General features: G+C 39.3%; 4 protein-coding genes, 1 long non-coding RNA gene and 1 pseudogene across 6 annotated transcripts in view; 2 read left to right on the top strand and 4 right to left on the bottom strand.

Moving 5' to 3' along the window:
* Window positions 1–13,606: 13,606 nt before the first annotated feature.
* On the bottom strand, window positions 13,607–23,115 carry LOC146470738 (uncharacterized). The gene is made up of 3 exons (XR_014866987.1): window positions 22,886–23,115; window positions 14,939–14,984; window positions 13,607–14,074 (listed from the first exon to the last, which is right to left on the bottom strand). It is a non-coding gene; the product is annotated as an uncharacterized LOC146470738 (long non-coding RNA).
* Window positions 23,116–39,740: 16,625 nt separating this feature from the next.
* Window positions 39,741–42,234, bottom strand: LOC146470737 (uncharacterized). The gene is made up of 3 exons (XM_085121720.1): window positions 42,200–42,234; window positions 41,941–42,029; window positions 39,741–40,921 (listed from the first exon to the last, which is right to left on the bottom strand). The coding sequence occupies exons 1-3, from the start codon at window positions 42,232–42,234 to the stop codon at window positions 40,572–40,574; spliced, it is 474 nt and encodes a 157-aa protein (XP_084977846.1). The 3' UTR covers window positions 39,741–40,571.
* A 4,286-nt stretch (window positions 42,235–46,520) lies between these two features.
* On the top strand, window positions 46,521–48,218 carry LOC146470736 (uncharacterized). Its single transcript, XM_085121719.1, has one exon. The coding sequence runs from the start codon at window positions 46,521–46,523 to the stop codon at window positions 48,216–48,218; it is 1,698 nt and encodes a 565-aa protein (XP_084977845.1).
* A 12,766-nt stretch (window positions 48,219–60,984) lies between these two features.
* LOC146470734 (bifunctional 3'-5' exonuclease/ATP-dependent helicase WRN-like) lies at window positions 60,985–65,265 on the bottom strand (annotated as a pseudogene).
* LOC146470735 (uncharacterized) lies at window positions 63,249–63,744 on the top strand (the record flags this gene model as incomplete). The annotated part of the gene is made up of 1 exon (XM_085121707.1): window positions 63,249–63,744. A coding segment is annotated over one exon (411 nt), but the record flags the coding sequence as incomplete, so codon positions are not given.
* An 831-nt stretch (window positions 65,266–66,096) lies between the features above and the next one.
* The window catches only part of LOC146470730 (uncharacterized), a 52,200-nt gene continuing 46,207 nt past the window's right edge, over window positions 66,097–72,089 (bottom strand). Inside the window, exons 1-5 of one of the 2 annotated variants that reach the window (XM_085121694.1) lie at window positions 71,989–72,089; window positions 71,676–71,896; window positions 70,686–70,785; window positions 69,921–70,070; window positions 66,098–68,604 (exon numbers count right to left, since the gene is read on the bottom strand). The exon at window positions 71,989–72,089 is cut by the window's right edge and continues 33 nt beyond it. In XM_085121694.1, coding sequence (XP_084977820.1) covers window positions 68,087–68,604; window positions 69,921–70,070; window positions 70,686–70,785; window positions 71,676–71,896; window positions 71,989–72,089 — 1,090 coding nt within the window. In that variant the 3' untranslated portion in view covers window positions 66,098–68,086. Of the gene's footprint in view, window positions 68,605–69,920; window positions 70,071–70,685; window positions 70,786–71,675; window positions 71,897–71,988 lie in introns of both variants that reach the window. The other variant, XM_085121695.1, reaches the window with a different exon arrangement.

Below are 72,089 nucleotides of genomic sequence, written 5' to 3'. Positions count from 1 at the left end.
ATATATATATATATATATATATATATTATATATATATATATATATATATAATATATATATATATATATATATATATATATATATATATATATATATATATATATTATATATATATATATATATATAATATATATATATATATATATTATATTATATATATATATATATATATATATATATATATATATATATATATATATATATATATATTATATATATATATATATATATATATATATATATATATATATATATATATATATATATATTTAATATATATATATATATATATATATATTATATATATATATATATATATATATATATATATATATATATATATATATATATATATATATATATATATATATATATATATATTATATATATATATATATATATATATATATATATATATATATATATATATATATATATATATATATATATATATATATATATATATTATATATATATATATATATATATATATATATATATATATATATATATATATATATATATATATATATATATATATATATATATATATATATATATATATATATATATATATATATATATATCTTTGAAGGTGTCCGCACTGTTGCCTAGCAACAGTGAAAAACAAAGTATGAATGACGACAGACTGTCTGGCGTCGTCTGGAGCAAAATTTGCATACATCGAAAAAAGAGATGCGTGAGAGATCAAATTTCAACTGCAATGTTCATCAATATTCACTGGATACAGAACTATCTCTCCAGAATCTTTTCCCTTTCTTCCAGATATCTTTTTTGTGAAAGATTGCATTGAAGAAATTACACGTTTTGTGGCCGCGGTAAAATAAGTTTCCGTGGGAAATAAATTCATCGAACACGACAGCGCTGCATGCCCGTTGTACATTTCGTCGCGTCAGAAATAGATTTTCAACCGAAAACTAGCCTGTGGAACTACGAAAAGACCATGCTCATCAAAATACTTGCTATGCCCCTTTTAATCTCCTCGTTTGATGCTACAATACGAGTAAAGAGGGCTTTCCACTCAGCCCCAGCTTCGCGAGGCTTTGCGAGTCACGTATTTCTAGTAATGATTGAAAGAGTTAAATAAAACATACCGGTTCTGTTCTGTTCTTCCGCCTTTAGTACTGCACCGCTAAGTTTCTACAAATGCCATACAATTGCTTAATTAATCAACAGATGTTATTAGTTGAATCCATTTTCTCGCAGCACACGCATTCAAGACCATTTAACATCCGTTCAAGGATCTTTCAAAACTCTTGTAACGTGTCACGCAACCCAAAGTTCAGCTGCAGATATGACCTATACTACGTTTTCACACTGATGCTTCCAAAATTGACGAAAAGTGAACATCGGTAATTACCGGTAGATCTCCTAATCAATTCATCTTGATCATTCCAAAACACTTACGTCATTGTCCAAACACTCCAGATTGTCTGTGAGTTACTATAACAGGTTTCCAGAACATCACGGGGTGACTATTTATAGGGTTTAATTGCTTAGCACTCTTTTAATCAGTTTTTTCGAAGGAGATCAACCAAGGCACACAAGAATTCCAGAGTGATTATTTTTCGGCGTCTTCAAAGTAATGCCGGCGTGAGTAATGGCTCTTTGCATTTCAGCAGCTATAGTACGCTACTCAGTCTGACTACTCCTTGCGGACAATCTAGTGATTACCCTGGTCACTTTGAATGTGTCGCTCTCAAGGATTGTACGGAAGATATCACAGGACACTTAGCGAGTCTTAAACTCAGTACCGATGACAGCATAGGAACTGAAATGAAGTTGCTGTTAGCTAGGGCTGGTAAGCACTTTTGTAATAGCACAAACATAAAGGCTACTTGTGCTTTTACCAACTCATTTCGAAGTAGAGATAATTTATTCTAAGTTGCCAAAGATGTTTTCAGGTATTTTCACAGTAGAAGAAAGGAATCATACCTAAAACATTTGCCCACGCAATAGGGCTGACTTTGGCATCAGTTGTAGCGTGTGTGAAGACCTGGCGTGAAAAATAAAATTAGCGTCAAAAAGAAATGCAGCACGATGGTGGACGCTGAAAAATCGCTAAAGATTTTCCGAAAAAGCCGTTAGCAAATTTTTTTTAACATCTGTAGGTGTTGTAATCAAACGGTTTTAATAAGAAACCACTCTGTCAATAATTTCGTGAAGGAAACACGGTGTGGAGTTGGCGAAAGTCTATAGAGTTTTTATCGGGAAGTTTCGCTCGATGATAATTTCCCTAACAAAAATTGGTCAACCTTGTTTTCACAACCTAAAATTAAAACGTTTATGAATTGCAGTCTTTAATGAAAGAGTCTATCTTCGCAAGAGCTTTCGTTAGCTGAGACAAAAGTGAAAGAGCTCGCAGTTCTACGCTATTGACTGGCTAAATTCCCCTAGCCTATCGGTGAAAACTGCTTCTTGCCCAAGTGACGATCACAAATGGCTGAAACATTCCCTACAAATTTCTAACTTGGAATAAAGTACAGTATAAAGGGACATCTTCTCTCTCAGCTCCTTTAGCTTTGCGATGTAAGGCAGCAGGAGGGCCTCTATTTCATGTATGTTGGTATCTAGCAGCATTGTAAAATTTGTTCTTTCCGTTTGAGTTCACTGCAATGATATGATGACAGGATCCACCATCCCGAAGGAATTTGAAATTATATCTCTTGTTTTCTATGTTGCTGTTACTGTCAGTGCAACTATAGGTACATTTAAGTTTTTTAATTTGGAAACATAGCACTGAGCATAGCAAGGAACAGATCTAAAAATAATTATTTCTCTATGAATATTAATTATTAACAATGTTTAATATGCAGTTGTTTTGTAACATCCATTTTCTGTTTGTTTCTTTTTCGGGGGGAGGGGGTGGTGGCAGAATTTGGGGCAACAAAGAGGGCAACACAAATAATTTACATGTGCACTGTTATCCCTTCAAATCTAATACCTGCTAGAATTATCTTTAAGACATAAAAAGAGTGTCACTGAAAATATGAAAATAAAATAATAATAATAATAATAATAATAATAATAATAAGGATATTTTATATTTTTAGACTATGGCTTTTATATACTTTTTATATATTTTATATTTTTTATATATGTATATATATTTTATTGATTTATTCACGTGCTATTTTAAGTTTCGCTTGGCTCACAGGTTACGCTACGCGCCCTTTGGTGCTTCTTATACTGTGCATTCAGATAGTTTTACTGCGCATAACAATAATTATAATAATAATAATAATAATAATAATAATAATAATAATAATAATAATAATAATAATAATAATAATAATAATAATGACAACAACAATAATAATAATAGCAGTGACGTTGCAGTGACGTTGAGACTGAGCCAGTTCTCCTAGACATCTCTGGAGAACAGTTAAGTAGAGGATCCAACAAAGCACAAGATGCAAGATTGGATATCCATGCACGCGGGTTCTGGGAGCAACGACGATCGGCATTCTTTGATGTAAGGGTTTGCCACCCCAATGCTGAATCGTATAAGGACCTGGAGCCGCAACAGATCTATCGTATGCATGAGAATGAGAAAAAGCGCCTGTACTCAAGGAGAGTTCTCGACATTGAGCATGGAACATTTACACCTTTGGTCTTCACTACAACCGGCGGAATGGGCAATGAATGCTTGAGATACCATAGTCGATTAGCGGAGCTGATTGCTATCAAGAAAGGGGAGCAATATGCTAAAACCATGTCATGGATCAGGAGCCGAATATCATTTGCACTGTTAAGATCTGCACTCGTCTGTCTTAGAGGCTCTAGGACACTACGAAGAATGCAACGTGACATCAAGAACGCGGACATTGACATTGAAACTGCAGAAGGGGCCATTTGAGAGATGCGTATTTTGTTTATTTATTTATTATTTTTTCTTTTTATCAAGTAGACCGATTTTAAAATGCCGAATTTGATTTTTTTTAAAAAACTTCATGACATTTGTTCTTTTTTTCTTTTTCTTTACAAAAACATTGTTGCTTAAAAATATTATCTTTTTTTTAATCGAAAAGAAATGTGTATAGGTTTTTTAATAGCTCTTTTTTTTATATACTTTTAACTTGTAAATAGCAATTTGTGTGGAATATTTTAATAAATTATCATTATTATTATAATAATAATAATAATAATAATAATTATAATAATAATAATAATAATAATAATAATAATAATAGTAATAATAATAATAATAATAATAATAATAATAATAATAATAAATAATAATAATAATAAGTGAATGAGTTAATGTGTGCTGAAGTCAAAATGGGTGAATTTATAGCGGAGATGGATAATCCAACACGATGAATCGCCTGTGTGGAAGTTATATGGTAGTTCTTGTCTAGGAGGAACAATTTAAACTGACAAGGGTTTCTGGTTTGTCTGATGATCAGTCATCTGTGTATTACAGTATATGCGCACAGATTATCCTTCTAATGGCATTCGTGTATTAAACTTAATAAAAGAATAATTGCTAATAGAACTGACTGGAGCGCAAAGTTCAATATTTAGTAATTTATTACATCCATTTTGAATCACATTTCTTTTTGTCAATGTTAAATTTAATTGATCTGCTTCAAGAAACCCAGTTTTTAAATGGTTATTATTATTTCATTTTATTTTCATAGGCTAAAGGGATGCGATTTGAAGACAAAAATAGTGCAATTTGTATAGGTAATCACATGATTCCGACTGCAATTTGGAATAAATAAGCACGAGTAAAATTTTAAAAGGCTAACAAAATTGCACGAGCCCGCAGGGCGAGTGCAATTTGTGGTCTTTTAAAATTTTACAAGTGCTTATTTATTCCAAATTGCACGAGAGAAATCATGTGATTACTTATTAATAATATACATACAAAAATTTCAAATGAGCTTTTGTTTATTTCTTGTCCGTCAGCTAATGCTCCGCCTACATGTCTTTGATTGGTTTCAAAAATGACAAGCTTGATTGACTTACATGTTCATACGTACAGAAAACATGCTAAAGATACCATCACTCTAAAAAGAGCAAGTTTTCAAACCACAAAGCATAATTTTAAGTCAATGTTAAAAGAAGTCTGAAGTCAATCACCGTCCTCGGCATGTTTTCGAACTGACTGGATTTCAGGAGCCGGGACTTTGCAGACAGTCCAGACTGGCGTGTTTTAGTCTGTTTCTCAATGAATTCAACGTTTGTTTTCGTCCAATCCGACATGGAAATCCTCAACATGATGCTCTACGCCAAAATATTGAGTCAGGAGCTACCAAACCGTTTGTACCAGGACTTGTGCTTCAAAGCGTTTTGCTTTTCCACAGCTCATTTAATTCAGTGTTTGTCAGACCTCCAAGATTTGTTCGGCCGCTTGACTTTAAGCTAAAACCTTGTTGTCGCAGTAGTCGAGCTTTACCTTCAAGAACTTGCTTCGAACCTTTTTACTCTCGGTTTCTAATTGTGGAGTATTTGTAACCTTACCTTCTTAGGTAACATTCAATTGCAGTGCGAAGACTGCCATGCTCGTATAGTCTTTCCCGTCTTCTTTACGCACTGTTGCGTGGAAATCCTCGAGAATTTTGTTGACTGCCTCAGTCCGGTTCATAGTTTTCAACATTTTGGTCGTAGCCCTTTTGCGCTGTCCAAGACCTCCAAACTTTTAGCCTTTTGTTTGTGCTTTGCTGAGTTTCTTTGCATTTTCCTTTAAACTTCAGTCGAATTAAAATGCTGTTACTCTCTTCAAACCTGTTCGCCATTTTGTTTCGAAACAGCCGATTTGCAAATTTGCGTACCTGTCAATCATTTTAATTTCACCTTTGTTGCACTAATTTCAACTTTCTGCACTCAATTTCACACTTCTGCACTACATTTAGGATAAATTGAGCCGCTCTCCACCAATCAGATTGCAGAAATTTTTGTATGTATATTATTAGTGAATAAATAGACTGTTGAGAGCCAATCAGATTGCAGAGTTTTTAAAATAGGTTTAATAAACGTAGAAACGAATTATTGAATGATCCATCAGATGCTACATCTGTATCATAAATTGAGCCCTCAAAACACCAGTTCCATCCTAAAAATGCGAACGCATTGTAGTCATTTTCCCGTTAATGATTTGCATAACATTGTACAACTTTAATATAATGACAGGTTAACCCTCACAGGTTTGTATAGTGTGATTTCGGCTGATCACAATGTATATAGTTCTAGAGTATCTATATGTTTATTGTGAAAAGAAGTAGAATAAAACTTGTTACCATTCTGCAATGAGATGTGCCTCGTCAACTACAGCTGCTTTGATCTTTTCCCTAATCTCAGCACTGTCCAAAACCTTCCTAATTTTTTTTCCAATAAAATTAAATACACTAGGGTGGGCTCCTAAATACACTTAATATTTACAGAGAAGATGCTGTCAAGTTTGATATCTGATTCCGCATCAGCGCATTCAACGGCGATGCGACCAAAATGATTGAGTCACTGACCTCCAGCCATGAGTCAAAACAAAGGGCAAAAACTGGAATATCAAGGATTTATCGAAGGCAAAGACACCTTACACATCCCTCCTTTTTTCGACAATAATTTTAATTGCGTTCCCAAATTCCAAAATAAGAAGACGCCGAACATTCGCCGGTATCTCAAGAAACTTATCGCCTCTGGCAGCCGCCATGTCATTCTCACTAAATTTAATGACATTTCAAGACTTCATACATGAATACCAGAAGTCCTAGAATCTAGGACTTCCGTAAACCTGTGTCCGCAGGGCCAGTTGGTCCTCGTGCCCAGACTCCAGCGACTAAGAGGATCAGGCGGGTCTGGGGACGAGAATGATCCGTCTGCAAAAAGGCCCCATACCTGGCTCTTCTAGAGGACGTTACAAGCAAGTGCACGTGCCGGAAGTAATCCATAAGAACTGTGAATATTCCGTTATATATTTAGCAAAACTATGACATACGGATGTAGGGATGGACATTACATATTTTCAGAGGTTTGGGCGGATGGCCATTTTCTGAAAGATAAACGAAACTTCGAGCTCTCTATCGGCAATTTATAACGAGAAAAAAATTTCTACGTAGGCGTCAGTTTGGGAGAAAAATTCTTACACCAAAAAAAATATCTTACCTTCCTTCCCCATTGTTCCCCACTTAGAAATATAAATTCCAGTCTCGCCAATACTAATCTTTTCGTACAGTATTTTTCTTAATTTAGTTTAGATGTTACTAAGGTTGAAGTAATTAAATAAATACGTACGGTTTAGATAACTTCGGTAATAGACTGCAAGCAGTCCCTTTCTGGTTAGTCGAAAGGGTGCGCTCATAGCGCAGCAAGACTGGAGCGAGGAGAAATAAACGAGAGGAGACTGGGGGAGAGCCGGGAAGGAAAGGGACTGCGCTCTTAACTGTAACTAGCCTCCCACGCAGTCGTTTTTAGGGGACTCGTATTACCTCCTCCCTACAGAAGCTAAACTGTAACCAACGCGTTCGAATTTCCCGTCGCACCAGCAACGGAAAATTCCGATTGGTCCATAAACAATAGCTGCTGTCAGACAAGTTTGATGTGTAATTGACTTATTCACACGTTTGGATGTCAACCGGTTTCATATCACTAGGAAAATGGCTTCGGTCGTGAAAGAGAGTCAAGCAAGCGATGTCTTCGTAAAATTTAAGCGATTGACTCGGCGGCTTAGTTCTCAAAGAGGAACAGAAGCTGGCAATGGAAGCTCTCTTGTCGGGATAAGATGTAATGGCCGTTCTTCCCACTGGTTTCGGGAAATACATTATATATCAAAGCTTCGTAATAGCGAAAAACTTTGCCAACACGGCTTCGATTGTAGTTGTTGTTCCGCTTCGCAGTATTGTTATTCTTAATTACACTTCGGGCGCTTGTGTCGTCGATTTCTTTTACTCAGGGCCACGAAGAAAAATTCAAATGCGCCACAACTTCTAGAGATTTTGGCTTTTCAAAGAAGCTCGGATCAAGGCCCAAGCTTGGCGATTCTTCATCTTCGCTCCTGATGCTCTGGTCATTAAATAACAATGGTCGCTTCGCTGGTCTTTTCACAGCTTCTCGGCGATCTGTCGATTCTTCCCCTCGCTCGTTTTCTCCAGCTTTCCGTCTCTTTTCTGTTGCCGATCCAGGAGACTTTGCAAATCTTTTAAACCGTGAGATTTCTTCAGGTTATCGGTTTTCCTTGTCGTATTCCTGGCCGCTTTCCTTTGATTTTATAGAATTCTCCTTAGTGGAACGTAGATGTTTTCGCGGATGAATTTCAACCGTTGTGTAGCATTTCTTATTTTCAACGCACACTGTAAGCAAACACGAGACGATAAAGAAGACTCAGAACTTAATTAAACAAATTTTAAGAGTTTCAGTAATTATTTTACTGAGAGGGATTTTTCCTGTGCCGGACTTCTGAGATTTATACAGGTTTTCGCACGAAAGGTAATTACCGTTCCGTTTAAAGCTTTTTAGTACCGTCTAGTACCGTTTGTTCAAGGTATTAAAATACCTTGAACAAACGGCAAAAATCTGAAGCATCCTGCGCTTTAGGCTTTCTCCCGCGTTTTTGCACCGGTTTCGTTGGCGTACTTACTTTCGCTCATTCAAAGCTTTTTTACTTTTCTTCGACGGACGCTGCGAGGACTGAGTGAATTCCGCTAGATTTGCCAGTACAATACAGTTGTACCATTGGAGTTATGTCTTCCATTGCAGACATGTCCTCTGACGTAATGTGATATGATGGGCCAATCACATAATGCGATCTATCTTGGCCCACGCGAATTAAGACTGGTAAAGAGTTCGGTCTTCGAGCAAAATTGGTTATTCGACGGGGTGAGGGTAAGTGGCAAATTTATTTGACTTAATTTGTAAGCGACGTAACTGAGCGGCTTACACCGATCGACTTCGTTTAAAAATCGAAAACACCAGTATGTGCGTTGGTGTTCAGTTTCCATAAGCCTCTAAAGTCTTGTTTTTACTATCTGCGTAAATAAGAGGATAAATCAGAGAAGGAAATGTTAACATTGAGCTTACGACCTAACTGACAAGAAGGAGAACGCTTCTTTCCCGTCCCCGGGCTTTCCCGACACACGGGAGAGCTTCAAACTCAACGATTCTCCTTGATCTGCGTATCATAGCATTCCAAATTTTCTTTTGAAACCTAGTGCAGCCAAATTAAAAAGCAAAATTGCTGTGACTTAGAGCGCAACATGTCCGTCAACGTTCTGAAGTTTTATTACAATAGTACCGTTTCAACTGTTCAGTTGTGTCCTCAGTCTATATATTTTTGGAACATCAGTTGTCCAGTTTTCAGTACCATTTATTTATTGCAAAGTCTCATGTTTTTAATCTATCGTCGCCTTACTTCTGTTACTTTAAAACTGACTAGCGGAATTTGCAGATTTATATGCCTTTTTGTCTTCACTGCGGAGAGCGTTTTTTAAGTCGTTTGATATACGAAAGTCATAAAGCGCTTTGTGGTGTTTTATCTGACAATTGTCAGATAAAGTGCGCCACAGTGCGCTTTGTGGTTTTGTATTCGAAGCCATAAAGCGCATTGTGGTCAGTTTTAGGGGATTCAACAATGAAAACTGGGTGTTTCCTTGACACCTACAAGCATATCACACGATCTTGTCAACATTATATGATTTTTCCAATTTTATCACCAGAGAGTGCTTTGTGGACTAAATAAGGTTCCGTAGAGTGCTTTGTGGCCTAACCAAAACACTACAAAGCGCTCCGCTGTGGCCCGGTTATTACAACCGGAGATACTAGTGGATTGGGGGTCTCCGCGGATAAGCCTAGAAAGGCTTGTGAGCTTTCCAGCTCAATTTTATGACTTTTGTTAAGAAATACTAATGTAACGAGATCTGTTAGTGATTTTGGGTAATAAACAAAGTTAAGTTGAAAGTGCGTTGCTTTGTGGCACCTAGTGAGTCCAATTCAGACTGAGTAATTCGGAAAAGGCTTGAAACCGCAGAAAGGAGCTCAGCAATTGGCAGCACGATGAACTATCAGTCAATTATTTCATGTTTTTTTTTTTAAATCCATTATAACCCAGTTTTTCAGGTGATTTCAAATCAGATAAATCACTGCGACCCAGCGCAAGTTTTATTTTTCATTTTGGAGGGAGGCGAAGGGGAGTGGGAATGAAAGGTTCTTCTACAGCACCGGCCAATTTCTTTGACCCTCGAGCAAAGTTGTTTTGAGATGACGTACTTTTTGGTAATTCGGTTCTCAGCAGAAGAGCAATCTGTTGTTCTCCGATTGACTTCTTAACAATGTGCGATAGGTCCTTGATCAGTACAGATATCATCCTGTTATTTGTTTGTACGTTTTTTATTTGCTGCGGCTTCCCAGTCGTAAATGATTATACTTTGTCGAGAAAATGGTCCACTATCGGAGCACGAATATATTAAGTTCTCTTGATGGTTTGCCATACCTTGTCATCAAATGATCGAAAATCACATATTTACTGGTAAAATAGCCTCACTCAACGCGTGAAGAATGACACTGCACTTAACCAATCAGGGAGATCCTGTTTCTTAGGATCAATGCCGTCGTAACACCTGGGGGCTGAAAGCCCCGGGAAAATAAAAATAAGATGGGTTATTTACATCACAAAAAACCTCAACTTCGCGGTGAATCAAAACAATGTCGAAAAACAAAAGGACTCGAATGACAAATGAAAGGGCCCAGTAGTTTACGCCATAGATGAGTAAAGGTGTACATGCTCTCCTCATATACTTTTACCCACACGTTAACTTTTCCTCCCCCTCCTTCACTCTCTTATCACTTGGAATACTGTGGCTTCTAGGCGGAACCCTTAGCAGATTGTACAAGCCTCAACTTGTCTAGTAAAACGCAGAGAAAATGGTATTTCTAATCCTCTGTGTTCTAGACAGCACCGAATTTTGGTAGCCAAGATATATTTGGGAAACAAATATTCTAAAACCGTTTCTGTTCACAAACGACTAACAAGTTTTATAACATAGCGCGCGTGCATCCTAATCTAATTCCTATTGGCGTCATCATGGTACATTTCTCAACATACGCACGGCCGTGCGTCCATCCGATGACGTGTGCAAGTCAGATGTTCGAAGCATGCGCGCGCTGTGTTATTAAAAAAAACTTTTATAGAGAGACAACACCATAAAAAATGTATATTTATAAGCGCTTGAAGCTTAATGAAACGTTAAGATTAAACCGATATGAGAAACCATTTTCGCCTTTTTTTTTGTACAGAGAATTTTGTAATGAATCTGGAACAAAACCTGTTTTCCAGGAATCTTTTACTTTATTTTCACTATGTTATAAAAGAATTGGTTCATGCTTTTAGCTGTGCGTATATCGAGTTATGGATGCACTTGGAAAGTTTGGAGAGCACTCAAGAAGCTAGAGTTGCTCTCGGCTACGCCTCGAACAACTCTTACGCTTCTCTCGTGCTCTCCAAACTTCCCGCGTGCATCCATAACTCGATATACGCACGCTAAGCATGAACCAATTCTTAACCATTCGGGGAAAATTGCGTTCAGCGCCCCTTACAAAGGTTTGCCCGCGCGCCGGTGTCTACCGACAGCGTTGGTCAATAGGGTTGCTTATGATGATCGACAGAAGTCTTTCCTCTCTTCAATGAAGGAAAAACTGTGTACAGCATTGAAGCCAGCTGGAACATAATAAAAGTTAATATATTCACAGACAGAAAGGAAAATCGTACCTCAATCGAATTTTACATCTCATTACTCGAACGTTGAGCAGGTTAAACCAGGCCTCATCAAAGCAAAACCGGTCGCTGATTTTCGTTAGCATTACGAACAAGAATGGAAAACTACTAAGAGCCTTCATAAATAGTTCTTTCCGCAAGCCAATATTTTTCCTTTTGCAAATCTACTGTTTAGCGAATTAAACGGGACAGATGACATATGGTCGATGGCTGGTGGGATCCGTCGAGAATTTGTGCCAGTGAGACGGGGTGTCTCGAAAACGAAGGCTTCTAAAACGAAGACCCTAAGACCTTAAGACCTTAAGACCCTAAGACCCTAAGACCCCGAAAACACGAGAACGAAGACCCCCAAAATTTCTGAGTGTAAGTACAAAAAGTGTAAGTAACATAAAAAAAAGACATTAATACCTCAAGTGAAATTTAATTCCTTCCCCTGGTCCTACCATGGTTATCCGCCATCTTGAGCTGAGTGACCGCGCTCCCATGGAATACTGACCGGAATTGCGTTTCCCGCTCCACTGGACCGGAAGCGCCTTTCCGAACGTCTCAGTTGCGCTGTTGTGTTTTTACCAACTAGAAAAGAAATGAGTGTTGAATCCTCCTTTTCGAAATTACAACAACGCGATCGTGAGAGCAAAAGAAATGAAGCCTTAAGGTCTTCTATAATGACAGTCGCTATTAAGTTGCTATAATGATTTTGAGGTTCTTCAATCCGAGTGTCGATTCCTATTTTTAACAAAATTCATCAGCTTCCTAGTCTCCCTTGCAGCCGTTTCTTGGGGAGCGTTGCGTGACAGCACAAACAACGGCTGCGAGCGAAACTATCAGCCTCCCCGTAAAATGTACCCTTTTCGCTCATATTTCTATAACCTATCCCAGACTTACTTGATTGAAACCATGCCCTTCACAGCGGCTCAGATTCTATGCCATGGCATTTTATGGTAGTTTTTCCGAGGAAAATTGCGATTTAGTGGTACCTCATACATGATATTAAATTTATTTCTGGCCCAAAAATTGGAAGGGTGGGAGGCGGGAGGTGGAGGAGGGGGGGGAGGGGAGGGGGGTGTTGTTGCGTTATGTTTGAAAAGTGGTATGTAACCCTTTATGGAGCCTGCATTCCTGACCTTTTTCTTTGAACAATTTCTTTGTTTATTCTTCTGTTGCCGGCCGTCTCCTTTTAAACTAAAAAAGTTAATTAGTTTATTTTTGTTTAGGTATTGTTTTAGGGTTAAGAAACATTGATCGCGTTTCTAATCTATTGTTCCTTGAGCCAATAAAAAGGAATAAATTTTTATATTTAGGACACGAATTAACTACCGATAAAAAGTTCCCCTAACCCCCACTTCCCCCAAAAACACCCAAACACAATAACAAAAGAAAACATGAAACAAAAGCGCCAAGAATCCATTGGTTGGTAGCTGGGAGAGACTGAGAAATCCCCAGGACTCCCAAGAGTCTCTCCCGGTGACAAAACCGCCGACGAGATTGGGATGGCCACGGTCTGCAACGCACTTCCGGTCAGCACTCCCTGGGAGCGTGGTTACTCAGCTCAAGATGGCGGATAACCTCCCTGTAGTTTATAAAAACCATATAGGACCAGAGGAAGAAATTAAATTTCACTTGAGGTATAAATGTATTTTTTATGTTATTATTTTTTTTGTACTTTAATACACTCAGAAATTTGGGGGGTCTTCGTTTTCGAGTTTCTGGGGTCTTAGGGTCTTGGGGTCTTAGGGTCTTAGGGTCTTCGTTTTAGAGGTCTTCGTTTTCGAGACACCCAGTGAGATGATCTTTTCATGTTCCTTGACTCATCAATAGCACAAAATCTTGAGCCCCTCCTAGACATGATATGACTGTCTATCTCCAAACCCTTTCAACTCTCTGTTTATTCTGTTATCTGTGACATTTGCAACATTTATCTGTGCACCAAGCGCTGCAAAACAAGCTATAAATAAGTGCATGGATAAAGATGGCGACTGCTTAGGTTTAAAGCAAATTTATTTCAAAGCTAAGACTTAATTCAATTTTGATGTGTTTATTTTTTTATTTTAAAATCTCGTAAAAAATGGCTCTCTTGGTACGGTCGAAAAGATCAACTGATAGAATTTACGAATCGCTTTAAGTTTTAAAAGTGTAAATGGTTTACAAGCAGCGATTCTCTCAGAATGGTATGATAGATTGACTTCAACTTGATGCTGGCCGTTTAATGTGAGTTTCTTTGATTCAACAAACGTTTTGCACAAAGTTCCATTATTTTCATCATGTCCTTCATAATCTACCTCCTCGACTTCTTATATCTTCTGCGGTGCTTCATCCAATTATAACTCCAGTTATGTTTCTGTCAATCTAATTCAGAAAAGCAAAATAAATTAATCTAAAAATATCCTTACTACGCACACAGATAAGATTTCAACCAGTATTGAGTTGTGAAAAGTACGTTTGTAGCCCACGTGGCAGTTGTTGGAGGGATGGTGTTAGTCTCTAAAGTGGAAAACGGTCTTCGGGTAGAGGTAATGTCTATTTTGTCTAACATTCCCTTCAGCAAGGGTAACGGCTGGTAAGTAATGAAGCGTGAATCTGACAATGACAAGTTCTGTTAGTATAGTTGCGTTGCCGTTTTAGACAAGGTTATGTATACCCAGGTGTGATGTCACATGGCATTGAATGACTTATGTTGCTAAGAAAATAGTTGGAGGACAATGTCAGTTACTTTAAGTAACACTTTCATTGGAGTACCTAGATGCACTTTCACACAGGCAAGCCTAAAAATGAAGGGTGCAGTTTTGTTAAAAGTTACAACACCGTAGTGTACACTGTGATAACACGTATAGAAATGGGTTGTAACTTGAAAAAAACGGCCAACTTTTTCATGTCCTCTTGTGTCTTCGAAAAATTGATAAAAATTGAAAACTAATAAAATGATTTGACATCTTTTTATTGGTGTTTTTAAGGGCATCTCATAAACAGGAATAGGTACTTAGATTAAGTTGCAGCACAATTCTTGATCAAGACACATAAAAATCCTCATGATATAGCCCCTTTAAAATGGATCGACTTTTCATAATTAACTTGCTGCTCTCTGTAAGGTACTGTATTGTCTATAATGCATTTACAATAGTTTGGTTAGATAGGAGCTACTGCCGAACACTTACAACTACTGTTTATTTGATCTGACTACTTTGTCTTAAGTAGCTTCCAGTTTGAACTCACTTGTTCAGCTAATTCTTAATCCCAATTTCATCCATCTGCCTTTAATCTACATAAAATTAGAAATATCAAGAAATTTAATTGTTACCATGATAAGAAGAAGAAAATGATGATGATGATGATGATGATGATGATGATGATGATGATGATGATGATGATGATGATGATGATGATGATGATGATGATGATGATGATGATAATGATGATGTTGATGATGATAAAGATTGGTTATTATTTTTTCAGAGTGGCCTATCTGAATAGACAGGTTATTTTTCATCAACAATGATTGAATTCTTGACATGACAAAGCAGACAAAGTGCACCAAATGGCCTACGGAAAACAAACAGCAGTCTTTTATTTTGCCTCTCGTAGATTATAAAGTAATTTCCTTTTTTTTAGTCATAAAACAGTCTACAGGATTTCCTTTTCCGAGTATGCCTGTTTCACTCACTGAATAATACAGCATTCTTAGTCTAGATGTAGGTGAAAACTTTTATATGCTCAGTATACAGAGAAATTCAGGTTGTATAAATCCCAAGCTGTTTAACATGAATTTTGTCTTTGCTGTTCAAGAATAGGACAGTTTCATGCAGCACATGCACAGTTCACTAAAAGTTGAGACTGATCATAAAAAGAAAACTGGTCAATTTCTCATGGATGTCTGTATAAAAGATGGAAACTTTAGTACACTTGGAAGTGAAGAACTTTAGAAAAGTGAGTGACCTAGCTGAAAAATAATTTATAAAGGAATGTTTTTTAAAAAGTATAGCTAAAAACTTATTTGGCATACATAATAAACACACAAGAATGATATTATTTTTCTGACTTGTATTGTATTAACAGCGATCAGCATCAGATTTCCCCTTGTAATATCAACGCTTATTCCACCCCTGAAGTCATGAGAATTAAAGATATGATAACCCAAGGTGAAATTTCTTGATATTTTAATAACGTCACCCGAGTACTTTTATAACAAAGTATGGGAAAAAGATAGGAGAATTTGTTCTTTGATATTAAGGGTTAAAGGGTTAATAATTCCAGTGTTGGTTTGTGTTATTGGCATTCTCCCAATATTATACGCTTGCACAGCATTCTATCTAAAAACGGTGACCACCCAAGGTTGTCGTCTGGCCAATCTACTGATAACAAGTTTGCCAAAAATACAGGTGTGTTTGTGTAGTCCATCACTAGGTCAATTCATATCCACAAACTTATAGGGCCCCGATGGATATCAGCCTTGCTGCTGACTGGGAAAGATAATAAAAGTTTTTCTACTCTATTCTTTTATTAGCCCAACCCAAGGGAGTATCATTATTTGATCTGGGGTTGGGATTTGAGTTTATTTGATATTGGTCAAGCTCCCTACCAGTCAGACAATTTACATTACCCTAGCTATAGATACCCTGTCTTCTGAGAAGAATTCATGAAGTTCTGTCTGAAAAAAAAAAGTATCCATTTTTTTTTTCACAGAAAATATTTAGTGAATAAGTCAAACTTTTCGTTGACTTTGATGTTACAGATAGCCTCAGAAATCTCTGGACTCATTAAAAATTCTTGACTCATGTTTCATGTAATCCAAACTTACAACTTGTTGTGCATGACATAAAATGTTGTAGGATTGTGAAACATATTTTAAAATCCTATATGTACAAGAAACTTATGCAACACAAAATCTCTTTGCTGAAGGCAACAATAATTATTTTATTGTAAACTTTGGGAACATTTTTGTTCTTTTCAACTGGGCTAATGAAGTTTGTTTGGTCTAAATGAAATGTTCCCAAATTTTATGATTTTTATTGCTAAAGATTACAGAATCTTAAATTTTATTAGCACTACAGAAGTTGTACATGAAATGAATGTGATGGTATATTTCCAGCCTGAGAATGATGTATCATTCTAGAAAGTGACACGGAAAATCCGAGTGCTCCTATCAGGAGTCGAACCTAAGACCTTCCGATTACCGGTGTGCGACAAATACAGACTGCAGACTTGCAGACCTACAGACTTGCAGTCTTGCAGACTTGCAGACATGCAGACTCAACATATGACCTTTCCCAATTCATTTTAAAAATAATATTGTGTAACCTCCGCCATTCCATATCATGCGCTGTCCGCTTGGTACGCTTTGATACTTGGCTACTTGCACGATTGTCCTTCAGGAATAAAATTCGTACGTGCGCCAGTTTTGAGAAAACGTTGTCAAACTATATAGCAAACAGCATAATAAGGGCTAGATCCCGACAAAAATACAATTTTAGCGATTTTTTTTATTTTCTAAAACATCAGGATCGGGTAAACTCTCCGACGAACGAGGCCTGTTGGATTGAACTTATCGGGTATCGAACGCCTGGCAAGAACAAATTAGCTGCACAGCGTTATTCAAAAGACATTAATAAGGCTTTTCCGACATTTGGTTGGTTATCGAGATATCCGAGTTCAAAGTTAGAATAGCAAAAAAAATTATGTAGACGTGTTGCTCAAGTGGTCGCCATGCCAAAGTTAGTTTGAATTTAAAACCCTGCGAGAGATTTTCGCTCTTAGAATTTCGTAAACAACACATGCCTCCCCAGGGGATTATATCACTCGATCGTTTGGATCGTACTAAATGCCGCGAGCTAGTGAATCAGCAACACTCCATGGAATCAACAACACTAGCATATAATTCTCGTTAAATTCCAAAGTCGCGAAAATCCGGAAGTATGCAGGTTGGCAAATCTTCACGGTTGTCCTGAAGGACAACCGTGAAAGTAGCCAAGTAGCCTTAAAGCGTGCTAAGCGGAGAGCGCATGTGTGGAATGGCGGAGGTTACACAATATTATTTTTAAAATGAATTGGGAAAGGCCAGTATGTTAAGTCCATCAAGTCTGCAAGTCTGCAAGTCTGCAGGTCTGCAAGTCTGCAAGTCTGCAAGTCTGCAAGTCTGCAGGTCTGCAGGTCTGCAGGTCTGCAGGTCTGCAAGTCTGAAAGTCTGCAGTCTGCATTTGTCGTACACCGTCTTATTACTAGTTCGGATGCTCTACCACTGAGCTATAAGAGACCCGAGGGAGCTAAGGCCATTAAACTAGGTTCGTGGGACAAATATTCTGCATACTGCTAGGATTTGAATGTCGAACGTGTGGTACATGAAATGAATGTGATGGTATGTTTCCAGCCTGGTGAAAGAATGAGAATGATGTATTATTCTAGAAAGTGACACGTACAGGCATATTCGGAAAAAAGAAATCCGAGTGCTCCTATTAGGAGTCGACCCTAAGACCTTCCGATTACTAGTTCGGATGCTCTACCACTGAGCTATAGGAGGCTCGTGGGAGCTGACGCCATTATACTACAAAAGTTGTTATTGAGATCAGTACACAATTCATCCCCAAAACAATGGCTGTCAAGTAGACCAACAGCCTGTTTACATGAATCACTTCTCATTCTGGGACAAGTTCAGCTTGGTGTCCAGTCATTTCCATGATGTTGTTTTACATGGTTTTACTCTCAGATTAGCTCATCCCAGAATTATTTCACCCCTGTTGAACAGTGTAAGGACTGGGATGAACTGTGACGAAAGTTTTCAGACTTTGCAGAAATCATGTCAAGCCTTTGAGGTCATTATTAAGTCCAAACTTTTGGACTTGTCACTCTGGTTTTCTGTCATTAGACTGGTTTTGATAGTGCACATATCATTTTTATAATAAATTATAAACTGAAAGCCAAAAATGAGCCCACTGCACCAAGGCAAAAGAATATTCTTAAGCTTGAGAGCCTCGATGGAGTAATGTTTTTGAATCTATGCTTAACAAGACTTCATCACACACCTCCACTTTAAGAATTCTAAGGCAAAGACACTTTGAGGAATACTTGACAGCTTAAACAAGGAATTAAGAGTCAGAGTTGAAAGCAAAGAAATCATTTTTTGATAACTGACTTATGATGTTATTCTAGAAAGTGACACAAGCATACTCGGAAAAAATAAATCTGAGTGCTCCTATCGGGAGTCGCAGTTACTAAAACAAGGAATGACCTAAAATGATCTAAAATGACCTAAAATGATCTAAAATGATCTAAAATGACCTAAAATGATCTAAAATGACCTAAAATGACCTACAATGATCTAAAATGATTTTATTTTTTTTAATTTTAAAACAAAGACTAGTGACCAGCACAACAGTAGTTGTATACTTTTCGTTTATTTCCGACGCGTTTCGTCTCTATCGGAGCCCTCTTCAGGGAAATTCCCGATAATTACTGTATCACAACCGTGGCTTTGATTGATGCAAAGTGTCTAGTTTTTCCCCAGCAACGTGGTTTTGATTGGTGCGAAGTTCCAAGTTTCGCTCAGCAACGTGGTTTTGATTGGTACGAAGTGCCTAGTTTTTCCCCAGCAATGCGGTTTTGATTGGTACGAAGTAAAGTTCTATGTTTCGCCCAGCAACGCAGCTATTTTATATGGAACTGACACAGAGTTATCTTTTATTCATGCGCTACCCTTGACTTGTTAACAGCGTGTTTATTTAAGGAGATTGATGCCCAGATATGCCTTTACATTGTATACAAAAGCGTTTTATCAGTGCTTACACAAGAATTTAGCCTTGTCGTGTGGCTTTTAATGTGTGACCGGAAAACGAACCCGAAAAAATTGGTCAGTGCCGATATTTTTCGGTCTTTCGGACCGACCAAAAAAAAAATTCGCTCTAGTGCGGTTTGTTTACGCAACTTTGTCATCAAATCGGCTTACGTGCAACCATCGGCACTTTTCGAGTCTTCTTCGGTCTTTCCGACAGCTCACAGCAGCTTCCTGGTATCAGCCTTTTTGGTAAGCACTCAGTTACTGTAATTCTGTAATTTTATCTTGGTTTCACTTCATTTAGATCATTTAAGAATATTTCAGATTTATTTTAGATCATTTTAGGTCATTCCTTGTTTTAGTAACTACGATCAGGAGTCGAACCTAAGACCTTCCGAACACTAATTCAGATACTCTAACTCTGAGCTACAGGAGACTCATAGGAGCTAAGGCCATTAAACTAGGTTCATTGCCGGATTTCATATCGGGGGGGACTGGGTATGAGTCTCTGTATTATGGGATATGGGACACAACACCCACATAGCCAGAAAGATCACACCGAACTTTACAACCTCCTCAAGTTTGGTGTTAATCAAGCCAATATTAGACGACGGAGATACAGCCATTCACAAACTCCAAATTTTACTATGAAATACATACGGACGCCGGACAAATTGTCCGTCGCGTCCACCTATCCTTACATTTCTTAGTAAATTTTTTAAAGTTTTTGACTGGCTATATCTCGGTCAATATTGGCCCAAATCCCACCAAACTTGGGGATTTTGTAAAGCTCAGTGCATGTGCTCTTTCTGGCTGTGGGAGTGTTCTGTCCCATATCCCTTGTTATTAAAAAATTGGATCATTGTATAATGCAATTCCAGGGATTTGATTGGCTTAGCGGCCATGGTATATGAGCTATTATACCATGCCCGAGGATAGGGATCTTAAAAATGGTCTTCTGGTTGTTCTTGCTAAGCGAAACCAGCCATAACTTACAATATTCCTTGATTGTTTTTAATAAAACAATTATTCCACTCGCGTTTGTTGGATATGAGATGATAGATAGCCAACGAGGCGCGATGCGCCGAATTGGCTATAATCATCTCATATCCAACGCGCGCTCGTGGAATAATTGTTAAATACACAGACTCGTACCCAGTCCCCCACGATACGAAATCCGGCAATGGGACAAATATCCTTCGTACTGCCAGGATTTGAATGCTAAACGTGTGGTATAATGGCCTAAGCTTCCACAAGTCTCCTGTAGCTCAGTGGTAGAGCATCTGAACTAGTAACAGGAAGGTCTTAGGTTCGACTCCTGATAGGAGCACTTGGATTTCTTTTTTCCGAGTATTCCTGTGTCACTTTCTATAATAGTACATCATTCTCATTCATTCACCAGGCTTAAAATATACCATCACATTTATTTCAAATAATTATTCTGCCTTTGAAAAACAACTGACTGCTTCTTTGTGTTCCTAAATTACAGCTTTTGCATAACTTTTGAAAGAAGTGCATAGTTCTGGTGAGGAAATGCCTTTCAAAATGATTCACACAACAATCATTCAAATGACTTCCGTGTACCTTTCCTCAACAATGAAAACTGAAGGCCTCAGTGGTATAGGGATGGAAGCAGGTACTAATATCTAAATTCAGAAATTTTCCATTTAGGGAAGCTTGTTGCTGTTGTTGGTAAACACTAATTTGAAGCCATAGGATTTGGCCTGAATTTGAAGGGTGTCTCGGAAACAGAGACTGGTTACAAACATTATAACATAACAATATCAGGATGCAGTGACCAGATACTCCTAAAGTGCACAATTAGCCATCAAACAAGGCAAACAAACACTGCAGTAAAAGGCCTAAAAGCCGTATTTAACACAACAAGTTTCGAAACAAACACTAATAGCATAATTTTCAAGGTCACAGTGGTGCTAGGTCCTGTTAATAATAAAATCTGCCGATATGTCACCTAACTCAGTACTCAAGAAAAGTTTTAAATGCTCAAATACCATTGGATTGAATTTGCAATAGTGGTGCGGTAGATCACCCCAAACAGATAAAATTAGTATATACCACACAAGTGAATAGTACTTTTCGCATGCGCTGATTGGCTAGTTTGAAGATGATTAGCCAAGTACTATTCACCTCCAAGCAGCCCAAGAAAAACAAGATAGCTTCCCCTTTCGCCATGGTTACTCAAGAGGAAATTATTTCAATAAAAAAGCTGTTAAAAAAATTAATGAGCTGTTAAAAAAATACATAAATGGCAACAACTCAACTGTAGGAACTAAGCAAGTGTCTCCAAAAGTTTGATTTGTCTACAAGAAAGCGAGACAGAACTTTCTACTGCATAAGAAATCGCTCACCGCGTGGCGCGCAAGATTTTTTGATTTTCATACCATTTTTTCAGTATATTGTCAGAAATAAAATAACTCTTTGGTCTACTGGTTATTCAGCTTGTGTGGTATATACTAAAACAATTATTCACCTCAGTGTCGGTGAAAGTGGTGGATATTGACCTCACCGCTTTGCAACTGGGTAAATATCCATCACTATTCACCTCCGCTTCGGTGAATGATTGTTAACTATCACCAGTCTTAACAATTAACATTTTGTATTTGTAAAATTTCGGTTACGGCTGATCATCAATGACACTTAAGTCCCAAGATGATCTTTAAGGGGATCTGAGTTTTTCCGGGGTCTGGGGTCTGAGTTTGCGAGAGATCCTAAATTTGAAACTACAGTATATCCATGCAACGAACATACTCCATAAAACACAATTTCTTTTCCTTCACGTCATTTTCTATACAATTTTACCCTCAATAACTCGAACTCCCGTTAACTCGAACCTTTTTCGATTTTCCTTGAAGGTTCGAGTTATCGGGAGTCGATTGTATATGCAGTTATCACGAACGCTGAGATGAGCTAGCGCGAGGTTCGAGTTAGCGAAGGTTCGAATTATCGGGAGTCCACTGTATGATATATATTGTTTTTGAAATAGAAAGGACGGTTTGGTCTAATATCAAACATATGAAAATGACAAGCCTTCTAGGAACTGTTGTCTCTCAAGGCAATGACGTATACCCATGGACAAGTTGTGCTACATTGTACATGGTCATGGAACATGGTCAATCAGTGAGTTTTATTGTTCTCGAGCTGAAGTCGAACTTATGATAATTGTAAAACCAGGAAAACGTGGATCAGGTAATAAAGTGTTCAGCAGTTTAAACTCCACAGAAAGATTGCACAGATCTCAAAATTAAAACTAGCACATCTAGCAAAAGGACGACAGCTTTGCGTCAGCCATCCGGGTTTCAGCTGGCATCTAATGTAATTTACAGTACAAAGAAAAGTCTTGCAAAACACTGCACGAAAATAATACAAGGGCTGCTTACCTGATATTCACGAGTCATCTCGCGATGGTTCAGTTCGTGTTTGGTTCAAAATGGCGACTTCTAAATGCTTATCGCCGGCGAAAGTCGACCACGTGCACGTTGATCTCCTCCCTTGTCAAAATAATCACAGAGGACACGATCACAACGCAGTTTCATTGGTGGAAAGAAAAACGTTCATTATTGGTCACAAGGTCAGAAGACATAGCTGCCACGGAAGACCAAACTGCAACGCTACATACAGCTCCTTAAATTGCTGTTGTTGTTGTTGTTACTTGTATGCCCAGGAAAGACGTGGAGGAGGAGTTGTTATTTATTAGATGTCATCTTTAATTGGATTTTTAATGGATTTAACTTAACGAATTGTGGGCGGAGTTACCCTGAATGCATCAATTACAGCTAAGAGTGCAGTCCCTTTCTTTTCCTTTCCCCTTTTTCCCGCTTCTACCCAAGCCCCCCACCGCTCGTTCGGTCCAGTTTTTTTGGCCCGACCTCTCAACTAACCAGAAAGGGACTGCTTGCAGTCTACTTCGGTACCTAACCCCATGACGTGGTGTTGCGTGACATCGAGAGATTAGAATTTCGATTGAGGCAGAAATGACCACGTGTCTATGTTTATTCTACATTTCCGGCTAAATGTCTTCAATTTCTCAGAAAAAAATGAGTAGTTTGCATTAGTATCAAAGGCCATAATTATTTTGCACTATTCTCATCCATGTACTCATTTTTTTAGAGAAAACGTAAACGCGAATCTCACGGTTTGGCGTTTGCCTCAAACGCGATTATAAATCTCTCTAATTATTATCGAGACTTTTTTCAACCTGCAACCCGAAGATAAATAAAGCAGATGATACTGACTGTGAAGCAAAACAATGTGGATTCAATTGGCGTCTGTTTCAGTGGTGTGGAATCAAAGGTGGATTCATGGTTTTGGGTATGTGCTTATTTTTTTGTGAGAACTTCAATCTGCTACCGTTGTTGCGGATCGGACAAGTTCCCCTCTTGTTTCTTAATTATTTAATGAAATCTGTGTTTTTTTATTGCTATTACGATGTAACTCTGTCACTTTAATTACTTGAAAAAAAAAAACACATTAGCAAATTTTTTTACATCTTCGCCTCCCAACTGAGAAGTCAAAGAAACGCCTGTTACATTGCCATTCATTGTAAGAATATCTCTTTAATTGGCTCATGGTTGTAAGCGATTTCATGTCGATCTTACAGTTTTTAAACTGTTTATACTTACATAGTATTTCATTATTCCGCTAACTTAAAGAATTCAGTAAGTTTTTTTAGAAACCAAGCAGCCAAGGATTCATGACATCTCTAAGATTTGTCAAAAGTGCTTATGGACAACTCTTACAGTACAAGTAAACAAAAGGTAAATGTAAAAAAGCACGGATTTTCGTTTCAAATTAAGACTTTCGAAAGGGGCATAACACCTTTGTGACTGAGAGAAAGAGAGTGGACATCTTTACTTATTAAAAGCTGGATGATTAGATAATGGCATTCCAGAGTTTTGATAAGCTTGGAGGGCCATTGTATATTGGCCATTCAATCGATCTCAATATTCCGTCCGTCTGTTCATGTCCAGCGCTCATCAGTGTTAAATGTCACTAGAGGGTTTCTCAAGGTTCAGTTACGCCCCACACAATTTGCCTTTTATACCAATGACTTGTCGACCACCATTTCATCCGGCACCGTATTTATGTACGAAGACGATATTAGCGTTTATTGTATCAGCAACACGGTCGATAACGCAATCACCTCTTCAAATGACCCGCTCTCCAAATTTAATAACTGGTGGTTGGAAAACTTAACACCTCACTCGCCGGGCAATGTGCGAAGCAAAGTTACTTCAGAGAAAACCGTTCATCCGATCACTTAATTCTGTAGTTGTTGGTGAGGAACGAATCGAGTGGATTAATTACATTCGCCTTCTGGGGGTAACTACTGATAACAGACTCTCCTGATCAAAACTGGAATCTTATCAGTGTAAAGAAGAGTTTTATTAACAAGTTGAACCTACTCTTTCTTGAACAGAGCTGTCCCTTCAGTCTTAATATGGCCTTGTCGTATGCCGGAGGTTGTAATAATTTAGAACATCTAAATTCTTTAGAGCTACTCCATCGTAGAGCCGCCAGAGTGATCTACAACCTACCCCAACACACGCCAACTGATGAGGTATACCGACACTGCAACTGGAATACAATCAGTTACCAATACAAATTACGTTTAATTAAACTTATCTATGAAGTGCACAAGCACTGTCACACTTGGTAAACTCCAAGCCTTCCGGCTACAATCTTAAAAGACATAATACGATTACTGTAGCGCGATTAAAAAACATATTAGTCATAAAGGCGCTATTTTATGGAACGCCGTCTCAAAGTACAATGGATTTACTTTTAAGGTTTTCTACAATGAGGTGAAAAAGGATAAAGTATTCAAAGAACTTGACTTTAACATCCAGTCTGTGAAATCAATCCTCAGACATTACACCGTTTACAAATGTTATATGGTTTTAATATTCATTTCACGACTTTTTTATTTTCTTTTATTATCCTCTTATTCCTAAATATCACTATTATTGTACCAATTCAAATGCATATTAAATTTTTTATCTTGTAGTTTTACCTTTCCCGACCCCACAAGCATTTTTATGCCTAAAACCTGATTGTGCTTAAGTAAAGGATGTGCTGTTTATGTTGTTACCATAATTGTTTAAAATAGGATGGACTTTGTTTTCTTGATTCACAATCTAACTGAGCCTCGTTGTGCTGACGGATGATATATCCTACAAACGAAGGGGATTCCGAATGGTCACACTTTTGGGATTTCATCCTTCGACCCAAATACTAGTATCATCTTTTACAGCACAATATATAAAACAGTGACAGTAAACTACTGCTTATTAGCTTTCATTTGAATGGTTAAACATGGGGATTTAATCCACAGAGTGAAAACTTAGAACCACCCCATACACTACTTGCAGAAGAAGCAACACCGCAGAATCGCGCTACTTCACATATGACATTTTCATCTGAATGGTCACCCTTTAGGATTTCATCTAGAGACTTAAACATCGGAATCACTTTGTACAGTATAATAAACAGCATCACAGGAAAGTACTGCTCAGTAGCTTTCATTTAAATGGTCACGGTTTAGGATTTCATCTAGAGACTCAAACGTTATAATCACCTTGTACGGTATAATAAACAGCACCACAGGAACGTACTGGGCAGTAGCTTTCACAGATTTGAATCAGTCATACTTTAGGATTTCATCCTGAGACTTAAACTTTACAATCACCTTGTACAACATAATAGAAAGCACAACAGGAAAGCTAAGGAATCTCCCGAACGTATGGTACAATGGTACACAGACCTCGTTCAAACAACAGTTCAAAGCAAACGAGCCACTTGTGACACTAATCTTGTTTCTACAGTCTCCTTTAATACTTGCTGGTAAGCATCGAGAGAGAGAGAGAGAGAGAGAGAGAGAGAGAGAGAGAGAGAGAGAGAGAGAGAGAGAGAGAGAGAGAGAGAGAGTTCTGCGGACGTTCACTGTGGTTTGAAATTTGGAATTTGTATTCTTAATCTTGTAGGGCTGGCGTATTCCAATCTTAAGGTCCCTAATAAGTTATGACAAGGTCCAACCACTGGTAGGTATAACGGCTTTGTCTTACCTTTATAGAGCCATAGTATGTCGATCCTTTCTCCGGTTTGAAATCTTTTGGTTTCATCTGCCGGGTTTTGTTGTTTAGCTCACAAATGCGGCGGTTTGCTTTGGAACTGCACGGGTGCACGTTAAAAGACTTGCAACTGTCATTGGCAATGCATTTTAACTGGCATTCGAACTCGTCATTAACAGTAGCCGTTTTAATGGCGTGGCCAACTAGAGCATGGTCTGTTAAGAAAAGAAAATAGAATGATTTTATCGCCTTTGACAAATTAGAAGAAAGGACATAACAGGTCGATTAACTTTAGTCTACTTACCAGATTGCTATTCAAAAACAGTCCAACAGAAGTCAGAGTTTGCCACCACAAATGCAAATAAAAGTAAGCTCAAACTAGCAAGAAACGCCAGCATACTTAGCCACCAATTGGCCATAACGAACAATAAGAGACTGAACGTGTAGCTGCGAATTGGTCAATTATCTTCCTCAGAAAAGAACTTCCTTGCACCTGCTAAATGATGTCAGCTTCGAGGGTGGACAGGCTGTTAACACTCTTTAACAAGTCGCAATTAACTCCTCAACATAATTAATATAGCATCTCGGTCACGTTAAGTTTTCTACTTCCAAGAAGAAACAAACAAAACTAACTCCCAAAATTTATAGTTCCCAATGAAAAGTTGTTTTGTAACGTCCGTCTTTAGTCCTGGAAATCATGATGTTAATTGCGGTACGAGAATTGAATGTCGTACCAGAATCGTTTACTTAACAGTTGAAATAATTAAGATTTACTTCACTAGCACGCGTTTGTTATGAGATGATACTATTGTCGGCAAGGCGCTGAGTTGGCTATAATCATCCCATATCCAATAAGGGCTAATGAAATTTTATTTAAACTGACCAAGAAATTGTATTTCGATTCAATGACCCAGTTTTTATAATTACCAGCAAAGAATATTCCTTGACTTTGACAAGCCAAGATACTAAGTATTGTTCTGTTTTGTTTATTAATGAGAACATCTGCTATGAAATTTTTCATTGTAGTATTCATGTGTTTTGTATTATCATTTTAGAGTGTGGTATGCGTCGTGATATGTTTTAAATTATTTTTAGAGTTAGTACAGCATGTTATAAAACTTAGTTACTGCAATATTGCCTAATTAAGAACTACCATATCTTTTTTTTTAAGAGAAAACGAAAATTGGTTTAGGTGTCTGCTGATTGTAGAAGCCGTTGTTATGCATGTATGAAATCGAGTACCCTGGTGTGAAAAAGCGTGAGTGAAGAAATAACAAGAAGGTAAGGGAGAGGAGCAGAATGGACCGTGAAGAGCTTTGGAAAAGAAAAAAAAAAGCGAAGGCGTCACATTGTTAAAAGACGTTAGCGGAGATTTAGTCATATCCTCGGCAAAACCCATTTGTCGGTGGTAACTTCAGCCTGTTGGGCGCAGAAAGGACGCGAAGCTTTGGAAGCAAAGAAAACGAGGTAACAAAGCGGTGTTGTAATGTAAAGAGAAAATTAAGTAAATCTTTCACGACTGAGTTGGCAAAGGACGTGGATACAACTGATCAGCGGCTCCTTCTTCAGGCTCTTAACAACTGTCACTCTTCAGTCAAGTTCACCATGGAAACAGAGAAAAATTGTGTGTTTCCCTTAATTCACACCATCTCTTAAAGTCCAATCTGACTCAAATTTAGCCAAACTATTTGCTTAACATTCCAGAACTATTAGTAGTATATCTTCATTGGAATTAAGCCCCGTTAGTGTCGAGGTAAGGTCGAGGTGTCGAGGTAAATCATTGAGATTCCTAAGCGTCGAGTCCATGACGTCATCTATTGTTATAACCTAGGGAAAAAATGCGTTCCTCCATACTAATGAAGTGTCGAGGTTTACTAATGAGCGTCACTCTTGCACAAAGGAAACAATAGACATGCCTAGGCTTGCCCGCTCTATTCCCACCCTGATTGGATCTTAAGATTTATATTGTCTGTTTTGAATAAAAAGCGGTTAGATTTCGAAAGCGCTATCGTTCTTGCAATTGCTTTTGCTGGGAAAACTTTTTTTCGATTTTCAAAACGTTAGTACCGTTGAAAATGGCTTTTTTCACCAACGTTATTGATCTTCAAGCTGCCTTGAGCGCTTGTTTAACTGTCCGCGACTGGGAGGTGTTGTTTGAAGCCCCGTTTGCTGGGAAAATTTATCTCCGATATTTGAGGTTATTCGTGACGATTATCGATCATTACCGTTAAAAAACAAAACACACACACATATATATATACACAAAGTGGCGCTGAAAACTCTATATTTCAAGTTTGTTTGACTATTACAAGACCGTTTTCTCCTATCTATCTCGAGGAAATAAAAAACTATTAAAGTCACGCACCGTTAGTCAGTTAATTATGCGGATCCACGAGCCTTAAGTTGCATACAAATTAGTTCAGTTCTGCTGGAAAACCCCAAGGGAGTATGTTGACGCATTAGTATATAATCAACTTTATATAACTTAACAAGGATCAATTAAAACACGCGACTTATAATTGCTAGCAATAGAACCAGACAAGAGATATCGTTTTAAAAACTTTATTAAAAAACAATGAAAAAAAAAAAGAGTCCGATACACAGCGATTTTAAGCGGATGAAATTAATTAATCTTCATCTTCTCCACCCATGGAGTACTTGTAAGGATTAAATTTCTTTTGCCGACGTTTCCTCAGCCGTTTGCCATGAGCTTCATGATCATCCAAATAATTTACAAATTGAATCCGACGCCTTTTTCGCTTCGGGGCTTGTTGTGATGGGGTTTCTACTGTGGGAGGAGGGGTCAGGAAAGCAGGGTTTGAGGGTGGTGCAGGCGTGAGGCTTTCTTTGTATGGTTTTTGAGAGATAGCCGCTTGTGTTAATTCAGGTGTTACGTTAAAAGGGTTGAAGGGAGTGGGGAATGCTGCCGTTGCTGTCGAAGAATCTAGTGCCCTTGATGTTAAGTCTGGAACAGCGCTGATTATTTCTTCCGGTCGTGTTCTTGAATTTAATTGTTCTTTAAAAGCCAGGTATCTGTTTTGCAACTGAAAGTATCGTTTAGCTTTTTCATCTTCCCGGAGATCGTTTCGAGAAAGCATACCATCCATACTGCCCTTTATTTCTTCCATAGCTGGAAGTACCGGGGGTGTCGCTATGTTTTGCTGCTTCAGATATTTTAAAAGCTCTTGAGGAATGTTTTCTTGAAATATTGCTTGGTTAAAGCCTTCTTCGCTGGGGAGGACGTTTGTTCGCAATCTACAGTTGTCTTGGGTAGTGGTTTTCAGATCAATCAACAGATAACCAAAAGGTCTTTTCACAGCCTCTTCGTACTGATTTAAAAAGAAATCCGTTTGGCCGGGATACATTTGCTTCGCCAGAGTCAAGATTTGCAATTTGTCTCGTGGATTCTTAAATAACACCAAATAATGACTGTTAAGGCTTATGCTGCGGCTACCTTTTCCCTGATGGAATAGATTCTGCACGATATAAATCACACTGAGATTACGATGATGAGAACCACGAGTAAAGAGGTTCACAATTCGCTTGTCTTTACTGGCGTCAATCATCTGATCATCAAACACGATCAAATTCCGTGTGTTTACATTAAAATAGGAATCCTGCTCCAAAGCCTTAGGAATGCCCTTGACGAATTCAATATGTGGCATGGCGACTAGCATTTCTGTGTACGCAGGCTGCCATTGTGAATAACACCAAACGATCCTCTCCGGGGGAGGGTGAATTGTCTCTGAAGCTTGTTGCAATAGAGATCGAACCCAGGCCGTTTTTCCAGACCCCGTCATCCCGGCAATCATGGAAGTAAAAGGATGCTGGAAGCGAAACCGCTGACATTTTTCTGGAGAAAACGGCATAGCTCTGAATGGTGTGAAACTCGGCGACTCATTGTGCTTATTAAACATATGTCTTTGCATGTTATCTTTTCTACTAAAGGATTTTTCGCAGAAAGAACAGAACCAACTCATGTCAACTCAGTGAAGACTTAACGTGAACTGAAAAAAACATCGAATGTGTCACATTTATATAGAATTAACCCCTATTTTTTCCCTCCTCCTCCCCCTCCTCAATTCTATTGTTTTCCTCCTCCTCTCCCTCCTCCTCCTCAATTCTGTTGTTTTCCCTACTCCCCCTCCTCCTCCGCCTCCTCCTCCTCTTCCTCCTCCTCCTCCTCCTCTTCCTCCTCCTCCTCCTCCTCCTCCTCTTCCTCCTCCTCTTCCTCCTCCTTCTCCTCCTCTTCCTCCTCCTTCTCCTCAATTCTGTTGTTTTCCCTACTCCCCCTCCTCCTCCGCCTCCTCCTCTTCCTCCTCCTCCTCCTCCTCCTCCTCCTCTTCCTCCTCCTCTTCCTCCTCCTTCTCCTCCTCTTCCTCCTCCTTCTCCTCAATTCTATTGTTTTTCCTCCTTCTTATTTCTAGTGTTTTCCTTCTCCTCAAGTCTATTGTTTCCTCCACACCCTACACAATAAAAGGGGGAACTTACTTTCTTAAACTCATTCCATGATCATGTCTCGCGTTGTAAAGAACAACCGAGGTTTCCTTCAGCTCCTTTCTGATTGCCCTTCCAAGCAGCGTCAGTTTCTCTTGAGAACAGCTACTCCACAACAGTTGCATGCGTTATTGCAAGTTATTTATAACGTACTTACAGAAAACATACCAGTGTCTGAAGAAGTTAGGGCCATATTGCGTTCGCATAAGGATGCTCTTTTAAATCTTGCTCAGCGAAATGTTCCTTACAAGACAAAGAAACGCATCCTTGTGCAAGAGGGCAGTGGGTTTATACAAGAATTACTGACCCCTGCAATTAGTAGCTTGTGGTATCTTATGTTATAAAAGAGAACGTGGATTCTGAAATTTGGTCATTTGTGTCTCTCTTTTAACGAGTGCTGATCAATATGAAGAGAAAGATAGATTTGGTTGAAGAAGAACACGAGAGTGAACATGAAGAAAGCGAAAGTTCTGATGATGAAAGCGAGAATGAAGAACCAAGAATAAAAGATGTCTTGAACAACCTTTCCAACGCCGTTTCCAGAAAGCACGCTTCTGAACTATTGCATAGTATGGCTATTTCTAAAAATATCTTGTTCTGGACACCTAGTGGACTGTTACTCCGAAACCAGCGCGCAATACCAGTAACAAACATCTCAGAGCTGGTCGAGTATGTGTTACTCCCTCATAACGAAGATGTCGCCAAACCCCGTGCGCTCAATACTTTCCTAGATGGACTGGCAGAGCTCGGAGTGAATAAGCGACTGGTCAAAAATAAAAAACTTCTAAGCGATTTGTTAGAAAAAGAAAGAGGATACCAGGATAAAGAGGACGAATCAGGTAATGAGGCGAATGATGAAAACTTGTCAGACAGCAGTGAAGAGGAGGAAACCAGTTCTGAAAATAGCCAACCTGAAGAGTCTCATAACAGCGGCCTGGAAAATGATTGGGAAGAAGAAGAGGCTGAGAATAGTAGCGACTCAGTTGAAAATTCAACAATAGCTCAGGCAAAAGTTCATGATCCGTGCCGACACTGCAACAGTTCACATGGATATGATACCGTAGTCATGAAATGTCCTAAGTGCTTTTGGGAAGATAACTGTAAAGTTTGCCCTATATGTGATCACAAGATTCCTCTTGAACGAAAGCACGCCAAGGAATCTCTCCGTCGATGTTATGATTGTGGAGCGATCACACACAAGGATGAAAGGACATCAAAAATGACATTCTATCCCCCTAGCGATGACGAGGATAAAGATGATTAACGCTGTCATAAAAACTTTGCTTTGTACTTGAATTGTTAAACGATTTAAATAAAGAATTTTCAGTATATTCTGAGCGTGTTTTATTTTTTCAGTGCGCGCCAAACATAACATGCAAAGTAATTTAAGCAGGCAGGAATCGCTGTGTATTTAACCCTTTATTGTTTTTTAATAAAGTTTTTTAAACGGTATCTCTTGTCTGGTTCTATTGCTAGCAATTATAAGTCGCGTGTTTTAATTGATCCTTGTTAAGTTATATAAAATTGATTATATACTAATGCGTCAACATACTCCCTTGGGGTTTTCCAGCAGAACTGAACTAATTTGTATGCAACTTAAGGCTCGTGGATCCGCATAATTAACTGACTAACGGTGCGTGACTTTAATAGTTTTTTATTTCCTCGAGATAGATAGGAGAAAACGGTCTTGTAATAGTCAAACAAACTTGAAATATAGAGTTTTCAGCGCCACTTTGTGTATATATATGTGTGTGTGTTTTGTTTTTTAACGGTAATGATCGATAATCGTCACGAATAACCTCAAATATCGGAGATAAATTTTCCCAGCAAACGGGGCTTCAAACAACACCTCCCAGTCGCGGACAGTTAAACAAGCGCTCAAGGCAGCTTGAAGATCAATAACGTTGGTGAAAAAAGCCATTTTCAACGGTACTAACGTTTTGAAAATCGAAAAAAGTTTTCCCAGCAAAGCGGTTGCAAGAACGATAGCGCTTTCGAAATCTAACCGCTTTTTATTCAAAACAGACAATATAAATCTTAAGATCCAATCAGGGTGGGAATAGAGCGGGCAAGCCTAGGCATGTCTATTGTTTCCTTTGTGCAAGAGTGACGCTCATTAGTAAACCTCGACACTTCATTAGTATGGAGGAACGCATTTTTTCCCTAGGTTATAACAATAGATGACGTCATGGACTCGACGCTTAGGAATATCAATGATTTACCTCGACACCTCGACCTTACCTCGACACTAACGGGGCTTAATTCCAATGAAGATATACTACTACTATTTATGATGTTAATCTTCAGGGAACTAATTCTGACAGTTTATTCTAACCCTTTTGAACTTGAAAATAGTGTCACGACGACTCCGAAGCGTCGTTCGATTTATCTTTGATTTTTACTTGCTTATTTATTACCAAACCTTTGCGTATAAGAAATAAGTTTTTCTTCTTAACTGAAACATGAATTTATTTATTTTGATTGATTTTTTTAAATAATTTTTATTTGCCTTACATGACACGACATTTACAATACTGAACACTACTAACATTATTTACAATACTCACAATACTAACCACAATAACTATATCTACATTGTTAACAATGCTTACTATACTTACAATACTGAAATTACTTACGATGTCCAGACTACTTACCGAACTAACGCTATGCCTGCTTTATCGATAATAATATAATAAAAGTAAATGAATAAAATTAAAAAAACCCGAAAGAAACATACTCTTATTTGAGTCTAAACAGAAAAGAAAGGATGGATAGGTAGCCGATAACAATAATGGTAATACTGGATGGTGTGATAGGAGTGCGACCGCGTCAGACTGTGCCAGAAATAATTATTTTTTGAGATAAAGGGTTGCCATTTGTTGTTAAACACAGTGATACTGTTGTTTTTGGTGGCTATAAATTGTTCCGTGAGGGCTTTCTCACGCAGTTGTAGTTTATAGAGTTCGAAATCTAAGTATTTCTCGTTTAAGAAGCACTTATATATGAAATATTTTGCGACGAGTAATGCTAGATTTGTTAAACCTTTAAACTTGGAAGAGCGAAAATAACCATACAGGATTGACTCTCTAGATAAATTGAGATTTATTTACTTTTGTCATAATAAACCACCATGTGCGAAAGGATCTCCAAAAATGTTGACAAAGGGACAGTCTACTAGCATATGTTGTAAAGTATGTGTGCTAAGATTGCATAGGTAGCACGTGGTGCTGGTAGACATTTTAGCTTTCATAAGTTTATCCTTGGTGTAGACGATGTTATGATTTATCTTAAATTGAAACAGTGCTAGTTTGACTCCCTTTGTCGTGTCAAAGGGGCATCGGTAAAGTTTTGGTAGCTCCGAGGCTTTGACGCCTTGGCTTAACATTCCTTCCTGTGTATTGGGGGGTACAAATTTGTTTTGACAAAAATTTCATGAACGATGCGTTTGTGATGTTTTTGAGGCTATCGTACCAGTAGAGGTTGTAGTTCTGCTTTTGCATTCCGGTCACTGGAATTCTAGTCCTGAGTGGGACCAAAGCATGAGTTAAACCATAATGATCGATAAAAGTAGTCTTTACATTATACTTTCGTTTGAATTCTCGAAAGCTAAAAACCTGTTTTGATTATCCAAGAGATCCACCAGTTTTGTAATGCCAAGGTTGGTAATAGACTGTTTTTCCATTCACTTTAATGTCAGAGTTATTCCAGATAATTATTTCATTTAACGTTGTCGTATGTTTGGGTACTGTGATATGCCTGATTTCTTCCCAATATTGAAAATGTTAAGGTAGAAGGGAGGTCACTCATTTAGTGGAAGTTCTTCGAATTTGCAATTGCAAGATAATAAAAACTTAAGACCTCCAAGGTGTTTAGTTAAGTAATTTGGTATAATTTTCAACTGTGCTTTATTTTCGTCGAGAAAATCTTGACGCCCAAGTCACTTTAAGCGATTTGCTCATAAAAAGAAAGGCAAACATCTTTAACCCGCCGTCTTCTTTCTCACCAATAAGGAATAAGTTTTACGTAGATAAATAGGTAAATAGATAACTAGTAGGTAAATAGATAGTAAGCTATTGCAAAAACATAACTTATGCAAAATTGTATTCTTAAGTTTAAAGGCGAGATATAAAAATTAAGAAACTTTCAGAAGATTTGATGTCTTGTGGTAACGTGTTCCATATTTCTCGAGCGTAAAAGGAGAAAGTAGGTTCAATACATAAGTTGCTGTCTCGACTGTCGGAACGTGAAGTAGAGAAAGACTGCTGGATGAGTGAAGCATACGGTTTGGTTGATATTTAGTAATAAGAAAGGCCATATAGCCAGGAGCTTGTCCATTAAGAATATTTTAAGTTAAGAACAGTACCTTAAAAACGATGCGTGCTTCAACCGGAAGCCAATGAAAATGTTTCAAGACTGGAGTTATACGATCGGATAGTCTTATCCACGAGATCAGGCGTGCTGCAGAATTCTGAATGCTTTGAAGTTTAACAGTTACACGCTTAGGTAAGCCACCGTGACGGTAATCACTATTAGAGTAATCTAAATGGGACACAACAAATGCATTAATCAGCATTTCCAGGTGGCCTCTAGACAGCTCTTTCCTCAGGCGGGCAATTGATCGTAGTGGCAATGTATCTCTCTTGGACGTCACGTTGAGGCGATGATGGTGGCTAAGATTGAGTTCCTTGTTCATTATAACACTGCGGTTACATACTCGGTCCGATATATATACAGTGGTATCACCAAGCAAAAAATCTCTAATGATCGGATGCCTGACAAAGCGAGAAATAAATTGAATACCTTCTGTTTTATCAGGATTGCATAGCCACTTATTGTGTGTTCCATGCCATAGCATGGGTAACACATCGTCGGAGGGTGATTAATGGTCAATATGATTGATCATTAGGGTTGATGCTAATATATATTTGCGAGTCATCTCCATAAAATATACTGTTCAGATTATGAGCGGAGACTACGGACTGGACTATTTGTTAACTATCGAAGGTAAGAGGAGAACCATTTCACTTCACTTCACTTTATTTATTTTTGCCACTTTTCTTACTTACATCAATTGAATCTACAGTTACTTATTTAGTAGCAGGATGATCTCGGCAAGCTCAGTTGTAAGAGCTTTTCAGGGGAGATCACCCTTGGTTCTATTTGTTTTGTAGTAATTTATACAATAAAGGTGGCCATCTTAGAACACACTATATGAAAATCCAAGTAATTGCTGAGTCTGTCCTTGAGAAGAGTGTGATCAAGGGTGTCGAAGGCAGCTGTCAGGCCCAATATTATAAAGACAACGTCTTGACGAAGATCAAAGGTTTAGTACATCATTCATAACTCGGAAAAGCGAAGTCTCGGTGGAGTGATGTCTCCGATACACTGATTGCATACTGAGGCAATAAGTGGTTTGTCTCCAAGTAGAAATGCGTCTGAGCCGCAGCAGCCTTTTCAATAACTTCGGCCATCAAAGGAATATTTGCAGCAGGTCGGCAATTTTTAAGAACATCTTTGTCAAGATCAGGTTTCTTCAAAACTCGACGCACTAAAGACAGTTTATTAGTACAGCTGGGAATACACCAGCGCATAAGGATTCGTTACTAATGTCTGTTATAATTAGCGCAGTGACTTAGAAGATGAGTTGGCACTGGATCAAGTGGACAAGATTTGCTTGAAAGTACGTTGATAATTTTTTAATAATTCGTTGAGTCATAGTACAGCTCGTGTTCCTCAATCCAAGAAACAAGTGAGGGCGGTGATCGTATGGGCTCCTTAGCGGCAGGGGGTGTAAAGCGTCCAGAGTTTCTCTCTAGATCGTCCCAAAAAGTACAATTCGATATCCTTTGAACGTAAAAATCATTGACTGAATTTTCAACCAAGAGATGTAGGGAGATCTTGAAATGAACAAGCTGTCAACAACTTTAAATAGCTGAGCCGTGCCCGCCTTTTCAATTTTGGTTTTGTAGTAGTCCGACTACGCAGATTATAGCATTTTGTAATACCTGTTCTCGCCATGTGAGCGTACGAATTTCTAGATTTGTACCGCGATCGTCGGAGTGTAGGCACAATAACTTGCAAGTATGGCTTTCGCTCGGTTGTTTTGCTTGTATTTCTGTATTTTGCGCAAAGTTTGTAAGCTAGCGTATCGTTCAGACGTACAGATGCTCTGATGTTTCAGCTTCCAGCGTAAATTAAATGTGAGTTTACCTGAATGAATACGAGTTATTGGCCTGGCCCAGCGCAGTTAGCCGCTACAGATATCCCTTTCTTCTATAGAAGTCTGTCCTTAGCGCTCATGGATTTGTGACTATTGGAATACAGCGAGATGAGTGTGAAAAGGACAAGGGATGTTGTTTTGACCACACAGTTGAAGCGGGGTGGCTTGTTGCTTCCATGGTCGTCCGAGGCATAACTTAAAGCAAAGTCTTGACATCCATTAAGTTATCGTTATCTATTGCAGGATGTTGTCCGGCCTTGCCAAACCCCAAGTTACCCTGCCCTACTCATACCCTTGCTGGTTGATTGGATAATGGCATTCCAGAGTTTTGATAAGCTTGGCGGCCATTGTATATTGGCCATTTAATCGATCTCAATATTCCGTCTGTTCATGTCCAGCGCTCATCAGTGTTAAATGTCACTAGAGGTGTTCCTCAAGGTTCAGTATTACGCTCCACACAATTCGCCTTTTATACCAATGACTTGCCGACTTCCATTTCATCCGGCACCGTATTTATCTACGCAGACGATTCAACCCGCGTGATTGTATCAGCAACACGGTCGATAAATGACGCGCTCTCCAAATTTAATAACTGGTGGTTGGAGAACTCTTTAACACTTCACTCGGCAAATTGCGAAGCAATGTTACCTCAGAGAAAACCGTTCATCCGATCACTTAATTCTGTAGTTGTTGGTGAGGAACGGATCGAGTGGGTTAATTACATTCGACTTCAGGGGGTAACTATTGACAACGGACTCTCTTGATCAAAACTGGAATCTAATCAGTGTAAAGAAGAGTTTTATTAACAAGTTGAACCTACTCATTCTTGAACAGAGCAGCCCTGTTAGATTTGCATTAACAAACAGTACATCAGATCACTTAATTCTGTAGCTGTTGGCGGAAAACGGATCGAGTGGGTTAATTACATTCGCCTTCTGGGGGCAACTATTGATAACAGACTCTCCTGGTCAAAACTGGAATCTAATCAGTGTAAAGAAGAATTTTACTAACAAGTTGAACCTGCTCATTCTTGAACAAAGCAGTCCTGTTAGATTTGTATTTTAAAGTCATCCTCCCTTCAGTCTTAAATGGCCTTGTCGTATGGGGAGGTTGTAATAATTTACAACATCTAAATTCTTTAGCGATACTCCATCGTAGAGCCGCCAGAGTGATCTGCAACCTACCCCAGTACACGCCGAAGCCCCACGAGCACTGTCTCACTTGGTAAACTCCAAGCTTTCGGGCCCCACTCACATTATACCCAAAAAAATCCCAACTTCAGAATTTGTCTACCCAAAATAAATCCCTACATTTTTAAGAAAACACAAAAAAATCCCTCAATGGTTTTGCATCAGCAAATTTTATTATTTATCTTCTGGAAAGCTAAAACATGCCAGCTTCAACTTTGGTGGAGTGCCGGTAATTACTTTTCAAATAGATTACAATCTCAGAAATATCCCGTAATGCCACACAAGCAGTAAATTGCGCTTATGTTATTGTTGTTGTTATTGTTGGACCCCCCCGTCATTAAAATATGTGAGTGGGGCCCCTGGGATATAATACGATTACTGTAGCGCTATTCAAAAAAAATTCTATTAGCCATAAAGGTGCTATTTTATGGAACGCCATCTGAAAGTACAATGGATTTACTTTTCAGGTTTTCTACAATAAGGTAAAAAAGGATAAAGTATTTAAAGAAATTGATTTTAACGTCCAGTCTGTGCAATCACTCCCCAGACATTACACCGTAATGTTATTATGTTTTAATATTCAATACACAACTTTGTTTACTTTCTCTTATTATCCTCTTACTCCTAAAGATCACTATTACTGTACCATTTGAAATGTAGGATTTACCTTTCACGACCGCACAAGCATTTTTATACTTAAAACCTTTTTGTGTTTAAATAGAGAATGTGTTGTTGATGTTGTTACCATCATTGTCTAATTGAGTTGTGCTTTGTTTTCTCGATCCACAGTCTAACTGAGCCTCGTGGTGCTGACGCATGACATATCCTACAAACGAAGGGATCCTGAATGGTCACACTTTTGGGATTTCATCCTTCGACTCAAATGCTTTTACAGCACAACTATATAAAACAGTGACAGGAAAGTACTGCTTATTAGCTTTCATTTAAAAGGTCAAACATGGGGATTCCATCCACAGACTGAAAACTTAGAACCACCGCTTACTATCATAAGAAGCAACACCGCAGAATCGCGCTACTTTGCATATGACATTTTCATCTAGATGGTCACATTTAAGGATTTCATCTAGAGACTCAAACGTTAGAAACACCTTGTACAGTAAAACAAACAGTACCAAATTATAGTACTGCGCAGTAGCTTTCATTTGAATGGTCGCAGCCGTTAGGATTTCATCCCGAGACTCAAACGTTACAATCACCTCGGTACAGCATTAATAAAAAGCAGAACAGGAAAGTACTGCTAAGTAGCTTTTATTTGAATGGTCACAATTTAGGATTTCATCCACAGACTCAAACGTTATAATCACCTTGACAACATAATAGAAAGTACCACAGGAAAGTAATGCGCAATAGCTTTCTTCAGTTGGAATTAGTCACACTTTAGGATTTCCCTGATCCCGAGACTCAAACGTTACCATCACCTTGTACAGCATAATAGAAACCACCACAGGAAAGCACTGCTTAACAGCTAAGGAATCTCCCGAACGTACGGTACAATGGTAGACAGACCTCGTTCAAACAACAGTCAAAGCAAACGAGCCCCTGTCTTCTATGTTCTATTTGTACATGAGCAATAAAATAAATGAGTTGCAAAAAGGCCTTTTACAAAAGGCATTGGTAGAAATTGAAACGGCGGAGTCATCAAACATAAACTTAAGGTATGTGGTTGATGATTTCTTTATGGAAACAATCACAGCAAAAATCAGCCTTAGTGACTGCGCCGGATAAGGATTTCTTCTTTTCACCGATCAGAATTCGCAGGCGCTGCATGTTTGACCGCCGCAAGAGGCCTGTGTAAGTGTAATGTCAAAGGTCAAAGGTGGAAAAAGAAATCATGGTTGGTAATGCTAATTTACAAGTACCGATTTATCGACCCGATCAGTTCCTAACGAACAAAGACTTTCCAGAAATCGCCTGGCGACAAGCCAACTCTGAGGTCATCACATTCCCATCTATTTTGGAATGTACCAAGAAGCCAGTGGTATTTACCAAATACAATGGCAACGTGATGGTAGAGTCGTCCGTCGCCATTATCGCCACAGTCTTTAGAGCTCCATTTTTTAGCTGCCTACTGATTACAACTATTTGCTAAGCTCGAGTTGTCATTCTCCATTCTCACAAACGAGCCACATGAACCAGGCAAGACATTTGTCTGACCGCTGAAGTACTGGACTACAGCTTCCCCAGAGCTGTTAGTGGCTGTGGTCACGTGGAATATACGTCCCACCTGTTGCTTTCTGCAGTGGAATCTCAGTTGAGTGAAAGACAAGTGCGCTCGCAGCTCCTTCATAGCGCTATTTTTGACAACCATCCTGTTGCTTTGGTAACCGCTTATTCCACGGTATGACGTCTTTTTTGACAACTGAGGGCGGGTGGCTGGACTGCCAATAACTACATTCAAAGCAAGTAGCCATCCACCTGAAATGAGCAAGTTTCAAGGGATGATCAGGTGATGAAATGTTGGTTGTGGTCACATCTACCCTTACCTATATTTTGTCTTCAGTTTAAGACAGTGGTAACTGTAGTGAGTTATTTAGGTAATGTGACCGCTCCTCTGTTTGTTCTAGAAATTTACGCTTCGATGATCCAAAACAAAAAAATGTAACTGGTGCAGGGGTCACACAAAGGCTATAAATTATGGTCAAGACAATGCTCACTATAAAATAACTATATTTAGTAATGTAACGATAGTAAAGAAATTTACGCCTGGAAGATCAAAACCAACGGAACGTAACTTTAGTTTAACCCAAGCAGGGTGCATGGGCTAAACCTTAGTTAGGAAACGGTGAACTAGTCAAAATGTGTTTATTTCGAATACGTGCGCGTTTTTTTTTATGCAAGAGACATATGCTTCATTTGGGCAAAATGTTTGGAGGCTTTTTTACCCCGGCGAAGTTGGCGGCCTGGTGCCCTTCCGTTTGTGGTGAACCCACACTATTGGCATTAAAAGCCGTTTTCACGCCACTTAAAATATCTCGTTCGCGTTTCAATCAATACAAAAACCCTCTACTCACACACAAATCAATGTTTTGGGGAGTTTTGTAAACTTTTTAGTGATTTGTAGGTGAATTTGGGAGGAGACAGTTTTTCTCAAAAGAGTAGTAAAACTTGAAGAATAACAAATAGTTAAGATTTGATGTTGTTTAAAAATTAGAATTTGAACGGTTAAAAATGGATATATGGACACCCAAACAGTCCCCTACCAACCTGGTGTGCTCTTGCGTTGGGGGCAACTGTCTGTTGGTGTTCCAAAAATAATTTTCTTTCTTTTATCCCTTCTTTAAACCACCTGAAATTTCATTCAAATTCATGTTTACCCCCACCTTAAGTAGGATTAGATGTTAACTCCAGAAGCCATTGCATTCACCCTACTAGGGGGCTGCAGTGGGGAAAGGGAACTTCAGTGTCTCTTAAGGGAAACGCAATCCCAGACCTACCTCCATCAGTTGTTAAGTCACAGTAGACTTTTAAAGGGTTTCCATTCCTCTCGGGGTCGATCCAGTACTCCCCGTCTTTGTTAGAGATTCTGATATCCCGGATGTGTTTGCATTACTGAGCGGGATGGTCTGATGGGAACCAATCGCTACTGCAAGGCATTAGTCAAGAAAGAAAATGATATCAATGAGTGGTCAATAAATCCATATTTTCATCTGGCATCAAATTTCTATTTAAATAGCGATTGTTATTTGGGTATACCTCGGCTGAACAAGTAGAAGTTGATGATTGATCATCGCTACATCTTTTATAAGAGAGAGAATGTTAAGGAGGCTCGCAGCAGTTTTTCTGGACTTAGGGTGGAAGTTTTGAAATTACAATCTCGCATACAAAATAAACTTCGATCTCCTTCATACTAGTTGTTTCCAAGCAACAACTATTAGCACAGCAAGGGAGCGCATAGCCTCTCATTTTAAACAGTGTCGATTATCTCGAAATCTAGTCAGACACTTTATGATGAAACTTTAGGGATTTAAACTACTCAATCTAGACAACTTGTAAGCGAAATTAGAAAAAAATCTGTAAGAGCGTTTGAAAGCAAATATTGAATCATTTTTTACGGGGAGATTTTGTTTATTCCCGCATTTTTCACCAATATCCTCGGCAAAATAAAACTTGATACTTTGTCTTTTGTGTTAAAAGGTCTTTCCTCATACTTTAAAACGCTCTTACAGAGATATTGCCAGAGATAATGGTGATATTGATAACCGTTGCTATGGCAATAAGTGTTACTTAAAAACCGATGAGAAAATTAACTTTGATCATATGTTCTCAAACTCATTAATAATTCATCAAGAGAAAACAAAGAAAATTTGAAGGATTTGGACGTTGCGAACGAATGGTATATTAATCTGAATGAAAAGATTAACGACTTTTTAGACAAAACTGTACTCTGGATTTCAACTGCGAAAGAGACAATCGAACATAGCTTGGAAACAAGATCCCAAGTTGGCTCGTTATATTCCACATCGCATCGTTCAAAGGCATCCTCTAGACATTCTAGCCCTTCGATTACCTCAAGCAGAGCAAAAGAGAAAGCAAAAGAGGCCGAGTTAAAGGCCAGAGTTGCTATGTTGGAAAAAAGGAAAGAGTTGGAGTTGAGAGTCGAGAAGTTACGCCTCGAAGAGCAGTTGGCTGTTGCTCGCGTGCGAGAGGGTGTGTTCGCTGAAATTGAAAGGGGTGTCGGCGATGCAGATTAGACTGGTCGTCAAGAATTGTCTCCGAAAGATTCTTCTGTAAAGGCATCTACTTCATCTGGGCCGTTTCTTCCGACTTCCTCAAGCGCTTACACGTCTCCAGCCGTTACGTCTAACACTATGACTAAAGTGAGCGTTACCGCTGATTTATATGACGCACCTATGATACAAACTCCTCCTAAGCCAATGCAGCATCCAAGTCTGAATCCTTTTGCACCTGAGTTTCACGTCACGAAAACGAAGCAAGATACAGAGCCATTAGGACAACCGAAACAAGAACCTTTCGCAAGTGAACCTCGATACATGGCCTACACACATCAAAGCACTAAGCAGTTCTGTGAAGTCCTGCAACAACAGAACAGATTAACAGAATTACTAGCGGAGCAACAACAACAGAGTTTACTGCCTTCTCTTACACTGACCAAGTTTAGTGGCGATCCTTTGGAGTACTTTACCTTTATAAGAAGTTTTGAGTCGTAAGTAGAGGCTAAGGTCAGCGCCAATGATGTACGTCTGCAATACTTAGAGCAGTATTTACACGGAGAACCCAAGGACCTAATTAAGGGATGTCTCCACCTTGATAGACACAGCGGGTACCTAGAGGCCAAAAAGCTCTTTAACGAAAAGTATGGGGACCCATACAAGATATCCAACGCCTATCTTAAGAGAATTAACGAGTGGCCCTGAATCCGACCAGGGGACGAGTTGGCATTAGATTCTCCATCTTCCTAAGTCAGTGCCAGAGCGCGATGGCAACTCTAATCTATCTGTCTATTCTAAATCATCTTCACAATTTGCAAAGCATGGTAACCAAACTTCCATTTACGCCTCAAGACCGATGGCGCCGAGAAGCAAATGAAGGGAGAATGGCGGGTGGAGTGATCCCCTCCTTTGCCGACTTCGTGAACTTCGTTAATGCAGAAGCAGGAATTGCGACCGACCCACTCTTCTCTCGTGAAGCTCTCCGTCGTTTGGATGATACCTCAGATCGACCTGATCGTTCCGGCAAAGGCAGAGGTAAAGGCTTTGGCAGGTCTAAGACGCCCCAGAGCCATAATGTTACTTCACATCTTGCCTCCACTCACGCGACAGATGTGACCGCTGACCAACAATCAGGGTCACGCACTCCCATTAGCCTCTGTAAGTTGTGCAACAAGAACCATGACTTGGACGACTGTCTAGACTACTTGAAGAAATCCTTGTCACAAAGGAAGGACTTCCTAAAGATGAAATCACTCTGCTTTGCCTGCTACAGTCCTGGACATAGATCCAACTGTTGTGCCCAGCGAAGGACCTGTAAGAGCTGCTCACGTCGACATCCAACGGGTCTACATGATGATAGCTTAGCTCTCAATCCGGAGGCCTCCAAACAGGCTAGCTCTATTCCTCCGCAACCAAAGGAGAAGGTTTTAAATGCTCAAACGGAGATGGAAGAAGCCCTCTGCCATGTTGTAGGCACCATAGAATCAGTAGCCGCCGTTCCTGTCGTTCCCGTTAGGCTGAAATCTGCTGAAAGTGAAGTCCTCACTTACGCCTTGCTTAACACCTGCAGTACCGCTTCGTTAGTTATTGACGACATCGCGACCACCTTGGGGATGAAGGGCGTGAATACACAGCTCATGGTGAAGACTGTCAATGGTACGAAGTTGCACGACTCTAAGGTCTTGAATGGATTAATCGTCACGGACTTAAAGGGCAAGAATCCCATACAGCTACCGAAGATATTCACTAAAGAGGACCTCCGCACACCCCCAAATGTGCCTACGCCTGAACTTGCCAATCGTTGGAAACATCTCAGAAACATAGCCAGCGAGCTGCCTACACAGTAACCAAACGTCAGGATTGGTCTTCTGATTGGCTCGCACTGCTCGAAAGCTCTCGAACCCATAGACGTATTAGCTAGTGAAGATGGTGGTCCCTTCGCAATCAGAACGTTTGTTGGATGGGCAATAGTGGGCCCTCTGTACATGTGCGACACAGAACATTCAAATGTCAATTGCCATAGAGTTGCTGCTACGGAAGTTGGTTTAGGCAGACACCTCGACCACCACTTCATGGTAGAGAGCAGTGTTAAGGTTACCCAGTACCTTCAGAGGTGTCTTCAGAGGTGTTTCGCGTCCAAGCGATGTAGCACGTCCGGTTTAAACTGTAGATACCTGAACCCTTATATCAAATTAAAGCTTATAGAGCTGGCTATTCAACTAAACCAAGAATTTTGAAATAAAATGAATTGCCGAATTTTTAGCGCTGTTTTCTCGAATACATTTTTTTCACTTGGAGGAGCCACTTCAAAGGGCTAAAACGCAAAAGGAATTTGTTCGTTTCCCTTCAAATTTGGACAGTAGCTAGTTTAACATATAAACAACAAAACCGTGTCTGCGAATTTTTTCTTTCGAAATATTTTTTCTCCGAGAGCGATTTTTGTACGATTACTCCACATTTTTTCCATCCTATTTCGAAAATGCTCTATAACTTTTCACTGTGATTGAATAGGGCAAAACGCAGACACGTTTTTTTAGCGCTTTGGGTCTGGAAACGGAGGAGCAAATTAAATTAGCAAAAAACAAAATTCACTTTGACTTGTAGCTTTAAAAAGGTGATTCGGACGTTCGCAATTAGAGGTCGTGAAAAATTCGACAATTTATTTTATTTCAAAGTTCTTGGTATGGTTTGATAGTCAGCTCTATAAGCTTTAATTTGATATAGGGGTTTAGGTATCTACAGTTTAAACTGGACGCGCTACATCGCTTAAACGCGCGACACCTCTGAAGGTCCCGCGTAACCTTAAGAAGATCGTCACTCCACAAGCACTCAATAAGATGCTCGAACTAGACTTCAGTGAACGAACGGAAGATAAGGAGCAAGAATATTCCCGAGAAGACATGAAGTTTCTGAAGATAGTTAGCCAGGGAATTCGTCACGAGGAAGATCATCATTATGAAATTCCCCTTCCTTTCCACGTTGACAGCCAATGGTTTCCTGACAATAGAGGACAAGTTCTTCAAAGATCACTATGGTTAAGAAAGAAGCTTATTAAGAATGCGAAGTTTTACAAGGACTATGTTAACTTTATGAGCAGCATCATTGCCAAGAGATTTGCTCGGAAGGTACCGTCTCATCTTATTCCTGCAAAGACGGGCCAAGTCTGGTACATACCCCATCATGGCGTCTACCATGCCAAGAAGCCGAACAAGATAAGGGTGGTGTTCGACTGTAGCGCTAGATTTGGAGAAACATCGCTCAACGACAAGTTGCTACAAGGGCCTGACCTGACGAATCGACTTGTTGGTGTCCTTACAGGATTTCGCGAAGAGCCTATTGCGTTTATGGGGGACATTGATGCAATGTTTCATCAAGTCCGCGTATCAAAAGGCCAGCGAGACTTCCTTCGCTTCCTTTGGTGGCCTGATGAACACCTAACACAAGACCTTGAAGAATATCAAATGAATGTTCATTTGTTCGGCGCAGTGTCGTCACCAAGTTGCTCAAATTTCGCGCTGAAGAAAGCCGTAGATGAAGCGGAAAAGATTGTTGGAACAGAGGCCGCAGATGTTCTGCGAAAGAACCTTTACGTTGACGACTGTCTGCGCTCCGAAGGAATAGAAGATACCGCCATCGAAAGGATACGTGACGTACGCCATGCTTGCGCCCATGGAGGGTTTAATTTGGCCAAGTTCGTTAGCAACAACAAGAACGTTCTCGAAAGTATCCCGGAAGAAGTGCGCGCCCCAGAAGTTAGATCGTTAGAATTAGGAAGTGATTACTATCCAGTGGAGAGAGCTCTTGGTGTCCAGTGGGCAATCGAATCGGACATGTTCGGTTTCAGAATTGTCATCAAAGACCAACCACTAAAAGGGAGGGGTATATTATCGACCATATCTTCCGTCTACGACCCCCTGGGTATAGCTGCGCCCTTCCTGTTAGTCGGGAAAAAGATATTGCAGGATCTGTGCCGAACAAAGCTAGGATGGGACGACGAGATTTGCGAGGAGTTCCGCGTACGTTGGGAAAGGTGGAGAGGCCAGTTACCTGCACTTGAGCGTTTCTCTATGGAACGATGTCTGAAGCCCAATAACTTTGGCGTCGTCATGTCGAGACAGATCCACAGCTTGTCTGACGCAAGTTCGACTGGTTTTGGTCAAATATCCTACCTTAGAATGGAGAACGAGAGAGGTGATGTTCATTGCGCATTTCTTATAGGGAAGGCCGTGAAGACCATGACTATCCGTCGTTTAGAGTTAACCGCAGCCACTGTATCGGTACGTGTGGTAGAGATGATCGCCAGAGAGCTAGACGAACCTGTTAATGGCAGGCACTTCTGGACAGACAGCACAACCGCGTCAAAGTACATAAGCAACGAAAAGAAGCGTTTTCAAGTCTTTGTCGCCAACCGTGTTCAGACTATACGAGACGCGACAAACCCCTACCAGTGGAGGTACGTTGCGTCCAAAAGGAATCCAGCAGATGACGCTTTCCGTGGTCTTGACGGTCAAGAATTATCCCCGCAGGGTCGTTGGATTACAGGTCCGAACTTCTTACGGCTACCTGAGAGTGAGTGGCCTCAAGTCCCTGGAGACCTAAACGATATTCCTGTAGACGACCCTGAAGTTAAAAGTATCTCGTTACACAGCACGGGCGTCGATGAGAGCGAAGATTTTCTGACGAGGCTTAACCGGTTTTCCCAATGGCACCGACTGAAGAAATCTATTGCTTGGATACTCCGTCTCAAGCCCAAACAAGGTATTACTGACGATGGTACAAGGAGAGGTGGACACGCCGCAAAGGTTGAAGCCGAGCCTCTGAGGGTAGAAGAGTTGGATAGAGCTGGGAAGACCATTCTTAAACTTATACAGAGCAGAGCGTTTCCCAAGGAAATAGGAGCCTTGCAGAAGATTCAAAGAGCATACTTCAAGGACGATCGCCAATTCGCGAAAGCGAAGAAGTCTGAAATTTATGAAATCAAGTACCCTGTCCCGCCTCGATCCATTTCTAGACAAGGATGGACTCATCCGCGTTGGTTTTAGATTGGGTAATTCACAGGAGTTCGAGGAAAACTTTAAGCATCCGGTTATCCTCCCTCAGAAGAGTTTCATCGTCGAGCTTATCATTCGCGACGCTCATGAAAAAGTTGCTCATGCTGGCAGAGGCATAACGTTGAACAAGCTTAGAAGCCGATATTGGATAGTTAGCGCGAATTCTGCTGTCAGACATCTCATTTCCAAGTGCTTTGTGTGTCGTCGCCTTCGAGGAACAATGGGTGAACAGAAGATGGCTGACCTGCCGGAGGAGAGGATAGCAGCTGCCCCTCCCTTCACCTATTGTGGTGTCGATCTGTTTGGTCCCTTTCATATAAAGCAAGGCAGGAAAGAAGTCAAACGTTATGGGGTACTATTTACTTGCTTAGCCAGTAGAGGAGTACACATCGAAACAGCGGACTCGCTAGAAACAGATTCCTTCATGAAGCATTACGAAGGTTCATAGCAAGGAGAGGGCCTGTGCGCGAGATCAGATCAGACCAGGGAAACAACATTGTGGGAGCTCAGACAGAGCTTAAGAAAGCCCTAGAGGAGATGGACCATGATGACATCCAAAGCCGCCTCACTAAAGACTTCAATTCTGATTGGGTTATCAAATGGAAAAGGAATCCGCCAGCTGCGTCTCATATGGGTGGCGTATGGGAACGTCAGATACGATGTGTTCGATCCATCTTGTCTGCGCTGATGCGAGAATATGGTCACGCCCTTGATGACGAGTCTCTTAGAACCTTGATGACTGAGATAGAATGCATCATCAACAACCAACTTATTGACGATGAAATCAAAGATCGTAATGCCGCCCCCGGGTAACTTCCAGAAGGCCGACGTTTATCTCCGTCGAAGATGGAAACGGGTTGATTACTTGTCTAACGTCTTTTGGTCGAGATGGAGAGAGGAGTACGTCCAGACTCTAAAAGAGAGAGTGAAATGGAACAATCCGAGGAAAAACCTTCAAAGAGGGGACCTTGTATTGATCGCCGATGATAGAGTGCCAAGAAATCAATGGAATATGGCTCGAGTTGTCGACTCACGCCCAGATTCAAAGGGACAGGTCCGATCGGTGAAGGTTGCAACGGCAACGACAACGTTAGAGAGGCCAATTCAGAAGCTCGTGCTAATACTTGAGAATGAAGAAAACTGAGGACTAGGGGTATATCCCAGCCAGAGGAGCCAAGGAGATTTAGAGATGTTCAATGAACTTTAATGCTTTATTAAGAATTAAGGACATAAGAGTTTTTCCTAACTCTTAGGAGAGCCAGATGTTACGGCCGCATTCCACGTCAATATGTTTAGCGTTTAGTTCTTTGTATAGTTGCACATTCCTTTCGCATTCTTTTCAGTTATTGCTCTTCATTCTGTCAGATTTCTCTGCATAATTTTCCTTGTTCTTAGATCATTTTTGTAAGTTTCATCGTTTATTTTAATTCATTTCGCTTCAGCGTTCACGGCAACATCGTTGCAGTTTCTTTCGTCCAGTCTTGTTAGCCATCGTACATTTTTTCCGTTCAACTTTCTAGTCACACAACAAGTATTTTCGCTTAGGTTCTTTCCGTTTCCTGTATTTTCGTCGTTTCATAGCCGTCATTTGTACTCCTTAGTAATTTGTATTTTGTTTCGCTTTCAGCAACCGTAATCGTAATTCGTAATAACTGTAATAAAGACGAGTTGGAACTGTGGACCATCCTTGGATTTTTTGCCTATATGTACAGTTAAAGGACAATTTTGAAAATGGTTTTTGTACTGTTTTATATTTCTTTCATCGAAGCTGAAGATATACCACTCATTGTCAACATGTAGCAGGTCTTCGCCTTTTGCTAGAAGCTAACTACAACGAACAGGTATTAATGTTAAAGGCGCCGCGAATACAAGCTGTCTACAGCTTCTTGCTGCTTTGTGTTTTCCTGAAGCTTTCAATTTTCAATCTTACCACTTTACTTAGAGCTGCCTAATCTCGTACCAAAATCTTCTCACTCTTCAGATGCGAAGACAAACAACTGGGTACGAGATTAAGGTTGCCAGGCGAGGATTTCTTTTATAAACCTAAAAATTCAAAAAGGTAAAGATTACCCGTCGTATGAATGTGAAAGTGTCACTCACCAGCGCATTTTTCCCCTGTGTATCCCGGGTAACAGTGTCCGCCACTCCTCGTGGTCGACATCTGTCCTTTGCGCTGTCGGCCATTGGCAATACAGGACACCTGTGTTATGAGTGAATTGCAATATGTGAGACATTCCCGCAAATTTGCATCAGGTTTAAAGTATTTCACCCTAAAGCTAAGTGAACAATCTAAAATAGTTCGTTTTGAAGCCTTTTTGGTTTTCATAGAAGCGTGCAAGCTTTAGACTGAAAACTGAGTAATTGACTGTTTACGGTAATGAATTACGAGCCTTCGCGTTATTTGCTAATATCCAAAAATACTAGACTTATCAATCACAAGATAATAAGCTAAGAAAGTGTGTGAGGCTTCCTTGATATTTCCATTGGTTCCTGAGAAAATGGATTGTAAACTTTTTCGATGGCTGTCATCCGCTGAGACGCCAAAGGAAAAATATTGGAATTTTGAAATTCTATAATATAGAAGGCAAAATTAGGGCATTCTTTCTTAATTTTCCTTTCACCGAGGGCAAAATTATTCACTCCGGATTGTTCGAGCAGCGAAAATACTTGCTCCTCATTGGCTGAGCCCGTCATTTCTACATTTATGTGGTTTCTTCGTTTTGTGCTGCTGCAGCAACAACGAAACCTTTCAGATTCTTTGGAGTTGGACTTTTTAAGCCGGATTGTTTGTGCCAAAAATACTTGGAAATCAAGTACTACAGTTATAACGGAAATTCCTAAAGGTGAACTTTCGTTTCTTACAAGAAACAGCAAAAGATCATTTGTGTCAAAAACTAAAAACTTGATCGGGTTTTCTTTGGTTGAAAAACTGAAATCATCCATGGCCGCGACAAAGTGCTTTCGCCTCGCTACGGCTTCTTCCAACGAACGATAACCGAACAATAATAACAGTGCCCTTTTGATGGGAGGAAGGAGCAGGTGAAATTCAGTAGAAATAATTGCCCTCCAAGTTCGTTCTTTGAACCCACCGTTAGCTATTTTTTATCGATCTGTGTTCGTGTGATTTTCAAGCGGTGGAATCTTATTCACAATGCATGTGAATAAATTAATTGATGCCTAGCATTTGTTTTAATTATTGTTAGTTTCCTCATGAATTAAACTGGTATTTTCTCTTACAAATACACGTATATAATAATAATCAACTTTTCTCGCTTTGTCTGTTTTGTACGCTAAGAAACAGGTGAATTGTTTGTTTGTTTTGTTTACGCGGGTGAGTGTTTTTACGCCGGGCCGGGGCTGAGTGTTATACGAAGTGCTTCGATAGTTTTAAGAAAATCTTGCCTTTTATGTTATAAACACGTAATCGCAATGAGTCCTCATAGGATTAGGGATTAATTTCCAATTGTATTTTCAAAGGTTTGGGAAACTGCCCTCGTCGCTGGGCGACGCGGGCAATTTGCGAAAACGTTGAAAATACGCGTGAAAATTAATCCTTAGTTCTACTCGGCCTCGTGCGATTACATATACAGTTGAACCTCTCCACAACGGCCACCTTGGGGACAGAAGGAAGTGGCCGTTGTGGAGAGGTGGCCGTTATGGGGAGGTAGGGGTGAAATATGACACCTTTTTTTCGGGAAGTACAACATGTTTATTGTGCCAAGTTCATGCTTACTGTAGCCTATAATGGCAATCCAATCTTAAATAATATATATAGATAAAGTACACAATAAAACGTAAATAATGTTTTGAATCAAAATGTTAACAAGATGAAATGAGCAAGGTTCGCAACACTGATTCGCTATTTTATTGTAGACAATTTATGCTTACTGCAGCAAATAAACGGAACACAATCAAAATACCTATATCATTAAAATGGATACGGAAACGTAATGTTCCAAAGACAAATGTCGATTACTGCATCAGTTTATAAAAAAAAGGTTTTTACAAAAAAGTACTGTACTGGCCGTTGTCGAGAGGTTATTTTGGCAGTTGGGGACGCACTTTAGTGGCCGTTGCCGTTGTAGAGAGGTGGCCGTTGTAGAGAGTCTTAAACAAGAGCTAATGTATGGACTGTCCGCCGGGACAAAAAAAAGTAACCGTTGTAGAGAGGTGGCCGTTGTGTAGAGGTGGCCGTTAGTGGAGGTTCGACTGTATATATATTAATGAAATAAATAATAAAATAAAATAATACATAAAAATAAAATAAAATAACGTCGAGATTTAGGCACTGAAAGACGTCCAGAATTTTCGCACTTTATCAAACATGGCTATGCCGCCGACCGGTGGAAAACCCCTACAGAGCGTCTCGAACAAGCAGTCCATGCAATATTCGCGTTAAGCATAGACTGGTCGGTACCATAAAAAAATTCAGGCAGTAAAGTCTAAGTAGCGCAAAAGGAAAAAAAATTACTTTTTCTTATGTTTCATGGCGTACAAGATAATTTTAGATTGCCGGTTTCTTCATGTGCTGAATTCTTAGTGGCGCCAAACTACGCAAATCTTAATACCGTTATCTAAGATCGTTGATGAATTTTTACCAGCGAAAAAATGTGAAAGGGCTGCTGAATGCCTAATAGGAATTATTGGATTATGAAGCCTATGTGTATTCGTTGACTGGGCTTCTAAACCAATTGGTGTATCATTACTTTCAGCAATTCTACCATCAGAACCGGTTTATCGTTTACACTCAACTGAACGGTGACGAGATCTAGTTCGCGCGCTTTAGATAATCACTTGTTACACCAATCAAGTTTCTACAGTCTCCTTACTTGCTGGTAAGCCTCAGGAAAGAGAGAGTTCTGCGGACGTTCTCAGTGGTTTGATATTTGGAACTTTTATCCTTAATCTTGTAGGCGTATTCAAATTTTAAGATGACAGCGTCCAACCACTGGTAGGTATATTAGCTTAGTCTTACCTTCACAGAGCCATAGTATGTCGATCCTTTCTTCGGTTTGAAATCTTTTGGTTTCATCTGCCGGGTTTTGTTGTTTAGCTCACAAATACGGCGGTTTGCTTTGGAACTGCTCGGGTGCACGTTGAAAGACTTGCAACTGTCATTGGATATGCATTTTAGCTGGCATTCGAACTCGTCATCAACAGTAGCTGTTTTAATGGCGTGGCCAACTAGAGCATGATCTGTTAAGAAAAGGAAATGGAATGATTTTATCGTCTGGACAAATTAGAAGAAAGGACATAAAAGTTCGATTATCTTTAGTCTACTTACCAGGTTGAGATTCAAAAACAGTCCCACAGAAGTCAGAGTTGGCCAACACAAATGCAAACAAAAGTGAGCTCAAACTAGCAGGAAAGGCCAGAGTGTTTAGCCACCAATTAGCCATAACGGACGATAAGAGACTGAGCGTGTAGCTGCGAATTCAGTGGTGAAATATCTCCCGCAGAAAAGAACTTCGTTGCACCTGCTAAATGATGTCAGCTTCGTGGGTGGAGAAGCTGTTTGTACTTCCTCTTTAACAAGTCGCAATTAACTCCTCAGCATAATTAATATGGCATCTCATTCACCTTTTCTACTTCCAAGAGGAAAGGAAGAAAACTAACTCCCAAAATTTATAGTTCCCAATGAAATGTTATTTGTAACATCCGTCTTTAGTCATGGAAATCATGATGTTAATTGCGGTGCCGGAATTGAATGTCGTCCCAGCATCGTTTACTTTAAGAAAACAGTTGAAATAATTAAGATTTCCTCCACTGGCACGCGTTTGTTATGAGATGGTACTATTGTGGGCAAGGCGCCGAGCTGGCTATAATCATCCCATATCAAACATGCACTAGTGAAATAATTTTTTTTTGTAAACTGACCAAGAAATTGTATTTCGATTCAATGATCCAGTTTTTACCAACAAAGCTTATTCCTTGACTATGACAAGCTAAGATATATTGTTCCGGTTTTTTTTTTATTAACGAGAACATCTGCCATCAAATTTCCCATTATTCACATTTTTTTAACGTTCATGTGTTGCAGTTTGTTTGTATTATTTTAGCATGTTGTATGTCGTAATGTGCTTGTGTTTTGTAAAAATTATTTTAGAGTTAGCACAGCATGTTACAAAACGTAGTAAATACAATATTGCCTAATTAAGAACTATCATTTCTCTGTATCTTTTAAAGAAGAAAGAAAATTGGTTTAGGTGTTTGCTAATTGTAGAAGCCGTTGTTATGCATGTATGAAATCGAGTACCCTGGTGTGAAAAAGCCTGAGTGTAGGAAAAACAAGAAGGCAAAGAAGAGGAGCAGAATGGACCGTGAAGAGCTTTGGAAAAGAAGAAAGAAGAGCGAAGGTGTAAAAAACTGCTAAAAGACGTTAGCGGAGAGTTAGCCATATCCTCGGCAAAAAACGTATCTCCACAAATGCAGGCAATGGTGAATTTTGCAAATTTGACGAAATCTTTACAGTCACAACGGTAACGAATTTGGCAAGATTTCGTCAAATTCCCAAATAAATGCATATAAGCTAAACACATGGAAGCCTGCCATGTTGGCGGATTTGACGATTTGGACAAATGTGACGAATTTGGCAAAATTTCGTTAAATTGCCAAATGCATGCAAATAAGCTACACACATAGAGGCCAGCCATGTTGGCGGATTTAATGATTTTGGTTGGCAAGATATCGTCAAATTTGGAAACAAATGAAAATAAGTCAAACACATGGCAGCCTGACATGTTGGCGGATTAGACGATTTTGGCACTGAAATTTACCAGGGTTTTGGACAGCAAAAGCATGCATGCATTTCTGCTTTAAGCTGCGACGTGCATGCTTAGGCGACTAATGTTTCCTTCACAATTAACCTCGATTCTTAGCTTTCATTTTCAAGCAGCTGATCTCAGTTAGTTCCTCATCATTAGACATGTCTCCAGGATAGCTTTTCACTCCTAAAACCTCCCCAAAATCTCTCATTTTCGATTTTCCAAAAAAGGTGTAGGGTGCATTATATGTCCCCGCTCACATTCGCTAGTTGATTGGCTATGTTTATGCGCGCTTCCAAGTAAGGGGTACGTTTTGACCCCAAAAAGGCTCTCAAGGGTCTCATTTCAGTGGCTAAAGACACTTCGTGTCCCTTACATAAAAATGTTTATGTATTCCTTTTACTTTCATCAGATTCAGTTAGCAGATTCGACCAAACCTTTTGCTATCTGTGTTTAGCAGGCCTTTAAATTGGCACCTTCTATTAATGATATAACAAGATTCAGCGAAGAATCTTTGAAGCACCAGATAGCGGTGGCAATTCGTGGTCAAATTAGTCCGATTTTTCAGTTGAAGATTCAGGCAAAACCACGTACCGCTTCATCACTTCAAGTATAAGCACAGGTCACCAAAGCGTGTGTGACACAGTAAGTTACGAGTTTGAAAATCGCGAAGTCAAATCATATAAAAAAAATCAATAATGCAAAAATCAATTTATATTCTCAAGAGAAGTTGTATGCTGTCACGCAAGGCACGGCTGGCTGGTACAGAACCCCATTTTGCTGGGGAAGGGGGGCTGTGGTTTGTTGCGTGCCAAAGGTTTCCGTGGACTTCCCCTGTTGATTTATTTATTTATTTATTTAATTCAATATTTATCCAGGGGCATCCAATTTAGCAGAGCTAGTTTAAATGGAGCCCTGACACAGCACAAGACAAAACACAAAACATTGAAACAAAAAAAAAGCAAATAAAAAACTAGACAAATAATTCAATTATATATGCAGCATGTACCGCGAGCGTTACTGCTTAAGATGGCTCTTTAGTTCGGTTTTAAATTTACTGAACGCCACTACCTGTCTAATGGTTCTCGGGATGGTGTTATAAGTTCGAGCACCGTTTATTCTGAAGCTCCCCTGATATTTAGCAGTTTTTGCGAAGGGAGGGCGCAACAAATCACGGCTTCTGGTGTTATAGTCATGGTAAAGATGCGCGTGCCTAAACTCTGAAAGTAAGTACGAAGGCGCTATTCCGTGAAGACATTTATGGACTAAAAGGCATTTGAGATAATTTCTGCGCGCTTGTAGGTTGGGCCAACCAAGTGTTGATTTTAATTCCTCAGCCCCGACTGATCGACCTTCAATAATGCATGCAGCACGTCTATTTAGCTTATCTAGGTAATCTTTGCTTCCAGCCCCACAACTGTCCCAGACAGGCGAACACAGCAAAAGACACCGGGTAAGCTTTTTCAGACTTAATTATATTTTTTGTTGGTTTTTTGAGGGAATATTGTTGTCTAAATTTCGATCTAATTTTAACGCCATACAAACTCTTATATCACCCTTGCATGGTGACCTGTGTCACATGCAATTCGGTGACCTGTGGTATCAGTTGGAAGACGTCACCAACAACAAACAGCTGCCTAGTTAAACCCCTCTGTCCAATGGGGTGCGATTAATGAAAGGTTTGGGGTTCAGTACCAACGTTGACTTTGAGATGGATTCTTTGTTTAAACCTCTATTAGAAGACAGGAGATAATTAATATTTTAGGATTTTGTACGTTACTGTTTCTAGGTATTTTCTATATTTCTATTTATATACATTTCTATTATAAAGGGGTTAAAATTTGTTGACGAGTGTGTATGACTAACTAAAAGCTAATAGATTTTTTAGAAACCCTGGCATGTCTAATTTCAAAATATATATGGTTATGGGTACTTTACTCTTAACTTATTCTTGAGTTTAAGTATTTTAGTACCTTAGTATTCTCGTATTTTAGTTATGTTGCTGTAACTTAGTTTCGTAGGGTTATGAGGGATAATACCGTGTTGACTGTAATTGTGCGCCCTATTGAAATAAAGTGTCATCGTCCCGGACAATCAAACATAGGTTTTGGGGCACCTCGTCGAATTAGCCGCTTTATTGGTACCCTTCTCGAGTTCATTCGCCTAAAGTTTGGTCTTTGGCAAAATATCGTCAAATTCGCCATATTGTCAAATTTGCCTCATTCGTCAAATTCGCCGCTTTGTTGGTACCCTTGTCTTAAGCTCATTCGCTTGCATTTTGGTCTTTGGCGAAATATCGACGAATTCGCCATATTTTCCAAATTTGCCGCATTCGCCACTTTGTTGGTACCCTTGTCTTAAGCTCATTCGCTTGCATTTTGGTCTTTGGCGAAATATCGTCAAATTCGCCATATTTTCCAAACTTGCCGCATTCGCCGCTTTGTTGGTACCCTTGTCTTAAGCTCATTCGCTTGCATTTTGGTCTTTGGCGAAATATCGTCAAATTCGCCATATTTGCCAAATTTGCCGCATTCGTTGAATTCGCCATTTGTTAGTACCCTTGACTTGAGCTCATTCGCTTGCATTTTGGTCTTTGTTGCCATATCGTCAAATTCGCCCCCTTGTTGGTACCCTTATCTTGAGCTTATTCACTTGCATTTTGGCCTTTAGCGAATTATCGTCAAATTCGCCATATTTGCCAAATTCGCCGTATTTCTGCATTTAGTCCAGTTTTCGGTGGCAACTTCAGCCTAGTTGGGCGGACAAAGGACTCAAAGGAAGCAAAGAAAACGAGATAACAAAGAGGTGCTGTATTGTAGAGAAAATGAGGTAAATCATTCACGACTGAGTTGACCAAGGGCGTGGACACAATATCAGCGGCTACTTTCTTCAGCGGGTCCTTAAAAACTGTCGCTCTTAAGCCAAGTTCACCATAGAAACAGAGAACAACCGTGCGTTTCCCTTAATTCACACCATCTCTTAAATTCCAATTGGACTCAAATTTAACCAAACTATTTTCGTAACACTACAGAACTGTTTACGATGTTAATCTTTAGCGAACTCTTTCTGACAGTTGATTCTAACCATTTTGAACTTGAAAATGGTGTCATGACGACTCCGAAACGTCGTCCGATTTACCGTTGATTTTTACTTGTTTATTTATTACCAAACCTTCTCAGTATAAGGAATAAGTAAATACGAAGATAAACAGGTAAATAGATAACTAGTAGGTAAATAGATCATGTAGATAATAAGTTATTGAAAAAATATAACTTATGCAAAATTGTATTCTTAAGTTTTAAGGCGAGATATTAAAATTAAGAAAGTTTCAGAAAATTTGATGTCTTGTGGTAGCGAGTTCCATATTTTTCGAGCGTAAAAGGAGAAAGTAGGTTCAATACATAAGTTACTGCCTTGACTGTCGGAACGAGAAGTAGAGAAAGACTGGATGAGTTGCGAGCAGCGAGCACTTTAAAAAATACAGATGGCGAGCAGCGAGCACTTGGAGTACTTCGTAAATTTTCCGCTAGCCCGAATCTCTCTTTTATTAATAGGATAAATGTTTTGGGCCAAGTAATAGCTAATAATCTGGCTGACACCTCCAAAACAGAACAATAGTTACAGGCTGAACTGTTGAAGAAAGACTGAAGCCAGAGGTAAGGATGTTTAAACCTTTTTATTTTAACCCTATCATAACTGATTTATCGTTTATACATGTATAAAAAATAACTACAAAGGAGGATTAACGAAATTTCGAGCAATCGAGCACATGTTAACGAGAATGCGAGCATGCAAGCAGATGCAAACATTTTGCGAGCACGAGCAAGCGAGCACCCGTGTAATTGTTGCGAATAATTCGAGCAAAGGCCAAATTTTGCCTTCCCGAATTTGAACATTTGTCTGAAAGCCAATCTCCCCTTTGAGCTTTCGCCCACATGTTGATTGTCTTTTTTTTTCTGACAGGGATTACTAGATTAAGAGAAATCTCAATGTCGTCAATTAATATCCACTTGGCATCATTGCCTTGCTAAGAGATCAACAAAAGAAAATGTACATAGTTTTTTTTTTACGAAAATGGCACTTCGTGTTGATAAAGAAAGTGTATGGCGCTTCTGGAGTCGTCTATACAAAATTTCATCTCTTCCGCTTGTCCTTTATGAGTCCAAGGCGATTTCGTAAAGTAGTTTAATGTCTATCTTTGGATTAAATTCAGTTATTACTGCACGTAATTGGCGCATATGTAATGATCTACCAGATAGACTGCAAGTTAAAACTTAATACAATTGGCACGTTTTCGAATGGTAAACATCAGTTCCAAAGAGGCCAATGGGAAAATAGATAACTGAATTAAAGAACGAGGCATAAGGTACACCTGTCACACGTCGAGTTGAATTAATATTACACGTTGATATCAATTTAGAGACTAAGAGCCTGTTATCGCATTTAACAGTTCGTTCTGAAACACAGCAGCATCAAAACCAAAATGCGGTGGACAGGAAGATTTTGGTATCTCTTTGTTGGGTGTGATTTTTTGAGTCAATTTAAATGGGGGCCCAGTTGTTCAAAGCTTGATTAAGCTAATCGTGGGTTAACGTGAACTTTGATTCGAACTTAATTGCTAATCAGTAAAAGATTCTCCCATTAGATTTAGTCCTTTAAATTTGATTTAGACTTCTCTTTGCCATAAGCTTAAAATAAGCTTTTGAAAAACATTTTAAACAAGCGAGTTGAAAACCTCGGTTACCTTTTAATCAGGGATTAGAGTTAATCTGCTTCGAACAAGCGGGCTCAGGGTTTTGAAGAATCGAGAAATGGAAGATAGCGGTTCCAAAAGTGATTCAAACCAAGCTTATCATGTCGAAAGGTTGAACCATAATGGACATTGTAAGTTTCATTTCGTATTCGCTACATGAAGTTGTTATTACCGCTGACTAAAAATGTGTAGGCGCATTTCTTCTCTCCATGTAAGCGTACGGATTTCTAGGTTTGTACCGCGATCGTCGGAATGTAAGCACAATAACTTGCAAGTATGGCTTTCGCTCGGTTGTTTTGCTTGTATTTCTGTATTGTGCACAAAGTTTGAAAGCTAGCATATCGTTCAGACATACAGATGCTCTGATGTTTCAGTTTCCAGCGTAAATTAAATGTGTGTTTACCTGAGTGAATACGAGTTATTAGCCTGGCCCAGCGCAGTTGGCCGCTACAGACATCCTTTTCTTCTTTGGAAGTCTGTCCTTAGCGCTCATGGATTTGTGACTATAGTAATACAGCGAGATGAGTGTGAAAAGGACAGGGGATGTTGTTTTGACCACACAGTTGAAGGGGTGGCTTGGTGCTTCCATGGTCGTCCGAGGGATAACTTAAAGCAAAGTCTAGACATCCATTAAGTTATCATTATCTATTGCAGGATGTAGTCCGGCCTTGCCAAACCCCAAGTTACCCTGCCCTACTCATACCCTTGTTGGTACTGTGCATCTTTACTTATTAAAAGCTGGATGATTGGATAATGGTATTCCAGAGTTTTGATAAGCTTGGCGGCCATTGTATATTGGCCATTAGACCATGCCCGGCCAAAGTGACCATTGAGTCAACTTCTGATCTTTCTGACACCCAATGAAATAAGCAAGATCTAGCAACATTTCTTGTTCGTTCTTTAGTAAACAATAATCTTACGCTCGCGCTGCTTGTTGTGTATTAAATTTGAATATCTAGATTAAGTCTGCTCTGAAATTCAAAAGTCAATAATGTGATATAATTGAATTAGAATACGAGGACCATAATGAATTACAGGTTTAAACTGTTTAAACCGGCTGTTAGTGAGGAAAATAAGAAAATTTATGCTTGCTATAACAGAATCAAAATTTGAAATCACAACCAAGTTAAGGATCCTAAAGACTCGTTACTTCGGGGAGAAAATAGCCTTGGTAAAGTTCCCGATGGCTTACTGGAATTTTATAATGGAAGCGAGTAATCCAGTCAGACGAAACCCAATCTCGTTCCTCGAGTCTTTGTTCCTTACTGCGCAGGCTTGACGAAACGAGCGACTCTCGAGAGTTCCGTTGGAGGATCAACTTTGATTGGTGCATTTGAAAACAATAAAAATGACCGGAAGTTAAAAAGAACTTCAATATGGCGGACACTACGCCAAGAAAACTGGCGAAGTCTTCTAGTGATTACAATGTGCTGATGCTGCAATGACAATGTGTTCGAACGAAAACATCTCATTGATCTTCACGGACCAAAAGCCACGAAGGAATCAATTTAGTTCTCCTACAGAGGCTAACGAGATTTAAATGTGACATCGTAGACGGATTGCCTTCGAAAATATATGTCGGCCCTGCTATAACAAGATCCTCAAGTTTAAAACATTCACTGAAATTTTTGAAATGTCCACAGCACAACAAAAATCAGTCATTCGATTAAAGCGCTGCAAAAGTGAACGAGACAGCCATGACCAGGTAGTGACAGCCTGAAGTTTGCAAGTTCTTCACAACTGAGTTTGGATTTTCGTTCAGTAGTCAGGCTGGAGCGAGGTTGGATTTGCTTTTCACGTGTTTAGGTAAATTCGTTTGTCGATGATGGGTCCAGCATAGACGCAACAGTGTAAAGTAAGCAGTCCTCACATTTGCAGAGCTTTTCATGATAGTCAAAACAGCTATGTACTAGTTGATCTGAATTAAACGGCAGCGGTGTAAATCCAAAGTATCCCATGATCACCTCTCTTTAACACTTATCAGTTTGTACATATTCTCGCATTACTGGGGACATATTTTTTCTGGCTTTTGAAATGTCACGTGTGCCTTAGATGGAAGGCCATCTCTCCCACCCCTTCCTGCCTCCTGGAAGTACTCCTCCATTGAACATGGTACACCTATGTGAATAATCTGTCTGATATCCTACTACACATCCAATCCAACACCGAAGGCCACAGTTGCAAATATAACTCTGAATTTAGTAGTTCCAAAGGTAAGGCCATCAATAATTCTTTCTTTTTCTCTAAGAGGGTACTGTACATGAACATGTGTAAACAACATGTTTTCTGCCTTGGGTGGGGCACCAATGGGCTCATACTGCTCTTTTCCCATATCATAGCTAAAAAATGCATAACATGACGAAATAGTTTCCAAATTGCCAAAAATCACAGTTAGTGGAAATTGTATTCTTTCTTTCTTTAATGTTTCCACCAGAAGACTCAAGATTGTATTAAATTTATCATCTCCTCTGTCTGGTCTGGGTGATGCAGGGCTGCCACTAAGATTTCAAGTTGCTGGATAAATACAACAAGTTGGCGGGGAATCAAACAGCTAGGAATTTCTTTTGGTTCTAGTCTTCTTCTATTTTCCTATGAAAATAGCCGGGGGCCACGTTCTTAGTAACCAGGGGAAAGCCCAAGCCCCTGCCTCTTAATGACAGCCCCGTGATGACAAAAAATAGATGTTTGGTCTGTCTGGGTTGGCAACAATTAAAACTGGGTTGAACATGCCCAGAGAGTCAATAATCTCTGTTCTGACCTTTTCTGTAGCAGTGGCTGTAAGCCTAAGCCAAGGTACTCTTGGGAAAATGCTTCCCAGTGTTCCAAGCTTTCCATAACAAGAAATACAACATTGGAAAAAATTCCTCAATATTACCCAGTAAGAATTAAAGTATAGTATAACTGGAATGCACGTTTTGTCAACATCATTGGACTTTCCAGAATTTATTGATTGGAAGGTCATTGCAAATTATATGTGATGAGGCCCCTGCAACTTGAATAAAGCTTCAGGCTTGTCAAACTTTATTTCCATTGAAATCATTTTAGACACATTTAATTTAAAAGAATGTTTTTGCCAGATTGCAGTTTGAAATGTTAGCAAGCTGCCTGTGTCCCAGGTATGGTTTTTACTGCAAATAAACCATTCGTCTACATTAAAGTAATTTTGCAGACTGAAACTGAAAAAACAGAATATCACAAAACAATAGTCAAAAGAGATTATTTATTTATTTATTTATTTGTTTGAGCTTTCACCGACCAAGAAAATACAGTGGCGAGAGACACACAGCAGAGTGAGACTCCAATTAAAGAGTGCCCTTGAAAAATTAGAATACGCGTATAAAATTTACATATAAATCATTCCGTACTCCTTATAAGGAAACAGTATGACTAAGGCGTAGTATGATTACGGTAAGTATGATTAAGAAAGCAATATGAAGTCTTGATAATAAAATTCACATGCATACCAGTCAACATCAAGATTTGCTTCATCCACAAGTTAAGGCGAATAAGCACTTGTTTATATTAAGATCCTTACGTAAGGAAGGTTATTCTCAGGCGGAGTTAGATCACTTGTTTTCAAGTATTGCGCTTCCTAGCATCACTTATGGGTTGTCGGTATATGGTGCTTCTGAGGCGGAGCTGACAGCTATGCAGTGTTTTCTAGATAGATGTTACAAACGTAAATATACATCTAAATCTTTTTCTATCAAGAACCTTCTAGAAAAGCAGGATAGAAAAGTATTTAATAATGTATCTGGCATAGACCGACACCCTCTAAGGGGGCTATTACCCAAGAAGAAAGTATCGACTTCCAATTTAAGGAATCAAACAAAGCAGTATCCGAAAGTTAATACAGATAGATTCAAGAACTCTTACGTTAATCGCCTAATTTTAAAATACAATTTAGCTATGTGAGCGTATTTTAATTGTAAATAACTTAGATGTATGTACTTTTTACTCTAATATTGTGACATGAGATATGTATTTTTTATCTTGTGAGGAAATAAAGACTTCTATTACTTTTATCAGATTATACAACAATAGCACGCATACGCCTTTCAAGTTCTGTCGTTTTCAGGAGCTTCATAACTGCTTTGTTCTCAACTAGGGCTTCCGGGTGAGCAAAGATCAATTGAAAGTTCTTCAGGTTTTGCATTGATTCAGATAAACAAACTTGTTCTCCATCGTCGTCCTCTCCACCTAAAGCCACACGATCGGCTTTAAGAATGCACGCTTTCAAACCACACTATCTCACCTTAGTCACCTGGTCTCTTATAGCGCATTAAGAGGTGATATAACTAATACAATTGAGTTAGTTTCTGTCGGTTTGAAGCCAGAATCCATGAAATCTGCGAAGGGTGGCATGATTTGGTAAACTAACCACTTGCCGAAAACGGTTGGCAGCACGGCTAGGACATTTTTCTTCTCCACGATAACATTCTTTAGGATCTGCATTTGTTTATCCCTAAGCCTAACATTTTCCCTTCAGATAACTTCTAAGCAAAATGTACGGCTTCTGCAACAACCGCGGAGGGACTCCCCCTGGTTTTTTTTAATTTTCGTTTTGTTAGGCATGCGCAATTTAACCCGAGGTCCGATATTTTCGGACTTCAAATCGGATCTTTCCAGGGTCGCTCGTTTCCCGACCGCTGGGCAAGGAGAACGAAGACTCTGGGTAAGAGGGTGCCTACTATTGTTGCTGCGCATACGTTCTGCGCATCTCGAAATACTCGAGTTTCCTATGGGTGGTGCCTGCTAATACAGGAATATTTTTGGACGGTTTAAAACTATACAGAGAAAATAGAACTTAGCAAATGCTTTGGTATCTCAAAAGAAAGTTGGGGTAACGATGCATTTTTCAGAGATAATTAAGCTTCAATTTAGGAAAAAATCCCATACATTGCTCTACATTTTTTCGCATTTTAGAGATATTATTGTTTAATTATCTCTGAAAAATACCAGGTTACCCCCAATTTTCTTTTTGGATTTCAATAGCCCTTTCTAAGATCTGCTCTTCCCGCATAGTCATAAACCGCACAAAAATATTTTGGTATTAGTAGGCACCGTCCTTAAACGGTAGCCTTGCAGTCTCTGACAAACAGAAAGCAAATCTAATGAACTAACGTTTTGTTACTATTGGAGACAGGTTCGAGGGAGGATCTCACAACAACATCCAGCAAAACGATAATAAAGGAAGTTTAGTCCCCTCCGTCTCCGTCGGAAATCAACGTGTGCGAAGACTTTGTTTGCAATAAATTAGAGTCTTAAACCTAGTAAAGCCACTGGACCTGATGACATCCCTCCCAAACTATTAAAATTAGCTGAACCATCCATCACCACAACTCTTACTTGCCTATTAACATTCAGTGCTCACCTCGGAGAACCTTTTCCGAATAGAGAAAAGCTCGGATGGTTCTAGTTCACAAGAAAGACGGTGAGACAGACATGAATAACTACAGGCGTAGTTTCGCTCCCAAGTCTGGAACCACTGTAATTGGCTTACCGCTGTTGTGGTATCCATGCCTAATTTAGTATTTATTATACTTATTCCTTTATTTTTCTGTATCATGTAGTAGGCGAAGCTAATAAAATTAAATAACAATAAAATAAAAAATAGGAGTCCCAATCAAAATAATGGCATCATATGTAACGGAAACTATTGTGAAGCATGTTCTTGAAAATAATTTGGGTACTGATTACCAGTGGGTCTACAGGGAGGGGTACTCCACTGAACTACTACTGGTTCACCTCACAGAAACCTGGCGAAAAGCCATCAAAAATAATCAAGTGCTTGCCGTGGCCTTCTAATTCGTTGACTTCATCTCTCACGAAATCCTATTACGTAAGCTTAAGCCTCACTTTAAAATTAAAGGAACGGTACTGTCTTGGATGGCCGACTTCCTAAGGGGTCAATCTCAATTTTACCGTCTGTTTATGTCCAGCGCTCATCAGTGTCAAATGTCACTGTAAGGGTTCCTCAAAGTTCAGTATTGCGCCTCACACTATTCGCCATGCATACCAATGACTTGCCGACTTCCATTACTTCCGGCACCGTATTCATGTACGGAGACGATACTACCGTTTATTGTATCAGCAACAAGGTCGATAACGCAACCACCTCTCTAAATGACACGCTCTCCAAATTAATAACTGGTGGTTGGAGAACTCTTAAACACTTCACTCGGCAAAGTGCGAAGCAACGTTACTTCAAAGAAAACAGTACATCAGATCACTTAATTCTGTAGCTGTTGGCGGAAAACGGATCGAGTGGGTTAATTACATTCGCCTTCTGGGGGCAACTATTGATAACAGACTCTCCTGGTCAAAACTGGAATCTAATCAGTGTAAAGAAGAATTTTACTAACAAGTTGAACCTGCTCATTCTTGAACAAAGCAGTCCTGTTAGATTTGTATTTTAAAGTCATCCTCCCTTCAGTCTTAAATGGCCTTGTCGTATGGGGAGGTTGTAATAATTTAGAACATGTAAATTATTTAGAGGTACTCCATCGTGGAGCCGCCAGAGTAATCTATAACCTACCCCAACACATGCCAACTGATGAGGTATACCGACACTGCAACTGGAATACAATCAGTTACGAATACAAATTACGTTTAATTAAACTAATCTATAAAGTGCTCAATGGCGAAGCCCCACGAGCACTGTCTCACTTGGTAAACTCCAAGCGTTCGGGCTACAATCTTAAAAGACATAATACGAGTACTGTAGCGCGATTTTAAAAACTATATTAGTCATAAAGGCGCTATTTTATTGAACGCCGTCTCAAAGTACAATGGATTTACTTTTAACGTTTTCTACGATAAGGTGAAAAAGTATTTAAAGAACTTGACTTTAACGTCCAGTCTGTGCAATCACTCCCCAGTCATTACACCGTTTACAAATGTTATTACGTTTTAAAATTTACTAAACAATTTCTATTAATTTTCTCTTATTATCCTCTTACTCCTAAATATCACTATTAGTGTACCATTTCAAATGCATATTAAATTTTTTATCTTGTAGTTTTTACCTTTCACGACCTCACAAGCATTTTTAAGCTTAAAACCTGATTGTGTTTAAATAAAGGATGTGTTGTTGATGTTGTTACTATAATTGTCTGATTGAGTTGGGCTGTGTTTTCTTGATTCACAGACTAACTGAGCGTCTTGGTGCTGAGGGATGACTCCTACGAACTAAGGTGATCCTGAATGGCTACAGTTTTGGGATTTCATCCCTCGACTCAAACGCTAGAATCATCTTTTAAAGCAAAATATATAAAACAGTGACAGGAAAGTACTGCTTATTAGCTTTCATTTGAATGGTCACGCCTGGGGATTCCATCCACAGACTGAAAACTTAGAACCACCTCTTACTAGCATAAGAAGCAACACCGCAGAATTGCGCTACTTTTTCATTTCAATGGTCACACTTAAGGATTCACCTAAAGACTCAAACGTTAGAATCACCTTGTACAGTATAATAAACAGCACCACAGGCCTAGGAAAGAACTGCTCAGTAGCTTTCATTTGAATGGTCATAGTTTAGGATTTCATCCCGAGACTCAAACGTTATAATCACCTTGTAAAGCATGATAGAAAGCAGAACAGGAAAGTACTGCGCATTAGCTTTCATTTGAATGGTTACACTTTAGGATTTCATCCACAGACTCAAACGTTACAATCACCTTGTACACGGCATAATAGAAAGCACCACAGTGAAGCACCGCTCAGTAGCTTTCATTTGAATGGTCACAGTTTAGGATTTCATCTCGAGACTCAAACGTTACAATCACCTTGTACACGGCATAACAGAAAGCACCACAGGGAAGCACTGCTCAGTAGCTTTCGTTTGAATTGTCACAGTTTAGGATTTCATCCCGAGACTCAAACGTTACAATCACCTTGTACAGCATAATAAAAAGGACCACAGCAAAGCACTGCTTAAGCGCTAAGGAATCTCCCGAACGTATGGTACAATGTTACACAGACCTCGTTAAAACAACAGTCAAAGCAAACGAGCCCCTGTCTTCTATGTTCTATTTGTACATGAGCAATAAAATAAATGAGTTGTAAAAAGGCCTTAAAAAGGCATTGGTAGAAATTGAAACTTTTAGTATGTGGTTGATGATTTCTTTATGGAAAAAATCAAAGCAGAAATCAGCCTTAGTGACTGCGCCGGATAAGGATTCCTTCTTTTCACCGATCAGATGAGAATTCGCAGGAGCTGCATGTTTGACCGCCGCAAGAGGCCTGTGTAATTGTAATGTCAAAGGTCAAATGTGAAAACAAAAATCATGATTGTTAAGGTTTATTTACAAGTACCGATTTATCGGCCCGATCAGTTCCTAACGAACAAAGACTTTCCAGAAATCGCCAGGCGACAGGCCAACTGTGAAGTCATCACATTCTTCACGGTATGTACTAAGACGCCAGTGGTTTTTATACCATACAATGGCAGCTTGATGGTAGAGACGTCCGTCGCCATGGTAATTAGGACTCCATTTTTTAGCTAACCACTGCTTACAACCTTTTGCTAACTTCGAGTTGTCATTCTCCATTCTCATAAACGAGCCACATGAACCAGGCGAGACCTTGGTCTGACCACTGAAGTACTGGACTACAGCCTCCCCAGAGCTGTTAGCGGCTGTGGTTACGTGGAATGTACGTCCCACCTTTCGCTTTCGGCAGTGGAATCTCAGTTGAGTGAAGGACAAGTGCGCTCGCAGCTCCTTCATAGCGCTATTTTTGACAACCATGTTGTTGCTTTTGTAACCACTTATACCACGGTATGACGTCTGTTTGGACAACTGAGGGCGGGTGGCTGGACTGCCAATCACTACGTTAAAAACAAGAAGCCATCCACCTGAAATGTGCAAGTTTCAAAGGATAATCAGGTGATGAAATGTTTGTTGCGGTCACATCTACCCCTTACCTATATTTTGTCTTCAGTTTAAGACAGTGGTAACTGTAGTAAGTTATTTAAGTAATGTGGCCGCTCTCCTGTTTTTTCTAGAAATTTACGCTTTGATGATCCAAAACAAAACAATGTAAATGGTGCTGGGGTCACACAAAGGCTATAAATTATGGTCAACACAATACTCACTATAAAACAACTATTTTTCTGTAACGATAGTAAAGAAATTTACGCCTGGAAGATCAAAACCAACGGAACGTAACTTTAGTTAAACCCAAGCAGGGTGCATGGGTTAAACCGTAGTTAGGAAACGGTGAACTAGTCAAAATGTGTTTATTTCGAATACGTGCGTGTTTTTTTATGCAAGAAACATATGCTTCATTTGGGCAAAATGTTTGGAGGCTTTTTTACCCCGGCGAAGTTGGCGGCCTGGTGCCCTTCCGTTTGTGGTGAACCCACACCATTGGCATTAAAAGCCGTTTTCAAGCCACTTAAAATATCTCGTTCGCGTTTCAATCAATACAAAAACCCTCTACTCACACACAAATCAATGTTTTGGGGAGTTTTGTAAACTTTTTAGTGATTTGTAGGTGAATTTGGGAGGAGACAGTTTTTCTCAAAAGAGTAGTAAAACTTGAAGAATATCAAATAGTTAAGATTTGATGTTGTTTATCTACTCCTTTACTATATTTTGTCTTCAGTTTAAGACAGTGGTAACTGTAGTGAGTTATTTTGGTAATGTGACCGCTCCTCTGTTTGTTCTAGAAATTTACGCGTTGATGATCCAAAACAAAAGAATGTAAATGATGCTACGGTCACACAAAGGCTATTAATGATGGTCAAGACAATGCTCACTTTAATGTAACTATTTTGGTAATGTAACGATAGTAAAGAAATTTACGCCTGGAAGATCAAAACCAACGGAACGTAACGTTAGTTAAACCCAAGTAGTTTGCATTAGATAGGAAACGAAGAACCAATCAAAACGTGTTCATTTCGAATACGTGCGCTTTATTTTATGCAAGAAACACATATTCTTCACTTGGGCATAATTTTTTGAGGCTTTTTTGCCCCGGCGATGTTGGCGGCCTGGTGCACTTCCGTTTGTGGTGAACCCACGTCATTGCCATTGCACTCTCCCGCCTTAAGTAGGATTAGATGTTAAGCCCAGAAGCCATTGCATGCACCCTTCTGGTGGGCCAAAGTGGCGGAGGGGGGGGGGGGGGGGGAGGGGACGCTTTAGTCTCCCTTATAGGGAAACCTACCTCCATCAGTTGTTAAGTCACAGTAGACTTTTAAAGGGTTTCCATTCCTCTCGGGGTCGATCCAGTACCCTCCGTTTTTGTTGGAGATTCCGACATCCCGGATATGTTTGCATGACTGAGCGGGATGGTCTGGATGGGAACCGATCGCTACTGCAAGGCATTGGTCAAGAATGAAAACGATATTAGTGAGTGGTCAATAAATCCATATTTTGATCTGGCATCAAATTTCTATTTAAATAGCGATTGTTATTTGCGCATTTCTCGGCTGAACAAGTAGAAGTTTGATGATAGATCATCGCTACATCTTTTATAACAGACGGAATGTTAAGGAGAAGAAATATAAAAACGTTAAGGCTAACATCATGCAAATTGTACAGTTAAACGAAAATTTTGAAAATGGTTTTCAGTACTGTTTTATATTTTTTACATCGAAGCTGAAGATATACCACTCATTGCCAACATGTAGCATGTCTTCGCCTTTTGCTAGAAGCTAACTACAACGAACAGGTACCAATGTTAAAGGCGCCGCGAGAACAAGCTGTCTACAACTTCTTGTTGCTTTGAGTTTTCCTGAAGCTTTCAATTTTCAATCTTACCACTTTACTTAGAACTGTCTAATCTCGTACCAAAATCTTCTCACTCTCCGGAATCGAATACAAACAACTGAGTACGAGATTAAGGTTTCCAGGCGAGGATTTTTTGTTCAAACCTAACCACCCAAAACATAAAGATTACCCGTCATATGAATGTAAAAGTGTCACTCACCAGCACATTTCTTCCCTGCGTATCCCGGGTGGCAGTGTCCGCCACTCCTTGCGGTCGACATCTGTCCTTTGCGCTGTCGGCCATTGTCGATACAGGACACCTGTGTTGTAAGTGAATTGCTATATGAGACAATCCTGCAAATTTGCATCAGGTTTAAAATATTTGAGCGTAAAGCGAAATAAATAATCCGAAATAGCAAGTTTTTAAGATTGTTTAATGAAGTGAATTACAATCCTTTGCGTTATTGCGGATACTAAACAAAACTGGACTTTATCAAAAACAAGATAATAAGCTAAAAAAAAGTGTGTGAGGCTGAATTCTTAGTGGCGCCAAACTACGCAAATTTTAATACCATTATTTAGGATCGTGGATGAAATTTTACCAGCAAAAGAATGTAAAAAGGCCGCTGAATACCTAATAGGAATTATTGGATTATAACGCTTAGGTGTATTGGTTGACTGGGCTTCTAACAACAACAACAGCAACAATAACTTTATTTGTGTCAAAGTCCTTTAGTATACCTGCTAATTGGAGACACTGTTAATACCAAATAAATATTAAGTATAATAAAATTCTAGGATACTTACACAAAAAAAAAAAAGAAAAAAAAAAAGAACCAATACTATTCTATTAAAAATACTCCTTGTCTCTACGAACTGCAGGGAAAACAGTGAAACCAATTGGTGTATCTTTTCTTATTTTAATGATTTTAAAAATTTACTTTCAGCAATCCTAACACCAAAACCGGTTTATCGTTTACACTAAACTGAATGGTGACGAGATCTAGTTCGCGTGCTTTAGATAATCACTTGTTACACCAATCATGTTTCTACAGTCTCCTTACTTGTTGGTAAGCATCAGGAAAGAGAGAGTTCTGCAGACGTTCTTAGTGGTTTGATATTTGGAACTTGTATCCTTAATCTTGTAGGCGTATTCAAATTTTAAGATAACAAGGTGCAACCACTGGTAGGTATATTGGCATAGTCTTACCTTTACAGAGCCATAGTATGTCGATCCTTTCTTCGGTTTGAAATCTTTTGGTTTCATCTGTCGGGTTTTGTTGTTTAGATCACAGATGCGGCGGTTTGCTTTGGAACTGCTCGGGTGCACGTTAAAAGACTTGCAACTGTCATTGGCAATGCATTTTAGCTGACATTCGAACTCGTCATCAACAGTAGCCGTTTTAATGGCGTGGCCAACTAGAGCATGATCTGTACGTTAAGAAAAGGAAATAGAATGATTTTATCGTCTGGAAAAATTAGAAGAAAGGACATGACAGGTCAATTATCTTTAGTCTACTTACCAGATTGAGATTCAAAAACAGTTCCACAGAAGTCAGAGTTTGCCACCACAAATGCGAATAAAAGTAAGCTCAAACTAGCGAGAAAGGCCAGAGTATTTAGC

Source organism: Pavona decussata, unplaced genomic scaffold, assembly GCF_977016875.1.
Source record: "Pavona decussata unplaced genomic scaffold, jaPavDecu1.1 SCAFFOLD_112, whole genome shotgun sequence".
Lineage (NCBI taxonomy): Eukaryota > Metazoa > Cnidaria > Anthozoa > Scleractinia > Agariciidae > Pavona > Pavona decussata.
This window is presented reverse-complemented; position numbering and strand designations above follow the sequence as displayed.

Excerpts from the sequence above, each read along its gene's own strand:
- LOC146470737 (XM_085121720.1), bottom strand. The coding sequence starts at position 42,234 with ATGATCAATCATCAACTTCTACTTGTTCAGCCGAG. Across the intron at positions 42,030-42,199 it reads CTTCTACTTGTTCAGCCGAG|AATCTCTAACAAAGACGGGG; the intron begins GTATACCCAAAT and ends CCGGGATATCAG. Across the intron at positions 40,922-41,940 it reads TGACTTAACAACTGATGGAG|GTGGATGGCTACTTGCTTTG; the intron begins GTAGGTCTGGGA and ends TGCTCATTTCAG.
- LOC146470736 (XM_085121719.1), top strand. The coding sequence starts at position 46,521 with ATGGGGGACATTGATGCAATGTTTCATCAAGTCCGCGTATCAAAAGGC.